Consider the following 60085-nt stretch of genomic DNA (forward strand, 5'->3'; position numbering starts at 1 on the left):
ATTAAATTCAGCCGAGCTTTAAAAATACAGTATCCGAATAATTCATTATGACCAAGAAATTTCCGATTCTATTCTTGAAGTAAATTGTAATTATATTTCGTGTCAAGTTGGAAAACATGGAACATTCACAAAAACAGACTGAGGACCTGACAGGGATATAAACATGAGGAGCGAGTCCCACAATAAAAACTCACCCAATCTGACCACTTCATAATAATACTTTCAAATCACATTTTCTATATTTAATTGTTCTGGAAGTTTCAGCAGTTCATTCTGATGAATTATTCACACCACAGCCTCTCGCTTTCCCTCTCAGTCGCCCTCTCTATCACTCACTCGACTCCCGATCTCAAGTCCATTTTCATATCCGATTAAATCCTATCATCCTTTTCCTGCATTCAGTTCACCAGCTCCGTGTTCCACCGATCCTATTCTCAGTTAGTTTGTTCAATAATGAACCCTCTATGGACTAGTTTAATATTTCGACAGATCATCCAATTCTAAACGTATTTAACGACACTGTTCACTTCATCAACAAATCGTGGAATGAACAGAATCGAATGCCTCTTCCAGACAGATCTAACAATAATTGAGATTCTTTCTCCTGTTATTGTAAAGTAAAGTGATCGATGGCGGGACTGTTCAATTAACAAAACGCTAAAATCACACTTATAATCGACAGATAAATTGAAGGGCTCCTGATTCCAACTGATACAGTGCAAACTGAGACAACATAACATCAAAACATTTCATTTTGCAGTGAAGTCCAGTGACAGTCAGTGAATTCATCCACAGTGAAGCCGAGGAGGAGATGTGAAAGAGTCAGCAGCAAACTGAGAGGAAGGACATTGCGCTGCCTCCTTGTAACACTGAGACCGTGAGATGTCTCATTATCAATCTCTGAAAACACATCAATGAAAACATATTCCAGAACCGGTTCGTTCCACAAAATGAAACTATTAACAGCTCCTGATGGCCTGACATCAGCGATGAGCCCAGACACCTGACTCCAATACATTCAGTACAGTGATTATTCCAGTAACAATGCCGAGGTTGGATATAGAAAGTCCACTACAGATATAATGTAACTCCTTCAAGACCGAACTTTTAGAAGTTAAGAACATACCATTGTTCAACAATACATTCAGTATAGAGAATAATCCAGTAAAAATGTCAGGGTTGGGTACACGAAAATCATTACGGATATAATGCAGCTCCTACAAGACCTAAAGAGACTTAATACATTCCATCATTCAACGGACAGAACAGTACAGGCGACTCCGTAAAACACGCAGGGAGAAAATATAATTTGCCAAGTTAAGCAACAGAGTTAACACTGATTTTCACCATTAACAGCTGAGATAATGGCTTACCTGGAACTCCAATGGCTGCAAGAACAGGATAATAAATGAGCATTATCTGATCGATTCCTGAATATCCCATTTCTGTGAGAAGCACTGACTTCTGTTGTCCTGGGAACCACAGCTCCAGCAGGAACTCGGAGCTGATCCATTCCAACAAGCCCTGATTTATACAGGGGATCAGTCTCCACTGACACGGTGTTAGCCCTGATCATTGCTATCAGTTACAGTCAGTTTAACAAACATATTACATCTGCAGCGTTGACTCCGATGTAAATAATGTGGTGGATATAACACAAACATCTCAAAATCCAGGTCATTATCTTAATCAGACCTCTCTCAGGAATAATGTTTAAATCTGTTCTCATACAGGACTGATCCAACAACAATGAGCGGCTCCATTTACAGTTTTTATATAATTGTATTGACCATGTTCACTCCTGGAGATTCATTTATAAATGTTACCGATTCTCCCACAGTGTGGACTGAATCCAGGGACACAAGCAGACCCGTTTCACTCTGTTCCTGCAGTTTCCCAGTTAAAATATGAATTGTGAGTCTCTGACACGCGGACAGTTAAAGGGCAGGTTGAGGATTGCAACCCAGAAATGACTGTGGGTGATATTAGGGGACAGACACTGAACGTGTCCCATTGACATTCCTCTCTCCGCTATTTCACTGCAGATGTTTACCCGTTTATTCTACATTGGTTAACGGCTCCAGTAAAATTAGTCCCGTGCAACACCGAGCTGAGCTCATGACCCGATTTGACCTCCATCACAAAGGCCCCGTGATTCCCTCACCCGACTCCATTTCTTCCTCAGCCGATTGCCATTCAAACCCTCATCAATGCCTCTGTCCCTCCAGACTCCATTCCTCCAATGCACTCCTGGCCGGCCACCCAACCTCCATCTTACAGAAACGTGAGCTCGTCCAAAACTCTGTTGTCCGTGTCCAACCAGCACCAGGTCCTGCTCGGCCTCACTGACCCTCACTGGCTCCCAGCTCCATATCACTTACATTTAAAGTTCTCATCCTTGGGTTTAAAACCCCCCATGGCCCAACCCTCACCATCTCCATACCTACAGACAACTCACCCGTCACCTCCTCATTCGTCGGTCACTGGCCTCTTTTGCTGGGACTACCCTCACTTGGTTCCACTCACCTATCTGATCAGAGCCAGGAGAAGCTTCTCTTCCCACCCTATCACCGTTATCTCTGATGTTTCTAAAAGTTCAATCTTTGACTCCCTCCTCTTCCTCATCCACATGCTGCCCTTTGGTGACACAGTCCACAGACACGGACCAGATTTCAGATGGACGCTGACAAAACCACCGCCTCTCTTGACCCTTCCAATATCTTTGTGTTATCAGGCCCACACTTTCTGTTTTAGATGAGCCACCAGTTCCTCCATTTAAAATTTGGGAAGTCATGATCTGTGGCCCCAAAATCTCCACATCCTAGCCACGGATTCCATCCCCACTGCAGGCTTTTTGATTGGTGAGCAGCTCACCAACCATCGAAGCCCTTACTGACCTGCATTAGATTCCAGTCTCCTAAGCCTGTTGCTTATTTTTATTCTTTCTTACATTTAAATGCATCAGGGCTTCACCACTCCCTATCTCTGTAACCTCCTCCAGTCCGACACCCTGCCCCAAACACTCTGTTCCTCCACCTGTGGTCGTTTGTGCATCCGTAGTCCATTTGTCCTACTTTTGAAAGCCGTACCTTCAGCCATATCCACGTTCCAGAAAGCACAACCTCAGCCCCTCCATCTCACTCACCTCCTTTCAGGTGTCAGACGTGGCTCACTGGTAGTAGTCTCGCCTCTGAGTTAGAATGTTGTGAATTCAAAACCAATTCCACAGACTTGAACGCATAATCCAGGCAGACGCCACAGAGCCATTCTGAGGGAGCACTGTACTGTCGGAGGGTCAAAATTGAGGGAGTGCTGCACTGTCGGAGGGGCAGTACTGATAGAGTGTTGGAGTGAGTGAACACAGTACTCTCGGAGGGTCAGTACTGAATGAGTGTTGCACTGTCACAGGATCAGTACTAAGGGAGGGCTGCATTGTCGTAGGGGCTGTATGGAGGGAGTGCTGCACTGTCAGAGGGTCTGTAATGCAGGAGTGCTACACTGTCATAGGATCGGTAGTGAGGGAGTGCTGCACTACCGGAGGGGCAGTACTTAGACAACCCTGCACTGTCAGAGGGTCAATACTGAGGGAGAACTGTGCTGTCGGAGGATCAGTACGCAAGAAGCGCTGTACTGTCGAAGGGGCAGTACGAAGGGTGTGCTGCACTGTCGGAGGTGCAGTACTCTGGGAGTGCTGCACTGTCGGAGGGGCAGTACTGAGGCAACGCAGCACTGTCAGATGGTCAGCACTGAGGAAGCGCTGTGCTGTCGAACGGGCAGTATCGTGGAAGTTCTGCACTGTCGGAGGGTCAGTAGTGAAGGAGCGCTGCACTGTTGAAGGGGTAGTATTGAGAAAGTGCTGCACTGTTGTGGATGCCGCCTTGCAGGCGAGACGTTAAACCGAAGCCCAATCTGCCTTCTCAGGTCGATGTAAAAGATCCCACGGCACCATTCGAAAAAGTGCAGGCGAGTTCTCCCCGGTGTCCTGGGCAATATTTATCCCTCAACGAACATCACTAAAACGGATTTTCTGCTAATTCATCTCATTGCAGTATGTGGGATCTTGCTGTGTTCAAATTGGCTGCAGCATTTCCAACATTACCACAGTGTCTACACTTCAAAATCAGAGAAACATAGAACGGTTACAGCGCAGGAGGAGGCCATTCGGCCTATCGAGCCCGTGCCGGCTCTTTGTAAGAGCAATCCAATTAGTCGCAATCCCCCGCTCTACCCCATAGCGCTGCAAAGTTTTTCACTTCAATTATTTATCCAATTCCTTTTTGAAGGCCATGATTGAATCTGCTTCCACCACCCTTTCAAGCAGCGCATTCCAGATCATTACCACTTGCTCCGTAAAAAAAGATTTTCCTCATGTCGCCTTTTGTTATTTTGCCAATCACCTGAAACGATTTCGAACGCTTCTATCAAATCACCTCTTAACCTTCTCTGCTCTAAGGAGAACAACATCAGCATCTCCAGACTCTCCACGTAACTGAAGTCCCTCATCCCTGGAACCATTTTAGTAAATCTTTTCTGCACCCTCTCTATCTTCTTCACATCCTTCCTAAAGTGTGGTGCCCAGAATTGGACACAATACTCCAGTTGTGGTCGAACCAGTGTTTTATAAAGGTTCCACATAACTTCCTTGCTTTTGTACTCCATGTCTGTATTTATAAAGCCCTTGACGCCACATGCTTTTTCAACCGATTTCTCAAACTATCCTGCCACCTTCAAAGATTTGTGCACGTATACCCCCAGGTGTCTCTGTTCCTGCATCCCCTTTGGAATTGTGCCATTTAGTTTGTATTGCTTCTCCTCTTTCTTCCAGCCAAAATGTATCAATTCGCACTTCTCTGCGCTAATTTCATAGGAACGTAGGAACAGGAGGAGGCCATTCAGCCCCTCGTGCCTGCTCCAGTATTTGATTAGATCATGGCTGAACTGTGATCGAACTCCACATATCTGCCTTTGGCTCATATCCCTCAATACCGTTGGTTGCCAAAAATCTATAGATCTCAGATTTAAATTTAGCAATTGAGCTCGTATCAATTTCTGTTTGTGGAAGAGAGTTCCAAACTTCTACCACCCTTTGTGCGTCGAAATGTTTGATAATCTCGCTCCTGAAAGGTCTGGCTCTAATTTTTAGACTGTGCCCCCTACTCCTACAATCCCCAACCAGCGGAAATAGTTCCTCTCTATCCACCCTATCTGTTCCCCTTAATAGCTTATAAACTTCGATCAGATCACCCCTTACCCTTCGAAACTCTAGAGAATACAACCCCAATTTGTGCAAGTTCGCCTCGTTAATTAACCCTTCAAGTCCGGGTATCATTCCAGTAAACCTACGCTGCACTCCCTCCAAGGCCAATATGTCCTTCCGAAAGTGCGGTGCCCACAATTGCTCACAGTACTCCACGTGCAGTCTAACCAGGGTTTTGTATAGCTGCAGCATAACTTCTGCCCCATTGTACTCTCGTCCTCCAGATAAAAAGGACATCATTCCATTTGCCTTCTTGATTATTTTCTGCACCTGTTCATGACCCTACAATGAGCTATTTATCTGAATCCCTTGGTCCCTTTGGACGTCCACTCTTTTTAACTTTTTTCCATTTAGAACGTACCCTGTTCTATACTTTTTTGATCCAAATTGGATTATCTCACATTTGTCAGCATTGAATTCCATTTGCCACAGTTTTGCCCATTCACTTAATCTGTCTATATCCCTTTGTAATTTTATGTTTTCATCTACACTGCTTACAATGCCACCAATCGTTGTGTCATCGGCAAACTTAGATACGAGACTTTATTTGCCTTCATCTAAGTCGTTAATAAATATTGTGAATAACTGAGGCCCCAAGGCAGATCCCTGCGGGACTCCACTAGTCACATCCTGCCAATGTGAGTACCTTCCTATTATGCCTACTCTCTGTTGCCTTTAGCTCAGCCAACTTTCTAACCAAGTCCGTACTTTTCCCTCGATTCCATGGGCTTCTATCTTATCTAACAGTCTCTTATGTGGGACCTTATCAAATGCCTTCTGGAAGTCCATATACATAACATCCATTGACATTCCCCTGTCCACTACTTTAGTCACCTCTTCAAAAAATTCAAACAGGTTTATCAGGCACGAACTACCTTTCACAAATCCATGCTGGCTCTCTCTGATTAACTGAAAATTATCGAGGTGTTCAGTCACCCTAACCCTTAATTATAAACTCCAGCATTTTCCCCACAACAGATGTTAGGCTAACTGGTCTATAATTCCTCGGTTTCCCTCTCTTTCCTTTCTTATAAAGCGGAGTGACATGTGCAATTTTCCAATCGAGAGGGACCGTTTCTGAATCTAGAGAATTTTGAAAGATTATAGTTAGGCCATCTGCAATGTGCTCACCTACTTCCTTTAAAACCCTGGGATGCAAACCATCTGTTCCTGGGGATTTGTCACTCTTTAGTGCTATTATATTCTTCATTACTGTTGCATAACTTATGGTAATTTTATCGAGTCCCTGTCCCCGATTCAATATTAGTTTTCTTGGGATTTCAAGCATGCTATCCTCTTTTTCTACTGTAAATACTGACGCAAAGTAATCGTTCAACATGCCGCCATTTCCCCATTGTCAATGACGATATCCCCACTTTCAGTTTTTAAGTGGTCAACACTGCTCCTGACCACCCTCTTTTTCCGAATATAACGATAAAAGTTCTTCGTATTGGTTTGGATATCCATCGCAAGTTTATTTTCATGCTATCTTTTTGTAGCTCTTACTATCTGTTTTGTGACCCTTTGTTGATCTTTGTATCTTTCCCATTCGCCAGGATCTGTGCCATGTTTTGCCTTTTTGTATGCCCTTTCATTATGTATAATACTATCCCTTACCTCTTTAGTTGCCCATGGCTGTTTTTTTTTTCGCAAGTAGAGTTCAGGGGTATAAACCGATTCTGAATCACGTTAAATGTTTCTATAAAAATTTCCCACTGATCATCAGGCGTTTTACCCATTAGCAGATTTGCCCAGTTTACTGTGGACAGTCACTGTCTCATCCCATTGAAGTCGGCCTTACCCAAGTCAAGAATCTTAGCAGCTGACTCACTTTTTGTCCTTTCAAACACTACATTGAACTCGACCATGCTATGATCGCTATTGGATAGATGTTCGCGTACAATTAAGCTGTAATCTAAATCTGCCATGTGTCCGCCCATTCCACCAGCCTGTCCATGTCCTCTTGAAGTCCATCACTATCCTCCTCACTGTTCACTACACTTCCAATTTTTGAACCATCTGCAAATTTTGAAATTGTTCACTGAACACTCAAGTCCAAGTCATTAATATATATCAAGAAATGCAGTGGTCTTAATACCGACCCCTGGGGAACACTTCCTCCAGTCAGAAAAACAACCGTTCACCACTACTCTCTGTTTACTGTCACTTAGCCAATTTCGTATGCCTGCTCCCACTGCCCCTTTAATTCCTTGGGCTTCAATTCTGCTGACAAGCCTATTATGTGGAATATTATCAAACAAATTTTGAAAGTCCATATACACTTCAACTGCATTGCGCTCATCAACCCTCTGTTACCTCATCAAAAAACTCAGTCAAGTTAGTTAAACACGATTTGCCTTTAACAAATTCGTGCTGGCTTTCCTTTATTAATCAACCATTGTGTAAGGGACTATTAATTTTGTCCCGGATTATCGTTTCTAAAAGCTTCCCCACAACCGAAGTTAAACTGACTGGCCTGCAGTTGACGGGTGTATCCTTCCACCCTTTTTTGAATAAGGGTGTAACATTTGCATTTCTCCGGCCCTCGGGCACCACCCCCATATCTAAGGATGACTGGAAGATTATGGCCAGAACCTCTGCAATTTCCACCTTTACTTCCCTCAGCAATCTTGGATGCATCCCAGCCGGACCGGGTGACTTATTGATTTAAGTACAGCCAGCCTTTCTAGTCGTTCCTCTATCAATTTTTACTCTATCCAGTATCACAACGACTCTTTTTTTTCTGTGAGTTTTCTTCTTCCTTGGTCACGACAGGTGCAAAGTACTCATTTAATACCTCAGCTGGGACGCGGGGACTTGGCCTAACATTTAGAGCCAGGACGTGCAGGAATGAAGTTTGGAGCGCTCTTTTTGATGCCAGCTCAATCGAGAATTCTAAATCTGAGATTGATAGATTTCTGTGAACCAATGGTATGAAGGGATATGGGGCGAAGGCGGGTAAATGGAGTTAGGTCACAGGTCCACACTGATCTGATTGAATGGTGGAAAAGGCTCGAGGGGCAAAATGACACCGCCACTTGCTGCCTCCTGATAAGTGCCAGCTTCTCCTGCAAGAAAGCGGGACGTGTGCCTGGGTGATGTTCATATCATGGTTGAATAGCTACCAGTGTGTGTGGCCTGTGAGTTGTGGGTGTGCTGCTTGCAACGGTGGTAATGTGTAAGGGTGAGATGGTTGAGTACTGAAGGAAAGAGTTAGTTGGTATGTGGGTGATGGGGTGTGTAGTGCGTGGAGCAATGGATGCAGCTCGTGGTGTAGTTGGTCGGAGACGCCACTTGACAGTTGACCTCACTCATCTTGACCACTCATGTCAAAGTATTGAACTTCTTCCTGTACTGCATCCATGTTCATGATGCTGTGCGCCTGGCATTGACCTCATCCCCCACTGCCTCCTACTACCTTTTGGGTGTATGTCTGGAGGACCTCTTGCCCACTGCGGATATAGGATGTCCCTCCTTCAGTCCACCTCTTACACCAAGGCCTCTGGTGATTCAGCAGAGAATCTTGGTGCATGGAGTCTCAGGCCGGCAGATTGGTGAGGTCTGGCCTGCAGATTGGAGGATGTGGGATTTACTGCTGGGCAACCTTTATTTAATATTTTTAATTAACTCATCAGTACTTAAAAATAGGGATGGGATCCGCATCTGTGCTTTATGTGTGCGATGTCTGATCTCCGTTCATACTCCTTGCAGACAGCAGGCTGTTATATTCAGCAAGTAACAGGTACCAGCTACCTTTAAGAGATTTCCAACAGACAGCCTGCCTTTAAAAGATAGGAGCTTCCCCCTGCTGGTGGAAAGTGCGAATTGCATGGAATCCTCGTTCACCGCTGATTGCCAACGCAGATTGCAGGTGAGTCCTCAGGGCTGACGAAAATCTCGTCCTGCCTGCGCAGGGACCATTGGGCGCGGGGTAATAGCGGATCGTGCTGCACCCGCCCAAAAACAGTTCCTATCCAATTTTCCCCCTCAGTGTCCAGGTAACATTCGAGGAAATCTGCGTTGCACTCCCAAAGGCAATATGTCCTTCCTGAAGTGTGGTACCCACAACTGAACACAGTACTCCAGGTGTGGTCTAACGAGGGCTTTGTATAGTTGCAGCATAACTTCGACCCCATCGTACTCTGGTCCTCTAGATATAAAGGCCAGCATTCCATTCGCCTTTATTGATTCTTTTCTGTACCTGTCCATGATATGTTGATGATCCACACACACGGACCTTTAAGTCTCTTGTGATTTTGTGATTTCCGTTCCCACTGCTGTTTCCCTGCACCAGTTAAAAAGCACACTCCTGGTCCCACTGCTGCTGAGACCCTGTGATTCTGCCATCTCAAGCCTTCATTTCTCCAACACTCTCACCACCTCACATATTTAAATTAGCCGAGCTAGGAAATGCCACCTGGAATCAAAGAGCCTTACCCTAATATCGCTCGGTGTGACCTGTCCATTTAAAGGGGCATCACCCTGTCATCTCACGGTGTGACCCGTCCGGTTAAAGGGGCCTCATCCTGAGATCTAACATTGTGACACATCCAGCTAAAGGGACTTCACCTCATGATCTCACGGTGTGACACATCCAGTTCAAGCGGTCTCACCCTGAGATGTAACGTTGTGACTCGTCCAGTTTAATGGACCTCACCCTGAGATCTGACGTTGTGACTCGTCCAGTTAAAGCAGTCTCACCCTGAGATCTCACCATGTGACCCGTCCGGTTCCAGAGGCTTCACCCTGTGATCTCACGGTGTGACACCTCCAGTTTAAGGGGCCGCACGCTATGATCTCACGGTGTGAGCCGTCCAGTTAAAGAGGCTTCACCCTCTGATCTCACGGTTTGACCCGTCCAGTTAAATGAGCCTCACCCTCTGATCTCACGGTTTGACATGTCCAGTTAAAGGGGCCTCACCCTCTGATCTCACGGTTTGACCAGTCCAGTTAAAGGGACGAGAGAGAGACAGAGGAAATTGTGCCAGATCCAGAAAAGCATGCAGGATCTGCTCCAGCTGCAGTCGATGGGGATCGATGTCGGGCAATGACTCAGGGAGTTGAAGGGCCTGCAAGTCTCGATCTTCACCTCCGAGGCCTCGAAGATCACCTTTCGGTCCAGAGTCCACTCCGTGCAGCAGGGCGAGAAGTGTTCGCGTTTCTTCGTCCAGAAGCTGCACAGAGAGACCTCTGGTGATCAGCAGCCTGAAGGAGGAAGACGGCTCGGTGACGCCTTTACAGACCGACATACTGAGGATCAACAAATCTTTATATGCCGGGCTGTATGACGCAAAGCCCAGAGATAGCAAGGCCTCTCAATCCTTCCTGTCGTCTATTACGGAGGTCTTAGAGGACAGCGAACAGGAGCGCCTGGATCGGCAATTGACCTTGGAGAAGCTCACAAAGGCCGTCCGGTCTTTGGAGAAGAGTAGAACTCCGGGGAGCGATGGCTGACCGGTTGAGTTGTGCTCGGCTCTGTGTGATTGGACTGGCCAAGAGCTACTGGATGTGTCCGGGGGTATGCTTCTGGCAGGCAGCATTTCAGAGTCCATGAGGAAAGGCATCATCACTGTCATCTACAAGCAGAAGAGGGAGAGGGGGAAATCAGAAATTGGCGACCCATTTCCTTGCTAAATGTCAACTACAAGATTCTGTCGAAGGCCATCGCCAACAGGCTCGAGTCCGCTCTGGAGCAGGTGATCCACCCGGATCAGACCTGTACTGTCCCCGGCAGAAAGTCTCTGATACCCTGGTACTGTCCAGGTATACGATCGTCTACATGTAGGAAAGGGGGGTGAACACCTGCCTCATCAGCCCGGACGAGGACAAGGCCTTTGACAGAATATCCCACACATACATGATGAATGTGCTGTCCAAAATGGGCTTTGGGGAGGAAATGTCCAATTGGACCTGACTGCTCTATGTGGACATTCATAGCGCAGTCCTAATCAATGGGCTGGAGTCGGAGAGTTTTCTGATCAGATTTGGAGTCAGGCAGGGCTGTCCTCTCTCCATGGTCTTGTTCATATATGGTATCGAGCCGTTTGCCCCGTCCGTCAGGAAGGACACAAGTATCAGGGGGCTGACGATCCCAGGAAGCGGAGGCTCTCAGATTACGGCCTCCCTGTACATGGATGACGTCACTGTCTTTTGCTCCGATCAGCAGTCGGTCCACAGATTGATGGGCATCTGCGATCGTTTCGAACTGGCCTCGGTGTCCAGAGTGAACTATCGTAAGGGTGAGGCCATGTTCTCTGGCAGGTGGGAGACCCGATCCTTTGTCCCCTTCACCGTCAGGTCCGACTAACTGATGGTACTTGCGAGCTGGTTCAGGGGGCGCCAGGCCTCCACCAAGAAATGGGAGGAGCGGTTCGCCAAGGCGAAACAGAAGCTTGGTATGTTGGGGGGACGCTGTCTCTCTCAATAACGGGCAGGAATCTGTTGATAAGGTGTGAGGTACTCGCGGTGTTGCTCTCCGTGGCCCAGGTCTGGCCCATTCCCCCAACTCCGTCACCACAGTCACCCGAGCTATCTTCCACTTTTTCTGGAGGTCCAAGGTAGAACGCGCCCACAGGGACACCATGTACAAACCTCCAGACAAAGGGGGCAGAAGTGTCTCCAATGCTGCCCTGATAATGATGGCCACCTTTGTGTGTGGCTGCCTCAGAATGTGTGCAGAGCCCCGGTACACAAACACCAAGTGTCTCTACGTGCTGAGTTTCTACCTGTCCAAAACATTGAGAAAACTGGGTCTGGTCATGCTGTCTGAGGAGACGGAGGACGTCCCGTCCAGCTGGACTGCCCCCATAACCTGTCCCAGCTGGAGAATTTCCTGAGGAGGAACCACTTCGACCACAAGGCCATCAGACAGTGGTCGACGAGGAACGTTCTGGGGGTCCTGCAGGAAAAGGAGAGGGTGAATCCGATCGGGCAGATCCCCGACCAGACGGTCGATGCGATTTGGCAGAACATCTCGTCGCCGGAACTGACCGACAGGCACCAGGATGTGATCTGGATGGTGGTGAGATCCGCGCTCCTAGTGCGGTCATTCCAACATGGACAAATTCTCAGCACCACCTCGAGCTGCCTTCAAGGCTGCAACGGGGATGAGACCATCGCCCGTCTCCTGATGGACTGGTCCTTCACGCAGAATAAGTGGAGAGAGATGCGTTGGCCTCTGTCCCCATTCATCCCCAACACCTCGGTAACACAAGACGCTGTGCTCTACGGGCTGTTCCCCGGGACCGACACCGAGACAGATATCAACAGCTGCTGGAAGGCCATCAACTCGGTGAAGGAGGCCCTTTGGGCCTCCCGAAACCTTCTGGTCTCCCAGCTGAAGGAGCGGTCCACGAGCGAGTGTTGCCGACTGACACACTCCAAGGTCCAGGGAAATGTGCTGCGGGATGCACTGAGGCACGGTGCGGCCTATACAAGGGCTCTATGGGGAAAGAGCACCGTGTAAACCCATCGCACCTTTTATTATACAGAATGTATTGTAAGACATACACTGTGTATTGTATTGAAATAATGGGATCATAGCGTGTGCGATCTGTTTTGTATTGTTTTGAATTGAAATTGCGAACTTTAACCCTGAACTTTACGTATCATTAAATTTTATGAAATAATGTATATTTTGAAAATTAAAAAAATGCTGCTCAACGGCACTCCTTTGATCATCGAGAGACCTGTCCGAAAGACTGACAGAAGTCTTTTTTGCATGAAAGTGAGTCCGGTTTGACGTGTTGTTGCTCAAACGCGCTCCCTGCTGGTGAGCATTGGCAAATGCTCGATCAAAACAGCTTGAAGGTTTGAGAAAGGAAAAGCGCCAACATTTCAAGCAGTGAGCAGTCCGTAAAGTTAAGAAAGCGGCCTTGAGCTCAATACCGCTTACTCAGAAAGCACGTTCGTTATTTTGAGCCCGAATTAAACCAACGATTTAAGAGTGATTTTGCTTTCAAGTTTTAATCTCTACAAGTTTTCCACACTACCAGCTGATCTATCGAAGGGAAGCAGCAAATGTCTCTCTCTTTGGTGATTGTTCACCGTGCGCCTTTTGACAATCCCGGACTCGTGGAGTCGCGTGGGCATGACCGAGACTGACTCGGTACCTGCTCATACCGCAGCGCTGTGAGCGTGTGAGCTCCGACTTACTCGACACACCTTTGGCCAGTCGAGCAATGGGGAACGTGTCTGACCAAAATTCAGAAGATTGTTGGTTCGATTTCCACCTGGATGGAGAGTTTTTGCAAACTGCCGATTAGTTTATGATTTTACACCTTGCAAACTGTCCTACTTGATAGAGCTGCCTGGAGATTTATACATCAAGTGCCTTCTTAGCGCAGAAGGCAGCGCGTCAGTCTCATAATCTGAAGGTCCTGAGTTCAATCCTCAGAGAAGGCATCATTAAGTTTTTTTTTCAATCTTTGCCGAAGACCAAAATCATGAATTTTTGCTTCCTGCAGCACACCAAAAGATTTGCTGCCCCTTGACCTCTCTGTACCGTAGCACGCAGTGAAGCTTAAGAAGTACATGGACCATGGGCTTGCTGAAAACTGACGCCACTTTTGTTTCTGGACAATTGACCCAAGTCAAAAGGTGAGTGGAGAATGCAAGAATCTATCTTGCTATCTCTCACCTGCTCAGCGAGCATTCGACTTGAATCATAGAAACATTCCAGCACGGAAGGAGGCCATTCGGCCCATCGAGACCACAACAGCTCTGTGCAAGAGCAATCCAGCTGGTCCCACTCCACCGCCCCATCGTTTTTCCTGATGTCATCTATGGTGCTTTTGCCAATCATGTTACATCTATGCCCTCTGCTCCTTCACCCTTCTGCAAATAGGAACGATTTCTCTCTATACACTCTGTCTAATCCCTTCATGGTTTTGACAATCTCTATCAAATCTCCAGCTTCTCCAGTCTATCCACGTAACTAAAGTCCCTCATCCCTGGAATCATTCTAGTAAATCTCTTCTGCACCCTCTTTAACGCCTTCATATCTTTCCTAAAGTGCGGCGCCCAGAAGTGGACATAATACTCCAGTTGTGGCTGAACCAGTGTTTTCTAATGACTTCCATACTTTAGTGCTCTCTGCCTCTATTTATAAAGCCCAGGATCCCGAATGCTTTTTTAACCACTTTCTCAACCTGCCATGCCACTTTCAATGATATGTGCACATATACCCGCAGATCTCTTTGTTCCTGTATCACTGTTAGAATTAAGCCCTCTAGTTTATATTGCCTCTCCTCGTTCTTCCTACCGAAATGCATCAATTCGAATTTTTCTTCGTTAACTTTCATTTGCCATGTTTCCGCCCATGCAGCCAGTCTGTATATATTCTCCTGAAGTCTATCACTATCCTCCTCACTGTTTTTAACCCTTACAAGTTTTGTTTCATCTGCAAATTTGGAGATTGTGCCCTGTACACACAAGTTCAAGTCATTAACATATATAAAGGAAAGCAGTGGTCAAAGCACCGACCCCTGGGGAACATCACTGCCCACCTCCCTCCAGTCCCAAAAACAACCGTTCACCACTACTCTGTTTCTTGTCCCTTAGCCGATTCTGTATCCATGTTGCTACTGCCCACTTTATTCAATGCCCTTCACAGTAGTTGTTTCGCACTCGCCTCCAAGCAGCTCCACGATCAGCAGAGAAATCTCGCCTTGGGTTGGCCCCCTCCCTGACGACAATCAATACTTTGTTCCAATCGGTGGTTTCGAGCATAAGCAAGTGAGCAATAGCAGAACGGGAAGCCACAGTAATCGTGAATGATGCTGAGAAGAGCCCGAGCCTGCGGAAGGTAGATGAGATCACAGGAAAGAAACAGCGGCCCCGAGCTTGAGGGAGCAGCGAGAGCCCTGTCTGTCTGCCTGATCGAAGACATTTTTGCCTGAAAGCGGTTTGAAGTGTTGTTGCTCAAAGGCACTCCCTGCTGGTGAGCAGAGGCAAATGCTCGAACAAAACAGCCGTGTTCTGACAGACACAGAAAGCTTTCAGGTTTGTCAAAGTAAAAGTGCTCTCCTGTGCCTCAGCGCCAACATGTTAAGCCGTAGGCTGCCTGTAAAGTTAAGAGAATGGCCGAGAGCTACTTACTCCAAAAGCACGTTTATTACTTCGAACCAGCAAACTTTGATCTGTTAATTGTACTATAGTTCTCCGCTCGACAAGCTGAGCGATCGAAAGGAAGCAGCTCATGTCTCTCTCTTTGGTGATTGTTCACCGTGCACCTTTTGACACTTCCGGACTCGTGGAATCGCGTGGGCATGACCGAAACTGACTCAGTAACTGCTCATTCTCCAGCATTGTGGAAGTGTGAGTTACTGCATGCTTTTTGAAAACTAGGCCAGTGGAGCAATGGATAACGTGTGGAGGTTCAATTCCCGTTTGATTCGAAAGTTTCTGCGATTTTTTTTTGTTACAAAACATACATTACTGCATAAAATTTAAGAATACACAGAGTTAAAACTAAATTTCACAATTTCGAAGCAATACAGTACAATACAGACCGTATCTCACGGTATGAACCGTCCAGTTAAAGGGGCCTCATGCTGTGATCTCACGGTATGAACCGTCCAGTTAAAGGGGCCTCATGCTGTGATCTCACGGTGTGAACCGTCCAGTTCAGGGGGCCTCATCCTGTGATCTCATGCTGTGAACCGTCCAGTTAAAGGGGCCTCACCTTGTGATCTCACGGTGTGATCCATCCAGTTAAAGGGGCCTCAAAGATTATCTTTCGCTCCAGAGTCCGCTCCGTGGAGCAGGACGAGAAGTGCTCGCGCTTCTTCTTCCAGAAGCTGCTCAGGGAGACTTCTGTGATCAGCAGCCTGAAGAAGGAAGAGGACTCGGTGACGTCTTCACAGACTGACATACTGAGTCCACCACACCTTGTAATTTGCTAATTTACCTCATGCTCATGCTTTAATATTGCATTTTTTTGATAAAGATTAGAAAGCTATTTGATAAACTTGAGTAATGAAGAAGGAGAGACAGAAAGCGATAGAGAAACAACAACAGAGCAATAAACAGGTGGAGGGAGAAACAGATACAGAGACATAGGGAGATAAAGGTCAACAGATAGATAGCTATATAGATAGATAGATGGATAGATAGAGATAGATAGATAGGTAAGTAGATATATAGATAGATGGCTAGAGAGATGGATAGATAGAGAGAGTTGGATAGAGAGATATATAGATAGATGGATGGATAGATAGATGAATAGAGAGATATATAGATAGATAGATGGATGGATAGATAGATGGATGGATAGATAGATGGATGGATAGATAGATGGATGGATAGATAGATGGATGGATAGATAGATGGATAGAGAGATATACAGATAGATAGATAGTTAAATAGATGGATGGATAGACAGAGAGATATATAGATAGATAGATGGATGAATAGATAGATTGATAGAGAGATAGATAGATAGGTAGATAGTTAAATAGATGGATGGATAGATAGATGGATAGAGAGATATATAGATAGAAAGATAGATAGATCGGCAGATGGATAGAGAGATAGATGGATAGAGAGATATATAGATAGAGAGATAGATGAATGGAGAGGTTGATGGATAGAAAGATAGATAGATAGAAAAATACATTTAAAGCAGTGGAGAGACAATGATACATTCGAATCGGTCGAAGGAGATTGATATTGATTTTTAATAAGGTGAAAATAACAATGGATATAGTTGAAAGAGATAAAGAAACATAAAATTAGTAGAAAGAGAGCACGATGGACAGATTCATAATTAGAGACAGAGTTAGAGATTGGCAGCAGCAGCGATGGAGAAATGGAATAAGTTGGAACATTGGTGGTGGCGGGGGTGTGGGGCGGCGGGGAGTGGGTGCAGGAATAGTCCGTCTTTTTGTGATAGTTTAATTGAAATGTATTGTGTCAATTGAAGATCAATTAGCAATGGACAGCTACAAATTGCCCGGTACAAACTCAAATACCCCTCGCCCCAATGAAGCTATGCTGGTAAAGAAACAACTCAATTCAAACCCAAACTGAACTGCAACAAATCAGCAAAGGTTACTTGAAAGGCATCGAGTGATGAGCTTCAGACGAAATGTTCTGGGGATGTTGCACTGAATTAGGCCGACAATGGAAGGCCCTGCGGTGATATTACGCACCACGTGTTTCTCTGCTCTAATGATGATAAAAGACTCGAAATTAATTGAATACAATTGCAGTTCCTCAACGGGACTTCCTCCTGCAGCTGAATATCCTCTTAACAGATCCGCCGCCTATCAAGGTCAACCTGCTTCTCCTGTTCGGACTTTGACATTTCAGTTAATGGTTAGTTTTGGGGTACTGTATTCGTTTGAGGTGCTGGATTGTTTGAGGAACACCATTAGTTTGAGGTGCTGTATTTGTTTGAGGAACACTATTAGTTTGAGGTGCTGTATTAGTTTGAGGAACACTATTTGTTTGAGATGCTGTATTTGTTTGAGGAACACTATTAGTTTGAGGTGCTGTATTAGTTTGAGGAACATTATTTGTTTGAGATGCTGTATTTGTTTGAGGAACACTATTAGTTTGAGGTGCTGTATTAGTTTGAGGAACACTATTAGTTTGAGGTGCTGTATTTGTTTGAGGAACACTATTAGTTTGAGGTGCTGTATTAGTTTGAGGAACACTATTTGTTTGAGATGCTGTATTTGTTTGGGGAACACTATTAGTGTTAGGCCACAGCTGGAGTACTGTGTGCAGTTCTGGTCGCCACACTACAGGAAGGATGTGATCGCTTTGGAGAGGGTGCAGAGGAGATTCACCAGGATGTTACCAGGGCTGGAGCGCTTCAGCTATGAAGAGAGACTGGGAAGATTGTGTTTGTTTTCCTTGGAGCAGAGGAGGCTGAGTGGGGACATGATTGAGGTGTACAAAATTATGAGGGGCACAGATAGGATGGATACTAAGGAGCTTTTTCCCTTCGTTGAGAGTTCAATAACAAGGGGACATAGATTCAAGGTAAAAGGCGGGAGGTTTAGAGGGGATTTGAGGAAGAACTTTTTCACCCAGAGGGTGGTTGGAGTCTGGAACTCACTGCCTGAAAGGGTTGTGGAGGCAGGAACCCTCACAACATTCAAGAAGCATTTGGATGAGCACTTGAAATGCCATAGCATACAAGGCTACGGACCAAATGCTGGAATATGGGATGAGAGTAGACAGGGCTTGATGGCCGGCGCGGACACGATGGGCCGAAGGTCCTCTATCCGTGCTGTATAACTCTATGACTCTATGAATCTATTAGTTTGAGGTGCTGTATTTGTTTGAGGAACACTATTAGTTTGAGATGCTGTATTTGTTTGAGGAACACTATTAGTTTGAGGTGCTGTATTAGTTTGAGGAACACTTTTAGTTTGAGGTGCTGTATTTGTTTGAGGAACACTATTAGTTTGAGGTGCTGTATTTGTTTGAGGAACACTATTAGTTTGAGGTGCTGTATTAGTTTGAGGAACACTATTTATTTGAAGTGCTGTATTTGTTTGAGGCACTGTATTAATTCGAGGTACAGTATTAGTTTGAGGTGCTGCGTTAGTTTGAAGTGCTGTGTTAGTTTAAAATGCTGTACTAATTTGAGGTAATATATTAGTTCGAGGTACTGTATTAGCTTGAGGTGCTGTATCAGTTTGAGGTGTTGTATTAGTTTGAGGTGTTCTATTAGTGTGAGGTGCTCTATTAGTTTGAGGTGTTCTATTAGTGTGAGGTGCTGTATTAGTTTGAGGTGTTGTAGTAGTTTGTGGTGTTATATTATTTTCAGAATCTATGTCATTTTGAGGTACTGTATTAGTTTGAGGTGCTGTATTAGTTTGAGGTACTTTATTAGTTTGAGATACTGTATTAGATTGAGATGCTGTATTAGTTTGAGGTATTCGATTAGTTTCAGGCTCTGTATCGGTTTGAGGTATTTATTAGTTTGAGATGATGTATTAGTTTGAGGTACTATATTAATTTCAGGTTCTTTATCGTTTGAGGTACTTTATTAGTTTGAGCTACTGAATTAGATTAAGATGCTGTATTAGTTTGAGGTATTATGTTACTTTCAGGTTCTGTATCGGTTTGTATTAGTTTAAGGTGTTGTATTTGTTTGAGGTACTGTATTAGTATGAGACGATGTATTAGCTTGAGGTATTGTATTAGTTTCAGATTCTCGATACGTTTGAGGTACTGTATTAGTTTGAGGTACTATTTTAGTTTGAGAAACTCTATCAGTTTGAGGTGTTATATTAGTTTGTGGTATCTGTATTATAAGGAAAGAGTTAATCTTTATATTGAATTAATATTAACCTTTAGCTTTTGCCTCTTAAGGAAGGAAGTATAAATCTCTGTTGGGAGAATGAAACTACAATCATAAGACGGATTTGCTTCATTTTATATGCATGCATATGTTTAACATAGAGACTAGTCGATTCTGAAGTCCAGAAACGGTTGGATTGCAGCTGATATCATAATACTCGTAAGTTAATTGTCCTTTTGATATAAACAATTCTCTGACAATCATAACAAGACCTTTAAATCATTCACAGCTGGTGTTTATGTGTGTCAGACAGCATTGTGTGCTATTCGTCTTACCAACTTCACAGGGAAGCAGGAGAGGTGTGACATCTGTATGATTGCTCCGTATCATTCCAAGCTGACGCAGCGGGAAAGGGCTGTACTGGTGAGAGATAAACACCATTCTGCTTTCTGGTCAATGGGCAAGGCCATATGTTTTAACTAACAAGTTCCAAAGTTATAGTTATAATTAATGCCTAAAGCAGAACACCTGGCTGTGCGGAAGGAGCCTGTTTGCACCACAAGGCGACATCTAGTGGAGGAGTGTAGTTAGGTGATGAGGGAAGTGATACTCTGATAACATGGAAAATGCTGGAAACCCTCAGCAGGTCAGGCAGCATCTGTGGAGAGAGAAACAGAGTTAATGTTTCAGGTCAATGACCTTTCATCAGAACCAAGTTGGCCAGTTGTGTTAGGTAATAGTATGAAACATCGGAATTGTTTCACTCATATGTGCTGATTTGGGGACTTTTCCATCTTTGGACGTTCAAGATCAAAAGTAAAATAAGGGCTCGTCCGGGATCTCTCACATATTTGGACAAACAACCCCAAAGCTGGAATCATACCCCTGGACCAACGAGCCCACTGATAAAGACCAGTGCACTCAAGAGCCAGCCATCGTAAAACCCTTTTTGGTGGCTATCCTTGATAAGCAATTATGAGGACAGGTTGCATATACCAGACTTGCATTCCCTTGAGTATAGAATATTAAGGGGTGATCTAATTGAGGTGTTTAAGAAGATAAAAGGATTTGACAGGGCAGATAGAGACGATTTCCTCTGGTGGGGAGAGTCCAGAACAAGGGGGCGTAACCTTAAAATTAGAGCTTGGCCGTTCAGGATTGATGTCAGGAAGCATTTCTTCACACAAAGGGGAGTGGAAATTTGGAACTCTCTCCCCCAAAAAGCTACAGAGGCTGGGGGTCAATTGAAAATTTCAAAACTAAGATTGATCGATTTTGGTGCGAATTCGGGAGTTTAATAACTTTGACATTTTTTCCCTGTGACTTGTATCGTTTCGATCGATGAAATGATGGCGAAAAGAGTCAGTGTAAATAGAGTCAGCAGTTCATGTTTTCCCGAGACACTTCCTTCAGACCGGAGATCGAAAAGTTTGTCGTTTCCACAGTATAGCGGTTATCATGTTCACCAGTTACACGCAGAAAGTCCCCAATTCGACCTCGGAGGGATGCATTTTGTTGGGACTTGCTCCCCACAAACCTCCAGGGTCGAGTTTCTTCAAGCGTGAAAGGGGCGACAAATCTTTTTAAATTTAACAGCGGATGCACCAGATTCATGGTATAATAAGCACGAAACATTTTTAAGCAGACTCCTAAAATAAAGTATGTAAAATGGGAAGGGAGAAAAGTTCATGACATGCAAAGCACAAAGATTTATTGACGTTTTAATTGTCACTTGGCAAACAAGTTAGCATTTCCTTCAGTGTGCAACAGAACGTATTAATGGTGATTAAAGAAAACATTAAATGTCTCACAGACTTCAATTATTTTTGTGCAATGAACTATTCCCAACCACAAGGGAAAACCACATCAAACATATATATTTAAGTATATAATAAGTATATATACATATATAATCCATGTCGTGAGTGGAGCTCGTGACGCAACTGTAGTGCATCTGATTCCCCATCAGAAGACTGTATATCAAAATCACTATTTATCTTATCATTCATAGGAGCCTGGATAATTTCGGAATTAATGCTTTTTAACAATAAACGGAACATTGGTCACCAGTTCTGCGGTGTCAGGGAGGGACGCGTCATTTAAAAATAAACTACTGGTAGCGGTGACCAAGTTAAGGCACAGCAGGTGTTGGGACAAGTGAGTGAACCGTCTTAGTTCAGTTGGTTGTTGCTTAAATGCCCGGGTGCTTGATTCTGACAAATTGATGGGCCCGAGGGAATTTTACAAGTGATGGTCATTGCTCCCTGTCATTGATAATTGAAATGAAATGTTAATCTGGCAAAGCCGGCGAACAAAATATTAAACTAGCGAAACAAATGCTGAGCAAAATTAATTGCAATGTTTGGGGGGAAGTGCAGCTGAAAAGCAGAAGATCTGAATGGAATGATCAATGATTGAGCGGAATACATTGCTCGACTTGTTACTCGATTGCCTTCTGCACCATGGAATTCAGGAGAACCTGTTTCATGGTTTGCACTGAACCCTTGGAGCGGAGCCAACAGCCGGCTCGCTGCAACAACAGACAAGGAACTAACAGTTTCCTCAGGCTTGGCTAGCTCAGTCGGTCGAGGATTCACCTCCTGATCGTGTGTGCGAGTTTCAACTTTTACGCGACACGTTTACGGACCCCAGCGCTCCATTTTCGCTGAAATGGAGAATTACGACGCCACCTTTTTCTTGATATCACAATTGCTGGCGTGCGACGGAAGGGTTCCGTGTGACGTTCCAGTCAAACCCCCCGTCCGGGAACGCAACGATTTTAAAATACTCATCCTTGCTTTCAAATCCCAACATGGCCCTCGCCGCCTCCCTATCTCTGTAACCTCCTCCAGCCCGACAACCCTTCGAGATCATGTGGCTACAAGAGTAGGTCAGAGGCTGGGTATTCTGCGGCGAGTGACTCACCTCCTGACTCCCCAAAGCCTTTCTACCATCTACAAGGCACAAGTCAGGAGTGTGATGGAAGACTCTGCACTTGCTTGGATGAGTGCAGCTCCAACAACACTCAAGAAGCTCGACACCATCCAGGACAAAGCAGCCCGCTTGATTGGCACCCCATCCACCACCCTAAACATTCACTCCCTTCACCACTGGCGCACTGTGGCTGCAGTGTGTACCATCCACAGGATGCACTGCAGCTGCAGCAACTCGCCAAAACTTCTTCGACAGCACCTCCCAAACACGCGACCTCGACCACCAAGAAGGACAAGGGCAGCAGGCACATGGGAACAACACCACCAGCACGTACCCCTCCAAGTCACACACCATCCAGACTTGGAAATATATCGGCCGTTTCTTCATCGTCGCTGGGTCAAAATCCTTGGAGCTCCCTTCCTAACAGCACTGTGGGAGAACCTTCACCACACGGACTGCATCGGTTTAAGAAGGCGGCTCACCACCACCTTCCCAAGGGCAATAAATGCTGGCCTTGCCAACGACGCCCACATCCCATGAACGAAAAAATAATCTCTGTGCTCCTCCAATTCTGGCCTGTTGGGCATCCCCGATTTTAAACGCTCCACCATTGGCGGCTGTGCCTTCAGCTGCCTCGGCCCTAAGCTCTGGAATTCCCTCCTTAAACCTCTCCACCTCTCTCTCCTTTAACACATACCTTAAAACCTAACTCTCCGACTAAGCTTTCGGTCACCTGTCCCAATATCTCCTGATGTGGCTTAGTGTCACGTTTTTTTTAATAACGCTCCTGTGAAGCACCTTGTGACGTTTTACCACATTAAAGGCGCTATGTAAATGCAGGTTGTGTCCTTTGGTTATCGACTCTCCTGCCAATGGAAACAGCGTCTCCCCATCGATTCTATCAAAATCCACTCATAATTTTGAACACCTCTATTAAATCTCAACATAACCTTTTTTTGCTCCAAGAACAATCCCAGCTTCTCCAGTCTCTCCATATAACCCATCCCTGGACACGATGCAAGGTGGAGGGTTGCAACCAGGTTTGCAAATTATTGCCATTCGGGAGCTGGACAAATCGAAAGGAACCGAAATGACAAACAGCTTTGTGAATCTGTAGATACGCTTTGGGAAACGCAATTGGAGGCGAGTAAAGGACTGACCAGACAGGCGGCCAAGACGCATCTGAGTCGGCATGTCCCCCTGGAACAGTTACTCTGATGTTATGAGTGAAATTAAGAGGTCGGAGCCATTGAAAGCGCTCCCAGTTACTGCAGATCAGGGATCAAAACCTGACATCAGCGTCAGGACGCTCAGAATACTTTTTTTTATTCGATCATAGGATGTGGGCGTCGCTGGCGAGGCCGGCATTTATTGCCCATCCCCAATTGCCCTTGAGAAGGTGGTGGTGAACCGCCTTTTCAACCGCTGCAGTCAGTGTGGTGAAGGTTCTCCCACAGTGCAACGAACTAACAGACAAAGCACCGCTGGGCGCGCCGGTTGCAGGAGAGCTGGTTGGCGGTGATATCGACGCTGTGAGCGAGACCAGACCGTTTCCATGTTTCCACAAACAATGTCCCATCATTTATTTCTGGAGAAGGAACACTGATAGTGGTCAATTGCATTTCTGTGGCTGCAACATGTAACTTTGGCTAGGTGACACGCTGCTTTAGTGTATCTTGCAAATCAAAACACCGGATGGTCTCTGTGGCGCAATCGGTTAGCGCGTTCGTCTGTTGATTGAAAAGTTGGTGGTTTAAACCCACCCAAGGACGAAAATTCCACCTTTTTTCCACACTTTCTGGTTCATTGCTTCATTCTGATAGCCCTGAAGCCGGTGCCAGGTTTTAATTTCTGATTTGTAGTAACTGGGAGCACTTTAAATGGCTCCGATCTCGTAATCTCTTTTCAAGTTTTCTAATGTGTGATTTGGCTGCAAGAAAACACTCTGTGATCAATGTCATCTGAGCATGCCTGATTCGCCATAATTTACACTGCGGTCGGATATCAGGCACATGAAAAAAACATCGTGAAATGTTTGTGTGGGCGCGATGCTCTGGGATTCCCTGACTGACCATCTCTGAAGCCTTCCGAAATACAGCGCAGTAAATGGATCCCTGTGAAATGAGCTCCTGGACAGCAATGCGGAAATTAGTTTGGCTGAGGGTTTATGTCCCGAACACGGCGACTGAGCCATCAGGTTTCTGTAGTGTAGTGGTTATCACGTTCGCCTCACACGCGAAAAGTCACTGGCTTGAAACCAGGCAGAAACATTTTGAAACCTTGTTCCCATAAAAAATGAGTAAATATTTTACGATTCACACTGCTGATGAAATGTGAACAAAGTCCATTTCTCCCAACCCTGTTATTGCAGTCCGCTGGGAGCAGGCGATGAAAGCCAGCGTGATATTGGTCTCACACCCCGTGGGACCTGGCGGAGATTTGATCAGCCCTATCTATTCAACCAATAAATGAAACGGTGTTTGAGAAACATTCATATATATAATAACATCCAGTATCCTGTCTTCAGAGTGCGTGGCGCAAAAGTCTGACTCCAGATCAAAAGGCTGCGTGTTCACATCACATCGGGGTCACTGTTTCTTTCACCGCTCACTTGAGACTGGATAATTCCCGAATGAAGGTTTTAATTGCCTTTTCACAAAAAAACAGATGTTTGGTCTGAACCTCGACTCAGTGCCTACCCAGTGGCAGGGAGGGGAACGCCTGATACCCTCATTTATTTCATGCAACAAACTGACAAGAAAACTAGTATTGATTCAAAATCGACCTGCAGATGGACACACACAGAAAAAAGACAACCACAGAAACAGACAGCAATTACTTGCATATATACATATATATATATATATCGCCTTTAACGTGGTCAGACGATTTAAGCTCGGTGAACTTGCTTCAGCTTTCTGAAATGTCCTTGTCCATCCTTCAGAGATCACGGGAAATATATTTTTTGCCTTTCGAAAAAAGACGCGAAAAGCAGAGACCTGATATGTTTTCAATACGGCTGGTGAAATGGCCGGGCTATTATAAATTAGTCGTCGCATTTGAAACATTTAAAGGCGACTACCTAAAAATGACTTAGTGGAAATTTGAAATCACGGTTACTATTTATTTAGGTCTGAAAGAAATAACATTAAACATATCAGTCAGTGCCCGCGGTGAGACGGTGATGAACTTGTTTGCTGCGAAGTTCACCGCTGGGCTAAAGTTGACGCCGTTTAAAAGACGCGAACCCACTCAATGTAAAGGATGAGCTCATAACCAACAGGTCCCGTCAACGTCAAACACCTTCTTTCTTGTTCAATAGAGGGAGCAGAGGCGTGGACATCATCAGACGCCAGCAACTTGAAGCAATGGAACAGATAAAGGCACAGATGCAAGTTCCAAATCTTTTCAATGCAAAGTTATTTCACTTTATTTAAAGTGCCGTGTGGCTGAAAACGGGTCCCAGATGATTTGCGTTCACTCGTGACTTGTTTTCCAGTGTTTGTCCGTCAGGTTTGCAATTCAATTTGTATTGGATATTGAAGATATTTCAGGATGATTGCACAACATACCATGTGTAAAGCAACCATCTTGATAACTTCAATCATCACACACTCTACATCGACGCTGCAGAGGCCCCAGCACCCCTTTCAATATTATTTTTCTTAACTCACAGTTTTCAAAAGGGAATTGGATAAACGCTTGGATGGAAACATTTTCAGGGCTGTGGGGAAACAGCAGGCGAGTGGGACTAACTGGACAGCTCATTCAGAAAGCTGGCACAGGCACGTTGGGCCGAATGGCATCCGAATTGCGCTGTCTTATTCTATGATTCTATAAATAGATCAATTTCCGCCTTTCACTGAGCCTCCCTAAATGGAGCGCAGTAATCGTGTCCCTGTGAAATGAGCTCCTGAACAGTAATACGTGGCTGAGCGGTTTGAAACTCTGGTCAAGCACCTTACAGGAAATTTCCTCTCTGAGTTTGATTAGTTTATCAATTATCTCCCCACCTTTCCATCTTAAATGTCTTTACATATTTTTTTGATCTCTTCTTCTACTGTCATGCCCACAATACTAGTCTCCCTGGTAAATACTGAAGCAAAGTGATTATTTAATATTTCTGCCATTTTGCTGTCATTGCCTGTGAGTTTGTCGTGTGTATCCCTTAGTGGCCCGATTCCAATCCTAAACTTTCTTTGGCTGTTGATGTGTCTAGAATACTTTGCTTTTTATGATATTCCTTTTTGCCTTTCTAATAGTTCTTTAGACTTCTTTCCCAGCCTTTTCAAATTCCCCTCTCTCCTTTATTGTCTCGTCTGTGCCTTTTCTTTCGTTTCAATTTTACCCTTATTTCTTTATTCATCCCTGGTGTGTCATTTCTGGCTCGTTTGTTCTTGCTTTTCAGTGGGATGTATTTCTCCTGGACTCTATTGATCATCGTTTTAAATGTTTCACACTGCTGTTCTATTTCTTTGTCCAGGTCATTAATATGTCAAACATTTCACCGTTGGAAACTTCTCAAGTCACATATGCATGACAAAGCCAGTTACTTTTGTGGGAGGAGCAAATCAACTTGGCAGAAAAATCAGCTGCAGCCCAATTCACAAATAAAATATTTCCACGTCTTCGTAAAATTAAGGGATGTCAGAAGTGGGATTCGAACCCACGCCTCCAGAAGAGATTGCGACCTGAACGCAGCGCCTTAGACCGCTCGGCCATCCTGACCACCCAGCTCAACTTTCATTCTGCATTATTTCTGCACTGTTGGCCAGTGAAAGCAGCATAAAAGTTTAAAATGGCACTCGCCCAACGTGGGCTCAAACCCACGATTCTGAGATGAAGAATCTCATGCTCTACCGAATGAGCTAGCTGGGCCGAAATGCTTTTAACCGCCCTATCTATTATTGCAGCAAGCAGGAGAAAGACTCCATTTCAAATTATTGGAATTAATTCTGAGGGACAGGATAAACTGTCACTTCGAGAGGCACGGACGAATCAAGGACAGTCAGCATGGATTTGTTAAGGGGAGGTCGTGTTTGACTAACCTGATTGAATTTTTCGAGGAGGTGACAAGAAGGATCGATGAGGGTAGTGCAATTGATGTCGTCCACATGGATTTTCGCAAGGCTTTTGAAAAGTTCCCACATGGTAGATTGGTCAAAAAAGTAAAGGCCCATGGAATCCAAGGGAATGTGGCTTGTTGGATCCAAAATTGGCTCAGTGGCAGGAAGCAAAGGGTAATGATGTTTTTGCGGCTGGAAAGCTGTTTCCAGTGGGGTGCCGTAGGGCTCGGTACTTGGTCATTTGCTTTTTGTGGTATACATTAACGATTTGGACTTAAACGTAGGGGACATGATAGCGAGGAGGAAAGCTGTAGACTGTGGGGGGTTCAGGCAATTTTCTGATAACAAAGCAATCAATCTATCTCTGAACGAATTTTGAACGAATATGTGTGTTTGACCCGGCACAGGCACGATGGGCCGAATGATCTCCTCTTGTGGACTAACATAATACGATGATACTAATTGTTGTCAGATGGAAAAGCAACACATTCCAAATAAGAGCAGAGACAGGAAACTCGTCTAACCGCAGAACAGCACGGTGAGATATTGTATTTGAGAAGGATGAGGAGGGACAGATTATCATGGTGGTCGTCACATAGGGTATCATTTGTAACTTTGATAAGGACCATTTCATGCTGCGACAGGGGTGGAAAACTAATCGGAGAGATTCATCCCGGGTGCGGCCCCATCGTGCGCGGTGAGACGGAGGGGGGCGAGGGGAAGTGTCAGAGCTGGGGCTCACCGGCGGAAGCAGCATAAAAGATTAAAACGGTACTCGCCCAACGTGGGGCTCAAACCCACTACCCTGAGAGTTTTCAAAGAAAAGGGGGAGTAGCCACTGTCGGCATCTCTTGCTGTATTTGAAACAACACATTCCACGTACGAGCAGAGAGAGGACACCATTCAATTGCCCAATTTGTTAAACAAAATGCCATCGTTTTCCGTGGTTTGGTGGTTCCCGGTTCGATTCAGGGGAGGAGCTTTATTTTGGAACTTGGTCTCCATAGACATCCCGATCGATTTTCTTCTCCTGCCAAAACGGGAGAAAGTGGCTGCTCCCTTATTCTTTGAAAGCTGCATCTTTTACTTCATTAAACAGATAACTTTGAGTGAGAGAAAACTGATCCACAATGACGCTCATTTCAAGTTTATTCCCTTTTAAACTGGAAGGATATATTGGCTTTGAACAGAGTGGCTTTTGAAAGGAGCTAGTCGGGTGGGATCGACAAACCATTTCCGCTGGTGGGGGACAAGGGAACCGAACCAACCATCTACCAAGTTCTCCTGAATTCTGAGGTGCAATGGGGAACCGACCAACAAAAGCCCTTTCATTGACCGTGGAGGTTCATACAATTTTCTGATAACAAAGCGCTCAATCTATTTCTCTTGTCTATTTCCCGATGTTTCCGGATACTGTCTGCATCTCTGCCCTGTGTTTATCTCACTATGTGTCCACATGCAGGGTGGTTTTTGAATGAAGACGTGTGATTGTCTTCTGTTTGTTACATTAAATAAATAGAGGGCATCAGTTGCTTCACTCCCTGACACTGGGGAAACAGAGGCAGACTTTAGAGGAGGGTTCTTTTACTTGTGAAGACGCAAAGAAAACATTTATTGCAGAATTATACAAACCAATTTCAAGGGAGAAAACGGTGACCCCGACGTGGTTTAAACACACAACCTTCTGATCTGGAGTCAGACGCGCTACCGTTGCGCCACGAGGCCTGGGTGCGGCAATGGGTGTTTGATTTCTCAATGTTTGCCAAGCACCGCTTTATAGCTCCGATATCGGTGGAATGGGTTGGCTTTCAAATCCCCGCCCACTCCCACCAGATGTCAGGAAGCATCAGAAGTCTCCTTCACCTGTCAGCGGCAGCATGGCGCTCGCTTCCATCGCCTGCTGTCAGCGGACTGCAGCAAATCCAATTACATTCATCCTGCACCCAGAATTATCACATCACATGAAAAGGATGTGGGAAACTGCTCAAGATACATAACAGGAGGGGAACCTTCTGAAAAACACTTAGACTTTCGGTGTTTAGACTTCGATTCGAACTGCGAAGAAGAACGTGTGAAAATATAAACTATGGGTGTGATGTTTATATATCAAGTGAATGTTTGTAACGGATTTCTCCCGTTACTCTGACAACTAAGGGTTGTTAATCCATCAACAATGACTTCCGCTTGATTTTAGCACGAGTGGTTACAAAATAGCAAGTTTAATAGATTGACTTACAACAGAGTTGCACTACAGTTGTCTTCAACATTATATTCAACAGTATTATTATTATTATACAACTGTCGACAGATTACATTAATTACAAGCAATTAACACAACCTGACCTGTCTACGAATCCAGGTGTATCAGACCTGACCTTTGCGGACAGCCTGTGGCAATGAACTTCTGACTGTCCCCGATTGAGAGCTCTAACATTTGAGAAGGGAGCATGCCCTCTCTTTATACGATTCAGCTGCATTGTTCTGTACGTAAGCACCACTGATCTTAACTCATGGTCGTAAACCATCCCACTTTGCTGACTTTCAGAAACCACCAAGAATTGTTTCATGTCTTAGTGTTTATTTAGCTTTTCTCTGTCACCAGGTTTTAGATGCTTATACTAGGTTAGCACAACCTGGAGTTCAGGTGTCCACGACACTCAAGTTTCTCTGGACATCAATATTTAATAGTTTCTCACCATTTCAAAAATATTATGTTTTTCTGTTCTTCCCACCAAAGTGAATGATCTCACATTTCCCCACATTATACTCCATCTGCCACCTTCTTGCCCACACATTTAACCTGTCTATATCCCTTTGCAGCTTCTTTGTGTCCTCCTCATAGCTTACTTTCCCACCTAGCTTTGTATCATCTGCAAACTTGGATACATTACACTCGATCCCTTCATCAAGTCATTAAAAGTCTTCGACAGGTATATAAATAGCAAACAGGTAGTAAGAGGAGGGGTAAGACCGATTAGAGACCAAAAAGGAGATCTATGCATGAGGTACTAAATGAGTATTTTGCATCTGTCTTTACCGAGGAAGAAAATGCTGCGGAAATCACAGTAAATGGGGAGGTAGTTGATATACTGGATGGAGTGAAAATTGCTAAAGACGAGATACTAAAAAGGCTGGCTGTACTTAAAGTCACCTGGTCCGAATGGGATGCATCCTCAGTTGCTGAGGGAAGTAAGGGTGCAAATTGCAGAGGTACTGGCCATAATCTTTCACTCCTCCTTCGATACAGGGTTTGGTGTCAGAGAACTGGAGAATTGCAGATGTTACACCCTTGTTCAAAATAGGGTGTAAGGATAAACCCAGCAATTACAGGCCAGTCAGTTTAACCAAGGTGGTGGGAAGCTTTGAGAAATGATAATCTGGGACAAAATTAATAGTCATTTGGACAAGTGTGGATTGATAATAGAACGACACTGTGGATTTGTTAAAGGCAAATCGTGATTGAGTTTTGTGATGAGTTAACAGAGAGGGCTGATGAGGGCAATGTGGTTGATGTTGTGTTTCTGGCCATTCAAAAGGCTTTTGAAAAAGTGCCACAAAGTGGGCTTGTCAAAAGGGGCGATAGTGGCTGCTTCCTTATTCTTTAAAAGCGCATTATCTTATTTCAATCAACAGATAACTTTGAGTGAGCGAAAACTGATCCACTGTGGCGCTTATTTTAAGTTTATACCCGTTTAATCTGAAAGGATATATTGTCCTTGGAAGGAGTGCAGCACAGATTCACCAGGTCAGATGGAAGTGTTAAGGGAGAAAGTGAACCGCTGACTCCCACTTCTGGGGGATATCCCAAAGCGCTTCATAGAGGTTTAATCAAAAACATAAAATCATAGAATCGCAGGAGGCCATTCGGCTCATCGTGGCTGTGCCAGCTCTTTAAACTGAATGGTGCAATTTTAAAGGTGGTGCAGGAACAGAGAGACATGGGGGTATACGTGCACAAATCTTTGAAGGTGACAGGACAAGTTGAATGGATTGTAAAAAAAAAATATCCGGAATCGTTGACTTTATTAATAGTGGCATAGAGTACAAAAGCAAGGAACTTATGCTAAACCTTCATAAATCACTGGTTAGGCCCCAGCTGGCCACCACACAATTCTGCCCACCACACTTTAGGATGGATGTCAAGGCCTTGGAGAGGGTGCAGAGGTGATTTACTAGAATGGTGCCAGGGATGAGGGACTTCAGTGCGGTGGAGAGATTGGATAAGCTGGGGTTGTTTTCCTTTGAGCAGAGACGGTTAAGGGGAGATTTAACAGAGGTGTTCAAAATCATGAACGGTTTTGATAGAATAAATCAGGAGAAACTGTTTCCAGTGCCAGAAAGGATGGTAACCAGAGGACACAGATTTAAGGTAATTGGCAACAGAGGTGAGATGAGGAGAATGTTTTTCCGCAGCGAGTTTTCATGATCTGGAATGCGCTGCCTGAAAGGGTGGTGGAAAAAGATTCAATAATAACATTCAAAGGGGAACTCGGTAAATACTTGAAGGGTAAAGTTTTGCAGGGCTATGGGGAAGGGGAAGGGGAGTGAGTCTAATTGGATAGCTCTTTCAAAGTGTTGGCACTGGCAAGATGGGCCGAATGGCCTCCTTCTATGATGTTTCCATGCTGTGATTCGATGTTATGGAGGATTTTCTGATGCAGTGGATATTCGGGGCAGAGGACCAAGTGGGGATTGAGCTCGACGGCAAGTGTATACAGTTCGTTCAAAGGACTGAAGCCGATGGTTTCATTCTTCCCGTCGTTTAGCAGCAGGAAATTACTCGGCAATGCAGGCGACTTTTTGGCCTTCATTCATGGGATGTGGGTGTCAATGGCAAGGTCAGCATTTATTGCCCATCCCTAATTGCTCTTGAGAAGGTGCTGGTGAGCCGCCTTCGTGAACTGCACCTTTCATTGACTGTGTCATTGACATTTTCTGGATAGAGAGAAACTATTTCCGCTGGTTGGGGATTCTAGGACTAGGGGCCACAGTCTAAAAATTAGAGCCAGACCTTTCAGAAGTGAGATTACAAAACACTTCGACACACAAAGGATGGAAGAAGTTTGGAATTATTTTCCTCTAATTTGCTTAATTACTAATTTTAAATCTGAGATCGATAGCTTTTTGCCAACCAAAGCTATTAAGGGATATGTGCCAAAGGCAGGTATATGGATTGAGATCACAGATCAGCCATGATCTTATGAAATGGCGGAGCGGACTCGAGGGGCAGAATGGCCTTCTCCTGTTCCTGTGGTACATTTCCACAACTGTCTGCTCTCTCCATAGTTGTTGCCTTGTGTTTAAAGCATATTTTCGTGCAAAGCTCGGTTTAGGGATGAGCCAGTGGGCGTCAAAACGTGCCATGGATCGAGACCGGGTTGCTTATTGCGGGAAGAGCAAATCAACTGGGCCGAAAAATCAACTGCAGCTCGAGCGACAAATAAAATAGTAGTCAAAATAACTGATAACAGAAGTGGGATTCGACCCCATGCCTCCAAAGGAGACTGCGACCTGAACGCAACGCCTTAGACCGCTTGGCCATCCTGACTAATGAATGACTTCATCACTCGCCACTCTTTGCACATTGAGACCCCCCCCCCCCCAACCCCAGAGAAAGTTTCACTCACTCCAGTGCTTGGTAAGATAAATGCTGCTGGAGAGGCTCGGTGAGCGGGATGCCACCTCCCCGGGTTTTCCTGAGCCTATTGTACTTTATTCCTATTTAATCACCGGAATATCCGCAATCAGGAGCTAAAAAGAATTAAAAGCTGAATCACAGAAAAGGAGAAATCCATATTACATCTGATAAGCAAGCTACCAGCGCTCCCTGGTGGTCTAGTGGTTAGGATTCGGCGCTCTCACCGCCGCAACCCGGGTTCGATTCCCGGTCAGGGAATCAACTTTTGAACACTTGTTATATTCGTCGCATGAACTTGCTCAAAGTCTGTGGGAAGAAAGAAAAACAATCATTGTTTTCATCACCATTAATTAACCGATAACGTTATTTTGCAGAATGAAAGGCTACTGAGGGAAATTGGAAAACTTTAATAATTTCTTTTGTGCGATGAGCTTTTTATCCCTTCTCATTTTACACACTGTATTTTGAAGGGCTCGGTTTAAAATGTTCAATGCTCGTGAGACGACGAATCTGTGTTAAATTTAACAGGACCGGCTATTCCACAGAGAAAAAATAAATTTGCCCCAACATAATGTTTCTGCCCAGGATTGAAGCGTGGACCTATCGCGTGTAAAGCAAACGCGAAAATCGCCACACTACGGAAACTTCTGTTTTGGTTGTCAGCCAGAAGTTAGAATGACTGCATTGATTCTCTTTCATAACTATTCAATTGATCGAAGTTGCACAAGTCACAAAAGAAAAATGCTCATTTCAAAGTTATTAAACTCCCAAATGTGTCCTGCCTTGTTTGGACAGGGGTTTGACCCTGACGTCACAGACTCAACAAAACATATTCTCAACATTTCCATTGGGAACAGGAGGAGGCCATTCAGCCCTTTGAACCTGTTCCGCCCTTCAATAAGATCAGAGATGATCTGAACCTCAAATCCATTTACCCGCCTTTACTCCCTATCCCTCGAAACCCAACAAAATCGATCGATCTCAGTCTTGAAAGCTTCAATTGACCCCGGCATCCACAGCCTTTTGGGGGACAGAGTTTCAGACTTCTACTGCCCTTTGTGTAAAAAAGTGCTTCCTGATTTCGAATCTGAATGGTCTGGTTCTAATTTTAAGGTTATGTCCCCCTCGTTCTTGATTCCCCAGAGGAAATTGATTCTCTCTCTCTATTCTATCGAATCATTTAAACATGTTAAATACGAGCCGAGTCTATGCAGCCTGTCCTCATAATTTAACCTTTTTAGCCCCGGTAACATTCTGGTGAATCTGCTCTGCACCCCCTCCAAGGCCAATCTATCCTTCCTGAGGTGCAGTGTCCAAAACTGAATGCTGTTACTCCAGACGCAGTCTAACCAGAGCTTTATATAACTGGAACATAACTCCCACTTCTTTATATTCCCGCCTCCTGAGATAAAGGCGAACATTCCGTTAGCCTTTTAAATTATTTTTGGATCCGTCCGTTAGCTTTTACTGATTTATGTAAATGAACCGTTAATTCTCTCTGCTTCTCCACAGTTCCTAGCTTCTTACCATTTGGAAAATACCCTGACCATAAGTCCAAAGTGGATTACCCCACATTGAACTCCATCTGCCATAGTTTTGCCCACTCACTTAATCTATCAATGTCCCTTTGCAACTTTACAATCGCATCCACACGACTCACTGTCCCACCTAACTTAGTGTCATCAGCAAACTTGAATATACGACTCTCTATTCCTTCATCAAAGTATTTGATAAATATGGTGACAAACTGAGACCCCAGTTACAGAGGCCTGGGGGACACCACTAGTCCCATCCTGCCAATTGGAGTATGTACCCATTATCCCTACTCTCTGTCTCCTATCTCCGAAACAATTCTCTACCCATGTCAATACGTTGCCTCAAGTTCCATGCGCTTTCATTTTTGCCAACAGTCTCTTGTGTGGAACCTTATCAAATGCTTGTCGGAATTCTATATTAATAATATCATAGGAACAGAGGAGCATCGGAACATAGCCTTTGTACGTAGAAGTGTTTTCTAATCTCACTCCTGAAAGGTCTGGCTCTAATTTTTAGACTTTGCCCCCAAGTCCTAGAATCCTCGACCAGCGGAAATAGTTTCTCTCTGCCCATCGTGCGTGTGCCAGCTCTCTGAAAGAGCTGTGCAGTTAGTCCCGCTCGCCTGCTGTTTCCCCATAGCCCTGAAAAAGTTTCCATTCAAGCGTTTATCCAATTCCCTTTTGAAAACTGTGAGTTAAGTAAAACAATATTGAAAGGGGTGCTGGGGCCTCTGCAGCGTCGATGTAGAGTGTGTGATGATTGAAGTTATCAAGATGGTTGCTTTACACATGGTATGTTGTGCAATCATCCTGAAATATCTTCAATATCCAATACAAATTGAATTGCAAACCTGACGGACAAACACTGAAAAACAAGTCACGAGTGAACGCAAATCATCTGGGGCCCGTTTTCAGCCTCACGGCACTTTAAATAAAGTGAAATAACTTTGGATTGAAAAGATTTGGAACTTGCATCTGTGCCTTTATCTGTTCCATTTCTTAAAGTTGCTGGCGTCTGATGATGCACACGCCTCTGCTCCCTCTATTGAACAAGAAAGGAGGTGTTTGACATTGACGGGACCTGTTGGTTATGAGCCCATCCTTTAAATTGAGTGGGTTCGCGTCCTTTAAACGGCGTCAGCTTTAGCCCAGCGGTGAACTTCGCAGCAAACAAGTTCGACACCGTCTCACCACGGACGCTGACTGATTTGTTTATTGTTATTTCTTACAGACATAAGTGAATAGTAACCGTGATTTTAATTTGCACGATGTGATTTTTAGGTAGTCGCCTTTAAATTTTGATAGTCCGGCCATTTCACCAGCCGTGTTGAAAACAATAAATGTCTCTGCTTTTCGCGTCTTTTTTCGAAAGGCAAAACATATATTTTCCGTGACCTCTGAAGGATGGACAAGTACATTTCAGAAAGCTGAAGCAAGTTCACCGAGCTTAAATCGTCTGACCACGTTAAAGGCGCTAAATATATATGCAAGTCGTTGCTGCCTGTTTCTGTGGTTGTCTTTTTTCTGTGTGTGTCCATCTGCAGGTCGATTTTGAATCAACACCAGTATTCGTGTCAGTTTGTTGCTTGAAATAAACGAAAGTATCAGTCGCTTCCCTCCCTGCCACTGCGTAGGTACAGAGTCAGGGTTTTGACCAAACTTCTGTTTTTTGTTGTTGAAAAAGCAATTAAAACCTTCGTTCTGGGATTATCCAGTGTCATGTGAGCGGTGAAAGAAACAGTGACCCCAATATGATGTGAACACGCAGCCTTTTGATCTGGAGTCCTGGATTTTTATGATCCAGATGAATGTTTCTCAAACACCGATTCATTTATCCCACCTTGGTTGAATAGATCGGGTTCATCAAATCTCCGCCAGGTCCCACGGGGTGTGAGACAGCATTGGAAGCAGCCTTCACCCCCAACATGACGCTGGCTTTCATTGCCTGCTCGCGGCGAACTGCAATAACAGGGCTGTGAGATATGGACTTTGTTCACATTGAATCAGCAGTGTGAATCGTGAAATATTTACTCATTTTTAATGGGAACAAGGTTTTAAAATGCTTCCGCCTGGTTTCGAACCAGGGACTTTTCGCGTGTGAGGCGAACGTGATAACCACTACACTACGGAAACCTGACGGCTCAAGCGCCGTGTTAGGGACATAAAACCTCAGCCAAACTAATTTCCGTATTGCTGTCCAGGAGCTCATTTCACAGGGATACATTTACTGCGCTGTATTTCGGAAGGCTGCAGAGAAGGATCGGTGGCGATGGTCAGGCAGGGAATCCCAGAGCATCGCGCCCACACAAACATTTCACTGTTTTTTCATGTGCCTGATATCCGACGGCAGTGCAAATTATGGCGAATCAGGCATGCTCAGATAACATTGTTCACAGAGTGTTTTCTTGCAGACAAATCACACATTAGAAAACTTGAAATGAGATTAAGAGATCGGAGTCATTTAAAGTGCTCCCAGTTACTGCAGATCAGGAATTAAAACCTGGCACCGGCTTCAGTGCTATCAGAATGAGGCAATGAATCCGAAAGTGGGAAGAAAAAAAGTGCAATTTTCGTCCCTGGGTGGGCTCGAACCACCAACCTTTCGGTTCATAGCCAATTACGTCACAGAGACAATCCGGTGCTTGTTCTTGCAAGATACACTAAAGCAGCGTGTCACCAAGCCAAAGTTACATGTTGCAGTCACAGCAATTGACCACTATCAGTGTTACTTTTCCAGAAATAAAGGATGGGACATTGCTTGCGGAAACATGGAAACGGTCTGGTCTCGCTCACAGCATCGATATCACCGCCAACCAGCTCTCCTGCAACCGGCGCGCCCACCCGTGCTTTATCTGTCAGTTAGTTGGACTGTGGGAGAACCGTCGCCACACGGACTGCAGCAGTTCAAGGAGGCGGCTCACCACCACCTTCACAAGGGCAATTGGGGATGGGCAATAAATGTCGGCCTCGCCAGCGACGCGACGCCCACATCCCATGAAGAAATAAAGAAAAAGTGTTGTGAGCGTTCTTGCGCTGATGTCAGGTTTTGATCCCTGATCTGCAGTAACTGGGAGCGCTTTAAATGGCTCCGACCTCTTAATTTCAAATACAACATCAGAGTAACTGTTCCAGGGGGACATGCCGACTCAGCTGCGTCTTGGCCGCCTGTCTGGTCAGTCCTTTATTCGTCTCCAATTCTGTTTCCCAAAGCGTATCTGCAGATTCACAACGCTGTTTGTCATTTCGGTTCCTTTCGATTTGTCCAGCTCCCGACTGGCAATAATTTGCAAACCTGGTTGCAACCCTCCGCCTTCCATCGTGTCCGGGGATGGGTTATTTGGAGGGACTGGAGAAGCTGGGATTGTTCTCCTTCGAGCAAAAAGAGGTGAAGGGGAGATTTAATAGAGGTGTTCAAAATTATGTGCGGTTTTTGATAGAATGGATGGGGAGAAGCTGTGTCCATTGGCAGGAGGGTCGATAACCAGAGGACGCAACCTGCATTTTGATAGCGCCTTTAACGTAGTAAAACGTCACAAGGTGCTTCACAGGAGCGTTATTAAACAAAACTTGACACTAAGCCACATAAGGAGATATTGGGACAGGTGACCAAAAGCTGAGTCGAATTGGTAGGTTTTAAGGTATGTGTTAAAGGAGAGAGAGGCGGAGAGGTTTAGGGAGGGAATTCCAGAGCTTCGGGCCTCGGCAGCTCAAGGCACAGCCGCCAATGGTGGAGTGATTAAAATCGGGGATGCGCAAGAGGCCAGAATTGGAGGAGCACAGATATTTTTTTTATTCGTTCATGGGATGTGGATGTCGTTGGCGAGGCCAGCATTTATTGCCCATCCCTAATTGCCCTTGAGAAGGTGGTGGTGAGCCGTCTTCTTGAACCGATGCAGTCCGTGTGCTGTTATGTAGTGAGTTCCAGCGACGATGAAGTAACGGCCGATATATTTCCAAGTCTGGATGGTGTGTGACTTGGAGGGGAACGCGCAGTTGGTGGTGTACCCATGTGCCTGCTGCCCTTGTCCTTTTAGGTGGTAGAGGTCGCGTGTTTGGGAGGTGCTGTCGAAGAAGCTTTGGCGAGTTGCTGCAGCTGCAGTGCATCCTGTGGATGGTACACACTGCAGCCACATTGCGCCAGTGGTGAAGGGAATGAATGTTTCGGGTGGTGGATGGGGTGCCAATCAAGCGGGCTACTTTGTCTTGGATCGTGTCGAGCTTCTTGAGTGTTGTTGGAGCTGCAGTAATCCACTCCTGACTTGTGCCTTGTAAATGGTGGAAAGGCTTTGGGGAGTCAGGAGCTGAGTCACTCGCCGCAGAATACCCAGCCTCTGACCTGCCCTTGTAGCCACATGATCTGGGAGGGTTGTAGATTACAGATGTAGGGTGGGGCGATGGCCATGGTGGGATTTGAAAGCAAGGATGAGAATTTTAAAATCGAGGCGTTCCCGGACAGGAGGTTTGACTGGAACGTCACACCGTCCCATCCCGTGTTTACTTCCACAAACTTACATTGGGACAGGGCTAGGGCGGATTTTTCTGTGTCTCACCTGGGGCCGCTGAGTCTCCTGCAGTCCCCCCGATCACCAACTCACCCAGTGTGTACATTTAAACCGGAAAAAGTGCCTTGCAAAGGGCAAGAGATGAAGGCAAGGCTGGAAACTCTGACAAAAAAAATGATTATCCACCAGCGAGGTTTGTGTACCTGAATCGCTAACTCTTCTTTCAAAGTTTTGACATTCATTGGACGACACGCGGTACCTACAGACTTGTCTCTTGCACTCACAGTGAAGAGGAGGGCCCTTTTCACTCGCACGCCAGCAATTGTGATATCAAGAAAAAGGTGGCGGAGAAATTCTCCATTTCAGCGAAAATGGAGCGCTGGGGTCCGCTCATGAGTGCAGCATAAAAGTTGAAACTCGCACCCACAATCCTGAGGTTAATGCCTCTACCGACTGAGCTCGCCAAGCCTGAGGAAACTGCTACTTCCTTGTCTGTCGGGCCCATCAATGTGTCAGAATCAAGCACCCGGGCGTTTAAGCAACAACCAACTGAACGAAGACGGTTCACTCACTTGTCCCAACACCTGCTGTGCCTTAACTTGCTCACCGCTACCAGTAGTTTATTTTGAAATGACGCTTCCCTCCCTGGCACCGCAAAACTAGTGACCAAAGTTCCGTTTATTGTTAAAAAGCATTAATTCCGAAATTATCCAGGCTCCTATGAATGGTAAGATAAATAGTAACTTCGAAGTGATTTGGACACGCAGCTTTCTGATTTGGCGTCAGATGCGCTACCGTTGCGCCACGAGGTTAAATGATGGCATAGATTATATATGTAAATATACTTATTACTTACTTAAATATATGTGATTGATGCAGTGTTCCCTTGTGGTTGGGAATAGTTCATTGCACAAAAATAATTCAAGTCTGTGAGACATTTATTGTTCTTTTCAATCACCATTCATACGTTCTGTTACACACTGAAGGAAATGCTAACTTGTTTGCCAACTGACAATTGAAACGTTAATGAATCTTTGTGCTTTGCATTTCATGAACTTTTATCCCTTCCCATTTTACATACTGTATTTTAGGAGTCTGCTTAAAAATGTTCAGTGCTTATTATACCAGGAATCTGGTGCAGCCGCTGTTAAATTTAAAAGGGTTTGTAGCCCCTTTCACACTTGAAGAAACTCGACCCTGGAGGTTTATGGGGAGCAAATCCCAACAAAATTCTTCCCTCCGAGATCAAATCGGGAACTTTCTGCGTGTAACTGGTGAACATGATAACCGCTACACTACGGAAACGACAAACGTTTCGGTCTCAGGTCTGAAGGAAGTGTCGAGGGAAAACATGAACTGCTGACTCTCTTTACACTGACTCTTCACGAACATTTCATCGATCGAAACTATACTAGTCACAGGGAAAAAATGTCAAAGTCATTAAACTCCCGAATTAGCCCCAAAATCTATCAATCTCAGTTTTGAAATTTTCAATTGACCCAAGCCTCTGTAGCTTTTTGGGGGAGAGAGTTCCAGATTTCCACTCCCCTTTGTGTGAAGAAGTGCTTCCTGACATCACCCCTGAACGGCCAAGCTCTAATTTTAAGGTGACACCCCCTTGTTCTGGACTCTCCCCACCAGTGGAAATAGTCTCTATCTGCCCTGTCAAATCCTTTAATCATCTTAAACACCTCAATTAGATCACCCCTTAATATTAGATTCTCAAGGGAATGCAAGTCTGGTCTTTGCAACCTGTCCTCATAATTGCTTATCAAGGATAGCCACCAAAAAGTGTTTTACGATAGCTGGCACAGCATTGTTTTGTATCCGTGGGCTGGTTCATCCAGGGGTTGATTCTCGCTTTGTGGTTATTAATCCAAATATATAAGAGGTCCTGGTTCAAATCCCGGAGGAGCCCTTATTTTACTTTTGATCTTGAACTTCAAAGACTGAAAAGTACCCAATCACCCCACATGAGTGAAACAATTCCTCTGTTTCATACTATTACCTAACACAGCTGCCCAACTTGGTTTTGATGAAAGGTCATTGACCTGAAACATTAACTCTGTTTCTCTCTCCACAGATGCTGCCTGACCTGCTGAGGGTTTCCAGCATTTTCCATGTTATCAGAGTTTCACTTCCCTCATCACCGAACTACACTCCTCCACTGGATGCAGCCTTGTGGTGCAAGCAGGCTCCTTCCGCACAGCCAGGTGTTCTGCTTCAGGCATTAATTATCACTATAACTTTTTAACTTGTTAGTTGAACCATATGGCCTTGCCCATTGACCAGAAAGCAGAATGGTGTTTATCTCTCATCAGTACAGCCCTTTCCCGCTGCATCAGCTTGGAATGATACGGATCAATCATACAGATGTCACACCTCTCCTGCTTCCCTGTGAAGCTGGTAAGACGAATAGCACACAATGCTGTCTGACACACATACACACCAGCTCTGAATGATTTAAAGGCCTTGTTATGATTGTCAGAGAATTGTTTATATCAAAAGGATAATTAAACTTACGAGTATTATGATATCAGCTACAATCCAAGAGTTTCTGGACTTCAGAATCTACTATTAACCATATGCATGCATATAAAATGAAGCAAATCCGTCTTATGTTTGCAGTTTCATTCTCCCAAAAGAGATTTATAGTTCCTTACCTAAGAAGCAAAAGTTAAAGGTTAATATTACTTCAATATAAAGACTAAATCTTTCCTGACAATACAGCTACCCAAAACTAATATAACACCTCAAACTGATAGAGCTTCTCAAATTAAACAGTACCTCAAACTAATACCGTACCTCAAACAAATACAACACCTTAAACTAATACAGTACCTCAAATCGATACAGAACCTGAAACTAATATAATACCTCAAACTAATACAGCATCTCAATCTAATATAGCATCTCAAACTAATAAAGTACCTCAAATTAATAGAGCACATCAAACGAATACAACACCTTAATCTAATACAGCACCTCAAATTGATACAGAATCTGAAACTAATTCAATACCACAAAACTACTACAACACCTCAAAGTAATATAGCACCTCAAGCTCATACAGTATCTCAAACTAATACAGTACCTCAAACTAATACAGCACCTCAAGCTAATACAGTATCGCAAACTAATACAGCACCTCAAACTAATACAGCACCTCAAACTGATACAGCCCCTCAAACTGATACAGCACCTCAAACTAATACAGCACCTCAAACTGATACAACACCTCAAACTGATATAGTACCTCAAACTAATGTAGTACCTCAAATTAGTACAGCATCTTAATCGAATACAGCACCTCAAACTAATACTGTACATCGAATTAATACAGTATCTCAAACAAATACAGTACCTCAAATTAATACAGTACCTCAAACTAATACCATATCTCCGATTAATACAGTACCTCAAACAAATACAGCACTTCAAACTAATAGAGTACCTCAAACAATACAGCACCTCAAAGTAATAGCTTTCCTCAAACTAATACAGTACCTCGAATTAATGCAGTGCCTCAAACTAATACAGCACGTCAACCTAATAGTGTTCCACAAACAAATCCAGCACCTCAAACTAATAGTGTACCTCAAACAAATACAGCACCTCAAACTAATAGTGTTCCTCAAACAAATACAGCACCTCAAACTAATAGTGTTCCTCAAACAAATACAGCACCTCAAACTAATAGTGTTCCTCAAACAAGTACAGCACCTCAAACTAATAGTGTTCCTCAAACAAATCCAGCACCTCAAACTAATAGTGTACCTCAAACAAATACAGCACCTCAAATTAATAGTGTTCCTCAAACAAATCCAGCACCTCAAACTAATAGTGTACCTCAAACAAATACAGCACCTCAAACTAATAGTGTTCCTCAAACAAATCCAGCACCTCAAACTAATAGTGTACCTCAAACAAATACAGCACCTCAAACTAATAGTGTTCCTCAAACAAATCCAGCACCTCAAACTAATAGTGTACCTCAAACAAATACAGCACCTCAAACTAATAGTGTTCCTCAAACAAATACAGCACCTCAAACTAATAGTGTTCCTCAAACAAATACAGCACCTCAAACTAATAGTGTTCCTCAAACTAATCCAGCACTTCAAACTAATAGTGTTCCTCAAACAAATACAGCACCTCAAACTAATAGTGTACCTCAAACAAATACAGCACCTCAAACTAATAGTGTACCTCAAACAAATACAGCACCTCAAACTAATAGTGTTCCTCAAACAAATACAGCACCTCAAACTAATAGTGTTCCTCAAACAAATACAGCACCTCAAACTAATAGTGTTCCTCAAACTAATCCAGCACTTCAAACTAATAGTGTTCCTCAAACAAATACAGCACCTCAAACTAATAGTGTACCTCAAACAAATACAGCACCTCAAACTAATAGTGTTCCTCAAACAAATACAGCACCTCAAACTAATAGTGTTCCTCAAACAAATACAGCACCTCAAACTAATAGTGTTCCTCAAACAAATACAGCACCTCAAACTAATAGTGTTCCTCAAACAAATACAGCACCTCAAACTAATAGTGTTCCTCAAACAAATACAGCACCTCAAACTAATAATGTTCCTCAAACTAATCCAGCACTTCAAACTAATAGTGTTCCTCAAACAAATACAGCACCTCAAACTAATAGTGTTCCTCAAACAAATACAGCACCTCAAACTAATAGTGTTCCTAAAACAAATACAGCACCTCAAACTAATCGTGTTCCTCAAACACATACAGCACCTCAAACTAATACATTACCCCAAAACTAATCATTAACTGAAATGTCAAAGTCCGAACAGGACAAGCAGGTTGACCTTGACTGGCGGCGGATCTGTTAAGAGGATATTAAGCTGCAGGAGAAAGTCCCGTTGAGGAACTGCAGTTGTATTCAATTAATTTCGAGTCTTTTCTCAACATTAGAGCAGAGAAACACGTGGTACGTAATATCACCACAGGGCCTTCCATTGTCGGCCTAATTCAGTGCAACATCCCCAGAACATTTCGTCTGAATCTCATCACCAGATGTCTTTCAAGTCATCTTTGCTGATTTGTTGCAGTTCAGTTTGGGTGTAAATAGAATTGTTTCTTTACCAGCATAGCTTTCTTGGGGCGAGGGGTATTTGAGTTTGTACCGGGCAATTTGCAGCTGCCCATTGCTAATTGATCCTCAATTGACTCAATACATTTCAATTAAACTATCACAAAAAGACGGACTATTCCTGCACCCACTCCCCGCCGCCCCCCACCCCCCGCCAATGTTCCAAATTACGCCACTTCTCCATCGCAACTTCTGCAAATCTCTAACTCTGTCTCTATTTATAAATCTGTCTATCGTGCTCTCTTTCTACTAATTTTATGTTCCTTTATCTCTATCAAATATATACATTTTTTCCAAAAGGTTGGCCGCGCTGTCCTCCATTTTGTCCAAGGTGGTGGCCAAGCTGGCCTCCATTTTGTCCAAGGTGGTGGCCAAGCTGTCCTCCATTTTGTCCAAGGTGGTGGCCAAGCTGGCCTCCACTTTGTCCAAGGTGGTGGCCAAGCTGTCCTCCATTTTGTCCAATGTGGTGGCCAAGCTGGCCTCCACTATGTCCAAGGTGGTGGCAAGGCTGTGCTCCATTTTCTCCAATGTGGTGGCCAAGCTGTCCTCCATTTTGTCCAAGATGGTGGCCAAGCTGTCCTCCATTTTGTCCAATGTGGTATCCAAGCTGGCTTCCATTTTGGCATGGGAGCCGCGCCAGCGGCCTTTTTTTTAAATGGTGGTCGCGCTCGCCCCCATTTTGTCCGGGACGGACTCCCCGCTGGCCTCCATTTCGTCCAAGCCCGGCTGCCGTACCTGCAGCCGTGCTGACCCTGTGCAAATACACTTCAAAATATAACAAAACATCATAAATATACAGGTAATATACATATATTATAAACACAAGTTGTTGTTGTTGTTGGTGGCGGTGGTGGTCTGAAGATAAAGACCGCCACTCTGGCATCACTCTGGGCTGACTGGGTGCACCCAGGCATCATTCTGGTTTCACTGCGGGATCACTGGGGACACTCTGTTGGCTACTTGCTGCCATCTGACCAAGATGGCGGCGGCGCAGAAGCCTTTTTTCCAAAAGATTGGCCGCGCTGTGCTCCATTTTGTTCAAGGTGTCCGTCCCCTAATATCACCCAGTCATTTCTAGGATGCAATCCTCAACCTGCCCTTTAACTGTCCTCGTCTCAGAGACTCACAATTCATATTTTAACTGGGAAACTGCAGGAACAGAGTGAAACGGGTCTGCTTGTGTCCCTGGATTCAGTGCACACTGCGGAGACATCTGTCTAAATTATAAATGAAACACCAGGAGTGAACATGGTCAATATAGTTATATAAAAGCTGTAAATGAAGCCGTTTATTATTGTTGGATCAGTCCTGTATGAGAACAGATTTAAACGTTATTCCTGAGAGAGGTCTGATTAAGTAATATCGTGGACTTTGAGATGTTTGTGTTTTATTCACAACATTATTTACATCGGAGTCAAAGCTGCTGATATAATCTGTTTGTTAAACTGACTGTAACTAATAGCAATGGTCAGGAGTATAACCGTGTCAGTGGAGACTTATCCCCTGTATAAATCAGGGCTTGTTGGAATGGATCAGCTCAGAGTGCCTGCTGGAGCTGTGGTTTCCAGGCCAACAGAAGTCAGTGCTTCTCACAGAAATGGGACATTCAGTAATGATTCAGATAATGCTCATTTATTATCCTGTTCTTGCAGCCATTGGAGTTCCAGGTAAGCCGTTATCCCAGCTGTTAATGGTGTAAATCGGTGTTAACTCTGCTGCTGTACTTGGCAAATTGTTTTTTGTCCCTACATATTTTACACAGTGACCTGTTCTGTTCTATTGGTTGAATGATGGAATGTGTTAAGTCTCTGCTCTTTCGGTCTTGTTGGCGCTGCATTATATCTGTCATGAATTTGTCTATCCAACCCTGGCATTGTTACTCCATTATTCTCTGTACTGAACGTATTGGGATAAGAGTTGGTATCAGACCAACAGGAGATGATAACACTTTCATGTTGTGGAACTAACCTGTCCTGGAATATGTTTTCATCAATGTGTTTTCAGTGATTGATAATGAGACAGCTCACGGTCTCAGTGTTGCAAGGAGGCAGCGGAATATCCTCCCTCTCCAATAACATGCTTCAGTTTAACTGGGATTTCAATGTATTTATTGGTGATCACTGTTATGAAATATTATTTCATTATGTGTGTATCTGACGCCGCCTCAGATGTCTGGTTATTGAACTGAGTTTTCTGCTGACTCTTTCACATCTCATTCTCTGCTTCACTGTGGATGAATTCACTGACTGTCACTGGACTTCACTGTAAAATGAAATGTTTTGATGTTTTGTGGTCTCAATTTGCACTGTCCCTGTTGGAATCAGCAGCCCTTCTATGTACCTGTAGGTTATAAGTATGATGTTGGCGTTTTGTTAATTGAACAATCCCGCCATCTATCCCTATACCCTATAATTACTGGAGAAGGAATCTCAATTATTGTGAGATCTGCCTGGGAGAGGGATTCGATTCTGTTCATTCCATGATTTGTTGATGAAGTGAACAGTGTAGGTGAACAGGTGGAGACTTGGACGATCTGTAGAAACATTAAACTATTCCACAAAGGCATCAGTATTTAACGAACTAACACTGAGAATAGGATCGGTGAAACACGGGGCTGGTGAACAGAATGCAGGCACAGGATGATAGGATTTAACCCGATATGAAAATGGACATGAGATAGGGAGTAGAGTGAGTGATAGAGAGGGCGACTGAGAGGGAAAGCGAGAGGCTGTGCTGTGAATAATTCATCAGAATGAGCTGCTGAAACTTCCAGTACAATTAAACAGAGAAAAAATGACTTGAAGGTGTTATTATGATGTGGTCAGATTGGGTGAGTTTTTATTGTGGGACTCGGTCCTCATGTTTATATCCCTGTCAGGTCTTCAGTCTGCTTTTGTGAATGTTCTTTGTTTTTCAACTTAACACTAAACATAATTAAAATTTGCTGAAAAAAATATGATCAGAAATGTCTTGATCGTAATGAATTGTTCGGATACATTACGTTAAAGTTAGGTGAATTCAATAAACAACGAGGTTGATTTAATTAAAACTTTTAAATTTAATTTCAAGTGAATTACAAAGTAAATTTATTGTACACATTTTAAACCCAACACATGTTTTCTGACACAAATAACCACAGAAATGAAATATTGAATGTAATAGTTGGATTGTGTTCGTGGGACCGATAGATTAGATTTCCTCTAACTCTCTGCTGCAATCTCTTCCTGCTAATCCCAGCCTCTCCTCTCACTGCATTGAATCCTCTGGCCACTCATCCCTTGGTTCACTTCATTCGCTTTCCAAACCATCTGCTCCTGACTCCCCTCCAGCTCCTACGTGTCCTTTTCCTTCTCTCCCTCCCAATCTCACTCACGGGCTCGGTCTCCAGCTGCCTTTCCCGTTTAGTGCCAGCCCCTGTCGGCTCACTTAACCCAGAAAAATAAACCAGCTGTACCTCCCTCTGTCCCCTCATATTCCCGACCCTTCCCTCTCTTTCCCCGTCCGTCTGGAATCCAAATCCGGCGTTAATCCACTGGATTCACGGTCTGTAAAACCCCTTCTCCCTTCCCCACAGGCACTGCGCCCTCACTCAGCCCTTCCAGTGGATCCGGTGCTCACTTTATTCACTTTCTGTCTCCATCTCCCAATTCATTATTGATCATTGTGTTAAAAAACATCTTTCTGCCCGAATGCGCTTCCCAGGTCAATGAATCACTTTCCACCCTTCGATGCAGCAACAAAGCTGGAAATTTCACCCCAGATCCTCTCAATCTGCTGCTTTGGCTCCAGGTCTGATCAGTAATTTCTCTGCTTCCATTTCTTTCTCTTACAGTTAATTTGGTTGCGATTGTGATCCTGTCCCGAGGAAAGTGCGGTCTCTCCAAATGTATCAGTCGCTATCTGGTGGGAATGGCAGTGGCCGATCTCCTGGTCGTTATCATTCGTGTGGTATTGGTGGTAATTAATGCGCTATATTGCCCATGGCCATTCCTGCACATTACTCCTGTGTGTAGTCTTATTATCGTCTTGAGTGCTGCAGCCATCGTGGTTTCTGTCTGGTTCACAGTCGCTTTCACCTTTGATCGATTTGTGGCCATTTGTTGCGAGAAGCTGGAAACTAATTATTGCACCGAGAGAACGGCGGCTGTGGTTCTGGGAACAGTGAGTGTGCTGGGCTGTTTGGAGAGTGTCCCCTGGTACTTTACACTTGGACCTGGATACATAATTGATGACGTTCCCTGGTTTTGTGTGACTAACCCGAGCTTCCGTACTTCCCCCACATGGGCCGCATTTGAGATGTTTCACCTCATTTTAACCCCTTGTGTCCCGTTCTGTCTGATTTTGCTGTTCAATGTTCTGACGGTCAGGCGTATTCTAATGTCCAGTCGAGTCTGCAGGGGACTCCGGGGCCGCAGCAATGGAGAGAATCAGCGTGATCCAGAGATGGAGAACCGAAAGAAATCCATCATTTTACTGTTCAGTATATCGGGCAATTTTATACTGACCCTGTTTTTCTCACAGATCAATCAGCAATAATGCTGCAGCTTCTCAGTTCCTGCACAAACACGTGTATTTATGTCCTGACCCAGACTAAATTCAGAGAGGAGCTGAAGAACGCGGTGAAATACCCATTCAATCTAATTGTGAAATTCGTGAAATCATAGAAAGAGCTGAAGGGTTTCAAGGACTAGAACGAAATCCCATTTCATTCTCCATCCCCTACACTTCCCGGGGGATGGAAAGTACATTTTATATTAGCAGCACAGAGCCATTAAATGATCTTAAATCTGAATCTGAGATTATATTTTATTGATAATCTGACCTATTGTGGCGGGATTTGCTTTGCAGATGATCCGTGAATTGTTGTTCAAAATGACGGCACTAAAGAGCTCAGCTGGACTTTAATTAACTGACCGCAAGACCAAATGGATAAAGCTGGAAATCAAAGTCACTTCTGTGGACCTGATCAGGATGTGTGTACTTCACATAAATGGAGAGAGAGAGGGAGAGAGGAGGGGAGAGAGAGAGGGGAGACAGAGAGAGGGACAGAGAGAGAGGGGAGGGGGAGAACGGGAGAGAGAGAGTGAGAAAGAGGGAGTGGAGCAGCGAGAAAGAGCGAGAGAAAGGGCGAGGCAATTAGAGAGAGACAGAGACATAGAGAGGGAGACAGAGAGAAAGAGTGAGGGAGAGGCAGAGACAAAGAGAGAGTTGGAGAGAGACAGAGAGAGAGAGACAGAGAAAGAGAGACAAAGGGGAAGAGAGGGGGAGAGAGAGTGGGAGAGAGAGTGGGAGAGAAAGAAGGAGAGAAAGAAGGAGTGGCAGAGAGACAGAGAGGGAGATATAGAGAGAGGGAAGCGAGGGAAAGAGAGAGACAGAGAGAGAGAAACAGAGAGAGTGGCACAGAGAGAGGCAGAGAGAGAGAGAGAGAGACCAGGAGAAAGACAAAGTGAGAGGTAGGGAGAGAGACACAGAGAGAGGGAGACAGAGAGAGTGGCACAGAGACCGAGAGAGAGACAGAGATAGAGACCAGGAGAAAGACGAAGAGAGAGGCAGGGAGAGAGAGAGACAGAGAGAGTGAGAGACAGAGAGGGCAGAGAGAGGGAGAGAAAGAGATAGATAGAGAGGCAGAGGGAGAGAGACGAGAGACAGAGAGAGGGACAGACAGAGAGAGAACCCAAGGACAAAATAAATGTACCACTGAGAAAACTGCAGAAATAAAGAGGGGCAGAGACAGATTTACTCAGAGACGGAGAGAAATAAAGAGTAAGTTATTAAGACAAGAGAGAAAAATAAAGAGAGAACGAAATCATATCGATATATATTATATATATATATATATATATATTATATATATATATACATATACACACATAATGAGAGTGAGAGACACTGCTGAATAATTACAAAGTGATATGAGAGGAGAGGTAAATGGACAGATGAAATCAATTCAAAATAACTAGAGACTGAGGGAGAGTCAGAGCAGGAGAGTGTCAGACATAAAACGACAAAGAGAAAGAGAAAAAGAGATACAGAAAGCAGGGAGAAAATAGAAAAGTGGAGAGAGGAGGAGAAATACAAATATTAAAACAGACTGAGAAAGATGGAATGAAATACAGAAACAGATTCAAAGAAGAGTTCGAGAAGTCAAATAGAAACAGAGAGAAAGAAGTGGACAGAAGCAGAGCTGGAGAGAGTGAGAAGCAAACAGAATTAAATAAAGACAGATGGAAAGGGAAGGAGGAAGAGACAGATAGAGAGAAGGAAAAGGGAAAAGTAGATCCACAGGGAGAAACAAAGATAGAGGTTATGCCAGGAGGCTGCACAATAAAGTCACTCAGCCTTGTGTACCTGACCCTGACCATTACTCACTGCCGGAGTTTCCCAGCTGCTCTGTGCAGTAAACATTCATCTGATAAACGAAAGCCTGAGACTAAATCGGCTTCAGCATGTTCGAAGGAAAAGGACGATTAAAAGGAGGAAGGGCTGTTAGAAGGACTGTTAATGACACGTTGTGAAAGACCACACAGCAGAGGATAGATCACCATAGCAATAATAACGATTCCAGGAGGGCTGGAGATGGTTTGAACTCCTGCCGGCTTGACTTGGTTACGTTGTGGACACTGAGAGAAAACAAGTGAAGTGTCAATCAATCGTGGGTTGTATTTTTAGAAACTATTGTTGATAAACTAACGTCCCAGAGTTGTGTTTCTATGTTACAAAGAAGCTGAGCAGAAGTTGAGTGGAGAGAGACACAGATCCACCACTGCTGCTCCAAACTCACCTTTCGTTTCCTGGCAGCACCACCTCACCTGGAATCTTCCTGACTGCTCGCTACCTCCCAGCTTGATGCCTCGATGCTGGTTTACAGATTGCCTGTGAAGCAGATGACCTGGATACAAGAGAAAGACAGGCGACACTACAACGGTATCCATCAAAACGCCTTGAATCATCCAGGCAAGCTTGTGTCAACCATAAGGATATAACTTTTGTTATCAGCTTAGTCGAAGATAGACATTGGATTTCCAAACGGTTATGCATTTTGGGAATTCAGAATGTGTTGTTTTATTGGTGTTGAAGCAATTCTAAATCGGTTATAATCGCAAGATTTTGATGAAATTCTAATTTGAATTTTTCGAGTGTGTTAAGAATAATAAATGATTGTTTTGTTCATAAAGCCATGGTTTGTGCCTGAAGCTTCTTTAGGATAAAGAGCCAATTATTTAAATATAAATTTTAAACTTTTGGAGATAAAAAGGCACTGCCCCAAATTAAAGTGTAAAATCACTTTGCACCTTTTTATTCCTCCATCTGGACCATGTGTAACTTTCCCAGTGAGCTGCTGGATTCTGTAATAAATCACAATGTACTCTTACCCCTTCTGCTGTGTTACTAAACTGGACAGGGTCCCGCAGCACTCTCCTGTTCTGTTACTGTTACAAATACTGTTTTTGTTTCAGATTAAAGAAAAATATGAATAATGGAGAAATGAACCAAATCCCAGATCAGAACTACATTCAGATTGAGACCAATTTTACTCTGATTTATTTAATAGAAGCTAGAATTACATTCTCTACACAAAAATGGCTCATTTCACCTTCACTCCCAATGTCTGGTCTTTCCTTCTCCAGAAGCATTACGTCAAAATAACCAAATGTGAATCCATTTTTTTGCAGAAGTTCACATTTTGGACCTTGATTTCCTCACTGCTCTGCTGTCTTTGTGTTAAACACCAGCTAGTGCAAGTCTCACTCAGTTTGTATCTTAAACGATAGTTCAACAGTGATTTAACAGGACCAGCAAATGAACCGTCTCCGTGTCTCACAACACAACGAGCTTCATCTTGCCCCTCAGTAAGATGGCTGCCTTATTGGTGGCCATTAGGTTTCAGGATCAAGGCGCCCAACTTGTTTAAACTTCATGGCGGCAAATTTGATCAATACGACCATCTTGCCCCTCAGTTAAATGGCCGCCATGCCTCACAGTTAAATGGCCGCCTTGCCCCTCAGTTAAATGGCCGCCTTGCCCCTCAGTTAAATGGCCGACTTGCCCCTCCGTTAAATGGCCGCCTTGCCCCTCAGTTAAATGGCCGCCTTGCTGCTCAGTTGAATGGCCGCCGTACACATCAGGTTAATGGCCGCCTTGCCCCTCAGTTAAATGGCCGCCTTGCCCCTCAGTTAAATGGCCGCCTTGCCCCTCAATTCAATGGCCGCCTTGCCCCTCAGTTAAATGGCCGCCTTGCCCCTCATTTAAATGGCCGCCTTGCCCCTCAGTGCAATGGCCGCCTTGCCCCTCAGTTGAATGGCCGCCTTGCCCCTCAGTTAAATGGTCGACTTGCTCCTCAGTTAAATGGCCGCCTTGCCCCTCAGTTAAATGGCCGTCTTGCCTCACATTTAAATGGCCGACTTGCCCCTCAGTTAAATGGCCGCCATGCCTCACATTTAAATGGCCGCCTTGCCCCTCAGTTAAATGTCCATCTTGCTCCTCAGTTAAATGGCCGCCTTGCCCCTCATTTAAATGGCCGCTTTGCCCCTCAGTTAAATGGCCGCCTTGCCCCTCAGTTAAATGGCCGCCTTGCCCCTCTGTTAAATGGCCGCCTTGCCCCTCAGTTACATTGCCGCCTTGCCCCTCTGTTAATTGGCCGCCTTACTTCTCAATTAAATGGCCGCCTTGCCCCTCAGTTAAATGGCCGCCTTGCCCCTCAGTTAAATGGCCGCCTTGCTGCTCAGTTGAATGGCCGCCTTGCCCCTCAGTTAAATGGCCGCCTTGCCCCTCATTTAAATGGCCGCCTTGCCCCTCAGTGCAATGGCCGCCTTGCCCCTCAGTTGAATGGCCGCCTTGCCCCTCAGTTAAATGGTCGACTTGCTCCTCAGTTAAATGGCCGCCTTGCCCCTCAGTTAAATGGCCGTCTTGCCTCACATTTAAATGGCCGACTTGCCCCTCAGTTAAATGGCCGCCATGCCTCACATTTAAATGGCCGCCTTGCCCCTCAGTTAAATGTCCATCTTGCTCCTCAGTTAAATGGCCGCCTTGCCCCTCATTTAAATGGCCGCTTTGCCCCTCAGTTAAATGGCCGCCTTGCCCCTCAGTTAAATGGCCGCCTTGCCCCTCTGTTAAATGGCCGCCTTGCCCCTCAGTTACATTGCCGCCTTGCCCCTCTGTTAATTGGCCGCCTTACTTCTCAATTAAATGGCCGCCTTGCCCCTCAGTTAAATGGCCGCCTTGCCCCTCAGTTAAATGGCCGCCTTGCTGCTCAGTTAAATGGCCCCTTGCCACTCAGTTAAATGTCCGCCTTGCCGCACCGTTAAATGGCCGCCTTGCCTTACAGTTAAATGGCCGCCTTGCCCCTTAGTTAAATGTCCGCCTTGCCGCACCGTTAAATGGCCGCCTTGCCTTACAGTTTAATGGCCGCCTTGCCCCTCAGTTAAATGGCCGCCTTGCCCCTCATTTAAATGGCCGCCTTGCCCCTCAGTGAAATGGCCGCCTTGCCCCTCAGTTGAATGGCTGCCTTGCCCCTCAGTTAAACGGCCGACTTGCTCCTCAGTTAAATGGCCGCCTTGCCCCTCAGTTAAATGGCCGTCTTGCCTCACATTTAAATGGCCGACTTGCCCCTCAGTTCAATGGCCGCCATGCCTCACATTTAAATGGCCGCCTTGCCCCTCAGTTAAATGTCCACCTTGCTCCTCAGTTAAATGGCCGCCTTGCCCCTCATTTAAATGGCCGCTTTGCCCCTCAGTTAAATGGCCGCCTTACCCCTCAGTTAAATGGCCGCCTTGCCCCTCTGTTAAATGCCGCCTTGCCCCTCAGTTAAATTGCCGCCTTGCCCCTCTGTTAATTGGCCGCCTTACTTCTCAATTAAATGGCCGCCTTGCCCCTCAGTTAAATGGCCGCCTTGCCCCTCAGTTAAATGGCCGCCTTGCTGCTCAGTTGAATGGCCGCCGTACACATCAGGTTAATGGCCGCCTTGCCCCTCAGTTAAATGGCCCCTTGCCACTCAGTTAAATGTCCGACTTGCCGCACCGTTAAATGGCCGCCTTGCCTTACAGTTAAATGGCCGCCTTGACCCTCAGTTAAATGTCCACCTTGCCCCTCAGTTAAATGTCCGCCTTGCCGCACCGTTAAATGGCCGCCTTGCCTGACAGTTAAATGGCCGCCTTGCCCCTCAGTTAAATGGGCGCCTTGCCCGTCAGGTAAATGGCCGTCTTGCCCCTCATTTAAATGGCCGCCTTGCCCCTCAGTTAAATGGACACCTTGCCCCTCAGTTAAATGGCCGCCTTGCAACTCAGTTAATTGGCCGCCTTGCCCCTCTGTAAATGGCCGCCTTGCCCCTCAGTTAAATGGCCGCCTTGCCGCTCAGTTAAATGGCCGCCTTGCTCCTCAGTTGAATGGCCGCCTTGACCCTCAGTTAAATGGCCGCCTTGTCCCTCAATTAAATGGCCGTCTTGCCCCTCAGTTAAATGGCCGCCTTGCCCCTCAGTTAAATGGCCGCCTTGCCCCTCAGTTAAAAGGCCGACTTGACCCTCAGTTAAATGGCCGCCTTGTCCCTCAGTTAAATGGACGCCTTGTCCCACAGTTAAATGGCCGCCTTGTCCCTCAGTTAAATTGACGCCTTGCCCCTCACTTAAATGGCCGCCTTGCCCCTCAGTTAGAAGGCCGACTTGACCCTCAGTTAAATGGCCGCCTTGCATTACAGTTAAATGGCCGCCTTGACCCTCAGTTAAATGTCCAACTTGCCCCTCAGTTAAATGGCGGCCTTGCCCCTCAATTAATTGGCCGCCTTGCCCCTCTGTATATGGCCGCCTTGCCCCTCAGTTAAATGGCCGCCTTGCCGCTCAGTTAAATGGCCGCCTTGCTCCTCAGTTGAATGGCCGCCTTGACCCTCAGTTAAATGGCCGCCTTGTCCCTCAGTTAAATGGCCGTCTTGCCCCTCAGTTAAATGGCCGCCTTGCCCCTCAGTTAAATGGCCGCCTTGCCCCTCAGTTAAATGGCCGCCCTGCCCCTCAGTTAAATGGCAACCTTGCCCCTCAGTTAAATGGCCGCCTTGCCGCTCAATTAATTGGCAGCCTTGCCCCTCAGTTAAATGGCCGCCTTGTCCCACAGTTAAATGGCCGCCTTGCCCCTCACTTAAATGGCCGCCTTGCCCCTCAGTTAAATGGCCGACTTGCCCCTTAGTTAAATGGCCGCCTTGACCCTCAGTTAAATGGCCGCCTTGACCCTCAGTTAAATGGCCGCCTTGACCCTCAGTTAAATGGCCGCCTTGCCCCTCAGTTAAATGACAGCCTTGCCCCTCAGTTAAATGGCCGCCTTGCCCCTCAGTTAAATGGCCGCCTTGCCCCTCAGTTAAATGGCCGCCTTGCCCCTCAGTTAAATGTCCGACTTGCCACTCAGTTAAATGGCCGCATTGCCCCTCAGTTAAATGGCAGCCTTGCTCCTCAGTTAAATGGCCGTCTTGCCTCACAGTTGAATGGCCGCCTTGCCCCTCAGTTAAATGGCCGCCTTGCCCCTCAGTTAAATGGACGCCTTGCCCCTCACTTAAATGGCCGCCTTGCCCCTCAGTTAAATGGCCGACTTGCCCCTCAGTTAAATGGCCGCATTGCCCATCAGTAAAATGACAGCCTTGCTCCTCAGTTAAATGGCCGTCTTGCCTCACAGTTGAATGGCCGCCTTGCCCCTCAGTTAAATGGCCGCCTTGCCTCACAGTTAAATGGCCGCCTTGCCCCTCAGTTAAATGGCCGCCTTGCCCCTCAGTTAATTGGCTTCCTTGCACCTCATTTAAATGGCCGCCTTGCCGCTCAGTTAAATGGCCGCCTTGCCCCTCAGTTAAATGGCCGCCTTGCCCCTCTGTTAAATGGACTCCTTGCCCCTCACTTAAATGGCCGACTTGCCCCTCAGTTAAATGGCCGACTTGCCCCTCAGTTAAATGCCCGCATTGCCCCTCAGTTAAATGGCAGCCTTGCTCCTCATTTAAATGGCCGTCTTGCCTCACAGTTGAATGGCCGCCTTGCCCCTCAGTTAAATGGCCGCCTTGCCTCACAGTTAAATGGCCGCCTTGCCCCTCAGTTAAATGGCCGCCTTGCCCCTCAGTTAATTGGACGCCTTGCCCCGCAATTAAATGGCCGCCTTGCCCCTCAGTTAAATGGCCGCCTTGCCCCTCTGTTAATTGGCCGCCTTACCCCTCAGTTAAATGGCCGCCTTGCCCCTCAATTAAATGGCCGCCTTGCCCCTCAGTTAAATGGCCGCCTTGCCCCTCAGTTAAATGGCCGCTTTGCCCCTCAGTTGAATGTCCGACTTGCCCTCAGTTAAATGGCCGCCTTGCCCCTCAGTTAAATGGCCGCCTTGCGCCTCAGTTAAATGTCAGCCTTGTCCCTCAGTTAAATGGCAGCCGTGCCCCTCAGTTAAATGGCCGCCTTGCCCCTCAGTTAAATGGCCGCATTGCCCCTCAGTTAAATGGCCGACTTGCCCCACAGTTAAATGGCCGCCTTGCCCCTCAGTTAAATGGCCGCCTTGCCCCTCAGTTAAATGGCCGCCTTGCCCCTCAGTTAAATGGCCGCCTTGCCCCTCAGTTAAGTGGCCTACTTGCCCCTCATTTAAATGGCAACCTTGCCCCTCAGTTAAATGGCCGCCTTGCCGCTCAATTAATTGTCAGCCTTGCCCCTCAGTTAAATGGCCGCCTTGTCCCACAGTTAAATGGCCGCCTTGCCCCTCAGTTAAATGGACGCCTTGCCCCTCACTTAAATGGCCGCCTTGCCCCTCAGTTAAATGGCCGACTTGCCCCTCAGTTAAATGGCCGCCTTGACCCTCAGTTAAATGGCCGCCTTGACCCTCAGTTAAATGGCCGCCTTGCCCCTCAGTTAAATGGCCGCCTTGCCCCTCAGTTAAATGGCAGCCTTGCCCCTCAGTTAAATGACCGCCTTGCCTCTCAGTTAAATGGCCGCCTTGCCCCTCAGTTAAATGGCCGCCTTGCCCCTCAGTTAAATGGCCGCCTTGCCCCTCAGTTAAATGGCAGCCTTGCCCCTCAGTTAAATGACCGCCTTGCCCCTCAGTTAAATGGCCGCCTTGCCCCTCAGTTAAATGGCCGCCTTGCCCCTGAGTTAAATGGCAGCCTTGTTCCTCAGTTAAATCGCCGTCTTGCCTCACAGTTGAATGGCAGCCTTGCCCCTCAGTTAAATGGCCGCCTTGCCTCACAGTTAAATGGCAGCCTTGCCCCTCAGTTAAATGGGCGCCTTGACCCTCAGTTAATTGGCTTCCTTGCCCCTCATTTAAATCGCCGCCTTGCCCCTCAGTTAAATGGCCGCCTTGCCCCTCAGTTAAATGGCCGCCTTGCCCCTCTGTTAATTGGCCGCCTTACCCCTCAGTTAAATGGCCGTCTTGCCCCTCAATTAAATGGCCGCCTTGCCCCTCAGTTAAATGGCCACCTTGCCCCTCAGTTGCATGTCAGCCTTGTCCCTCAGTTAAATGGCCGCCTTGCCCCTCAGTTAAATGGCCGCCTTGCCCCTCAGTTCAATGTCCGACTTGCCCTCAGTTAAATGGCCGCCTTGCCCCTCAGTTAAATGGCCGCCTTGCGCCTCAGTTAAATGTCAGCCTTGTCCCTCAGTTCAATGGCAGCCTTGCCCCTCAGTTAAATGGCCGCCTTGCCCCTCAGTTAAATGGCCGCATTGCCCCTCAGTTAAATGGCCGCCTTGCCCCTCAGTTAAATGGCCGCCTTGCCCCTCAGTTAAATGGCCGCCTTGCACTTCAGTTAAATGTCCGCCTTGCCCCTCAGTTAAATGGCAGCCTTGCCCCTCAGTCAGATGTCCAGCTTGCCCCTCAGTTAAATGGCAGCCTTGCCCCTCAGTTAAATGGCAGCCTTGCCCCTCAGTCAGATGTCCAGCTTGCCCCTCAGTTAAATGGCAGCCTTGCCCCTCAGTTAAATGGCAGCCTTGCCCCTCAGTGAGATGTCCAGCTTGCCCCTCATTTGAATGGCAGCCTTGCCCCTCACTAAGATGTGCAGCTTGCCCCTCATTAAGATGACTGCCTTCGTGGTGTCCATTGTGTTGCAGGTTCATGACATTGAAGTTGTTGTTCATCGTTTTAAGGTTTCATGGTAACTATTGCAAAAGAGGAGGCCTTTTGGCCCACTGTGGCTGTGTCAGCTCTTTGAAAGGGCAGAGGAATTCTTCACATTTCCCCTTCTGCTCTTTCCCCACATACTTTATGGAGGCTTTGTAATCGTAGTTGTATTATGCAAATACATATGTATGTATATATGCAAATTTATGTTGTAGTCGTTGCTGTAATATATGAATACAAGTTGTTGTCGATAAATATTGTTTCTCAATCTTTTACTGCTTCGATTCTTCTCCTTTATAAACTGGGCTTTCTTTTTGTGTTAATGAATGTTGCTGAGAGATTGTCCCTGTAACTGAGTGAGGGATCATGCTGTGTGTTAGGTTTTTTAAAAAACGTTTTGCTTTGGCTGTTTTCAATGTCATGAATTTGTTTGAACTCGTTGGCTGATTGGAAAGAGCCACAAACTATAAGTTGACCACAAACTACAGGCTTTCTCTCCACAGGGCACTGACCGAGGCCTTTAACACAGGCTGCACCCAATGGGACTCACGTGAGTTTTGTCTGGGTCAGTGTGGGATGAATGGGAGCACTGTGGTGTCACAGGTTGCTGTGGGATAACTGGGACACTGCAGGTTCACTGGGATATTTTGGGATCACTGGGAGACTGTGGGATCAGTGGGATCACTTTGAGAGAACTGGGGCACTTTGGGATCACTGAGACACTTTGGATCACTGCGGCAATATCACTGGGTGCACTGTCGGGTCACTGGGTCACGCTGCGATCACTGTGGGATCACTGGGTGCACTGTAGGATCACTGGGTCACGCTGCATTCACTGTGGGATCACTGGGTGCACTGTGGATCATTGGGACACTGTGCATGACTGAGGCAATATCATGAATGCACTGTGGTATCAATGGATCACTCTGCAATCACATCGGGATCACTGGGTGCACTTTAGATCACTGGGACACTGTGGATCAATGGGGCACTATCACTGGGTGCACTGTGGGATCACTTGGTCACTGTGGGAACACAGTGGGATATTTATTTACCCAGACGGGCGGAATGGCCTGTTTCTGTGACGTGCTGAATTCTATGTAATATTTATATAAAGATATATTGTATTGTCTTTTATATAAAAGAAGTAGCTGTCGTAAAACATACATATTAGTCCGGCCGAATGGACACTGCACTGTGCTGTACTGTGCATTCGATTTTAAATATATATAAATATAATATTTGATTATATATTGTATTATATTTTCTACTCCAGAAATTGTTGTCAAATAAGAAATTCAGGGGAACTTCTTTACCCAGATGGGCTGAATGGCCTGTTTCTGTGTCGTGCTGTATTACATGCAAAATATATATAAAGATATGTACGGGGTTAAATTCGATAACCCCCGAATCCGGGTGCAGGGGGCGATGAACCCCCACGTGGTTAACCTGCACTCGGTCGTTGAGATGCATACAGCCCGTGAGATTGGTGCTGCCTGGTGATTTACCTGATTCCTGCGACCAGGGTGGGCACGATATTGCGTGAGTGGTTAACACCTCTTAAAGGTAGGCCGCACCTCTTAAAGGCAGGCTGTACCTCACAAAGTCAAACATTTGGTTCAGATACAAACCTCCGGGGTCATTTCTTCTCGTACAGTTTTGATTGGCAGTTTCTTTTCAATTAAACAGACCATTGTTTAAAATGACTGGCTCCCAGTCACT

The 60085-nt window shown here is 45.4% G+C and overlaps 5 non-coding genes across 5 annotated transcripts; 2 read left to right on the forward strand and 3 right to left on the reverse strand.

Moving 5' to 3' along the window:
- Window positions 1-13587: 13587 nt before the first annotated feature.
- Window positions 13588-13660, forward strand: trnam-cau (transfer RNA methionine (anticodon CAU)). The gene has a single exon. It is a non-coding gene; the product is annotated as a tRNA-Met (tRNA).
- Window positions 13661-27096: 13436 nt separating this feature from the next.
- Window positions 27097-27179, reverse strand: trnal-cag (transfer RNA leucine (anticodon CAG)). The gene has a single exon. It is a non-coding gene; the product is annotated as a tRNA-Leu (tRNA).
- A 1991-nt stretch (window positions 27180-29170) lies between these two features.
- Window positions 29171-29242, reverse strand: trnaw-cca (transfer RNA tryptophan (anticodon CCA)). The gene has a single exon. It is a non-coding gene; the product is annotated as a tRNA-Trp (tRNA).
- A 4099-nt stretch (window positions 29243-33341) lies between these two features.
- On the forward strand, window positions 33342-33413 carry trnae-cuc (transfer RNA glutamic acid (anticodon CUC)). Its single transcript has one exon. It is a non-coding gene; the product is annotated as a tRNA-Glu (tRNA).
- Window positions 33414-36750: 3337 nt separating this feature from the next.
- trnav-cac (transfer RNA valine (anticodon CAC)) lies at window positions 36751-36823 on the reverse strand. Its single transcript has one exon. It is a non-coding gene; the product is annotated as a tRNA-Val (tRNA).
- Between the last annotated feature and the right edge of the window lie 23262 nt (window positions 36824-60085).

The sequence above is a fragment of the Heptranchias perlo genome, unplaced genomic scaffold (assembly GCF_035084215.1).
Source record: "Heptranchias perlo isolate sHepPer1 unplaced genomic scaffold, sHepPer1.hap1 HAP1_SCAFFOLD_47, whole genome shotgun sequence".
NCBI lineage: Eukaryota > Metazoa > Chordata > Chondrichthyes > Hexanchiformes > Hexanchidae > Heptranchias > Heptranchias perlo.